This window comes from Microtus oregoni, unplaced genomic scaffold (genome assembly GCF_018167655.1).
Source record: "Microtus oregoni isolate MIOR12 unplaced genomic scaffold, Mior012 000092F_ref0000046, whole genome shotgun sequence".
NCBI classification, from domain to species: domain Eukaryota; kingdom Metazoa; phylum Chordata; class Mammalia; order Rodentia; family Cricetidae; genus Microtus; species Microtus oregoni.
Genome location: NW_024544604.1, coordinates 1,497,825 through 1,569,237, shown reverse-complemented (window position 1 = coordinate 1,569,237; position 71,413 = coordinate 1,497,825). Strand labels below are relative to the sequence as shown.

The following is a 71,413-nucleotide window of genomic DNA, read 5'->3' as shown; positions in this document are numbered from 1 at the left end:
ATCATGCACACACACAATAAAATAATAATAATAATAATCATCATCATCAACTTGTTTCTACAGGGCATGGGGGCAAACACCTGTACCATCAACTTCATTGAGCAGGAGGAACTCAGCCTCCATAGACTCCATAGAAAGACACTGTTAAGAAACCAGGACAAGGGATGTGGCTTGAGGTTAGAATGCTTCCCATGCACGTGCAAGCTGCCCCCGCCCCCCCATTCAAAAGGAGATCAGCCAAATGCCATTTATTCAACTTTGGGGAAATCCTTATATACCTTGCTGCTGTACAAAGATTTCCCCCAAGCCTGGTGGTGGTGGTGCACGCCTTTAATCCCAGCACTCGGGAGGCAGAGGCAGGCGGATCTCTGTGAGTTCGAGACCAGCCTAGTCTACATAGCTAGTTCCAGGACAGGCTCCAAAGCCACAGAGAAACCCTGTCTCGAAAAACAAAAAAAATAAAAAAAATAAAAAAAAACAACAAAGATTTCCCCCAGGCAGGTGGGAAATTACCACACCAAAGATGAAGTAAACAATGCCCTATAGCTAATCACCAGGCAGGGCAGAGGGAGTACAGGAACAGACAGACTGTTTTAGTTGGCTGACCAGAAACTGTCCTCAAGATGAACCCCAGGAGCAGGGGCAGACCCGGGCCCTACACTTCTTAAACAGAACCCCAGCAGTACAGACACTGAGAGAAACAATTACTAAATGGGACTCCTGAAACTGAAAAGCTTCTGTAAAGCAAGGACATGGTCAACAAGACAAAAATGACAACCTACAGAATGGGAAAAGATCTTCACTAACCCCACATCAGACAGAGGTCTGATCTCCAAAATATACAAAGAACTTAAGAAATTGGACACCAAAAGATTGCAAAAGATTAATAAAAAAAAATTGGAGTACAGACCTAAACAGAGAACTCTCAACAGAGGAATCTAAAATGGCTGAAAGACACTTAAGGAAATGTTCAACATCCTTAGTCATCAGAGAAATGCAAATCATACACCTGTAAGAATGGCCAAAATCAAAAACACTGATGACAACTTATGCTGGAGAGGTTGTGGGGAAAAGGGAACACTTCTGCATTGCTGGTGGGAATGCAAGCTGGTACAACCCCTTTGGATGTCAGTGTGGCGATTTCTCAGAAAATTAGGAAACCACCTTCCTCAAGACCCAGTAATACCACTTTTGGGTATATATCCAAAGTATGCTCAATTGTGCCACAAGGACATGTGCTCAGCTATGTTCATAGCAGCTTTGTTTGTCATAGCCAGAACCTGGAAACAACCTAAATGCCCCCTGATTGAAGAACGGATAAGGAAAATGTGGTACATTTACACAATGGAGTACTACACAGCAGAAAATAATAACAACATCTTGAATTTTGCAGGCAAATGGATGGAACTAGAAAACATCATAATTGAGTGAGGTAACCCAGATCCAGAAAGACAATTATCACATATACTCACTCATAGGTGGTTTTTTATTGTTTATTTACTTTATTTTATGTGCACTGGTGTGAAGGTGTCAGATCCCCTGGAACTGGATCTTCAGACAGTTATGAGCTGCCATGTGGGTGCTGGGAACTGAACCCAGGTCCTCTGGAAAAGCAGTCAGTGCTCTTAACCGCTGAGCCATCTCTCCAGCTCATAGGTGGTTTTTAAACATAAAGCAAAGAAAACCATCCTACAAACCACAATCCCAGAAAACTTAGACAGCAATGAGGACCCTAAGAGAGACTTAAATAGATCTAATCTACATCGGTAGTAGAAAAAGACAAAATCTCCTGAGTAAACTGGGAGCATGGGGAACTTGAGGGAGGACTGAAGGGCGGAGGGGAAATACAGGGAGGGGAGCAGAAAAAAAAAATAGGAAAAAAACAAATAAAAAAATGAAACTTTTTTAAAAAGTAAAATATAGGGGCTTGAGAGGTGGCTCAGCAGTTAAGAGCACTGGCTGCTCTTCCAGGGGTACTGAGTTCAGTTCCCAGCAACTACATGGTTACTCACAACCATCTGTAATGCTATCTGGCGCCTCTTCAGGCCTGCAGGCATACATGCAGGAGGAACACTGTGTACACAATAAATAAATAAATCTTTGAAGAAAATATGGGGGCTGGAAAGAGAATTCAGTGGTTAAGAGCACCATCATTCATATGGAGGCTTACAACCACTTTTAACTCCAGTTCCAGGGGATCCAACACCCTCCTCTGACTTCCTCTGGTATCAAGCACACATGTAGTACACATACACAAATGCAGGAAAAAGACTCATTGGAGGAGGGACATACTTTCATTGGTTAATAAAGAAACTGCTTGGCCTGATAGGTCAGAACATAGGTGGGTGGAGTAGACAGAACAGAATGCTGGGAGAAAGAAAGCTGAGTCAAGCAGATGTCATGGAGCCAGCCACCAGGTCAGACATGCTGAATCTTTCCCGGTAAGCCATCACCTCGTGGTGCTACACAGATTATTAGAAATGGGTTAATCAAGATACAAGGGTTAGCCAAGAAGAGGCTAGATATAATGGGCCAAGCAGTGTTTAAATGAATACAATTTGTGTGTTGTTATTTCGGGTAAAGCTAGCCGTGTGGGAGCCGGGCAGGACAAAAAGCAGGCCTGCTCGCCTCATCACTACAACTCATATATTTATAATAAATAATTCTAATAAAATTAAAATACATATATACACGTATTCTTTCCAAACTATTGAGGTCAGTTCCTCAAGATAGTAGGGAGGAATAAGATGAAAGAAGAGGAAAAAAATAATCCCTGTAATTACAGCACTTGTCAGGTAAAGGCAAAAAGATCAGGAGCTCAAACCGGGTGATGGTGGCGCACACCTTTAATCCCAGCACTTGGGATGCAGAGACATGTGGATCTCTGTGAGTTCAAGGCTAGCCTGGTCTACAAAGTGAGTTTCAGGCTAGTCAGAGTTACACAGTGAAACCCTGTCTCAAAACAATAGTCTAAGTTGTTCTCTGATAGTCACAGTTATAACTCCTCAAAACACAAATTAATAAATAAATAGGCAAACAAACAAAAGTGATTTGCTGGGCATGGTGGCAAAAGCAGCTAATCCCAGCACTAGAGAGGCATAGGCAGGTGCAACATGGTGACATTAAGGTTAGCTGAATCTACATAGCTACATAACAAGTTTCAGGCTAGCCAAGACTATATAGTGAGACTATCTCAAAAATTAAAAAAGAAAGAAAGAAAGAAAGAAAGAAAGAAAGAAAGAAAGAAAGAAGAGTCACAACCAGATAAGCAAATAAAGAGAAAGGGGACAGGATTTCATGGTACAGACCTATATTCTCAATTTCTAAATTCTGAGGAGGCAGAGGCAGGAGGATCACTACAACTTCTAGGCCAGTCACAGCTAAACAGAAAGACACTATCTTTTTTTTAAAAAGGAAGCAAATGATTGTGTGTAGGAGCTAGGTCCAGTAATGTCAGTACTTGAGGTGGAAGACAGGAGGATTAGGCGTGCAAGATCATCTTTGGGTACATAGAAACTTTGAGAAATTGTCTCAAAAAAATCCAAGGACGGGAAGACAGAGGATACTTGATTTTTGGTCTAATTTTGCCTTTTGAAATCATCTGAATGTTTCATATACTTTAAAAGTAAATAAAATAGCCAAAGTTGAGGGCTGAAGGGAAGTTATTAGTAGTAGAAATATAAAATGGTATAAGAGCTATGGAAAACATTATGGAGCTTCCTCAAAAAATTAAAAATAGAGCTGCTGGGGCTGGAGAGATGGCTCAGTGGTTAGGAGCACTGTCTGCTATTCCAGAGGTCCTGAGTTCAATTCCCAGCAACCACATGGTGGTCTTACAACCATCTGTAGTAAGATCTGATACCCTCTTCTGGCCTGCAGGCACACATTCAGACAGAACACTGTATACATAATAAATAAATAAATTTAAAAATTAGAGCTGCTATATGATCTAGCAATCCCACTAGCATACATTTGTAATGGTATTGGAAGCAGAGACTTAAAGAAATACTTTTAAAGTCATCTTCATAGCAACAGTTTTTACAATGTCCATAAAGTAGAAACAACCCAAATGCCTCTTGATGCATGAATGGATAGACCAGGTGACTTGTGGGTCTATGATGGTATACAGTCCAGCTTTGAAAAGGAAAGATAACTTTAGAGGACATTACACTAAGTGAAATACAACAGTCCCCAAAGTACAAATATCATGATTCCCTGAGATGCTTAGCATGGGTCAAAATCTTGGACAGAAAGTACAATGTAGGGGAGCAGGGGTGGCTGCAGAGGACCTGGGTTCAGTTCCCAGCACCCACATGGTGGCTAACAACCATCTGTAACTCCAGCTCCAGAAGATCTGATACCCTTCGCTGACCCCTCAGGATACTACATGCACCCCCAAATGCATAAAATAAAAATAAATTTTTTTGTTTTGTTGTTGTTTTTCCAGGGTGGGGTTTCTCTGTGTATCCCTGGTCAACCTGGGACTAGTTTTCTAGACCAGACTGTTCTGAGCTCTGGTATTAAAGGCGCGTGACACGCAGCCTGGCTAGTAATTCCTTTTTATAACATACAGTGCGAATTAGCAGGGGCAGAGGCTAGAGAGGCTGTGAGGAGGTGTGTAATGGCTTAGAGTCAGTGTGTGAAGATGAGAGTTCTGAAGGTGGGCGGTGCTGTGGCTTACATAATAACTGTGCCTGCACTGCATACCTGGTCTCCAAGCTCCAGGGTAGCCGAGGCAGTAGGATCATGAACACAGGCTGGGGCAATCAAGCGCCTATCTTAAAACCAGTATGTTTTCTGAGGCTGGGGTGGAAGCTCAGTTAGGTACCATCTCCAGCACTGAAAAAGAATACACTGTGCTCAGTGAAAGAGAAATACATATAAAGGATCCTAAATTGTGTGAGTACATCTCAGTCTGGGTTCTCGAAAAGAAAATGATAGAATGAATGATAGCTTATTACATTGGCTTCTATGATATGGGCAGGTGGTGACCTGTACCCTGGAGAGGCGAGAATCTAGTATCTGCTCCATCGGTGAGTTTGGGTGCCTTAGCAGTCCCAATGTGGCACTGATAGCCTGGAGATTACTGAAGAGCCACTAGTCTTCAGTCTGCTTTGGAGGCTGAAGCTGGGTTTCCATGGCATTGAAGGACAGCAGCAGCTGCAGGACAGACACAGTCACCGAGCTGATAAGCAGCACTACTTTTTTTTAATTAATTTTTTTATTTTACATGTATTGGTGTTTTGATCGCACGCATGTCTGTGTGCAGGTGTCGGATCCCCTGGAGCTGGAGTTACATACAGACAGTTATGACCTGCCATGTGGGTCCTGGGAATTGAACCCAGGTCCTCTGGAAGAGCAGCCAATGCTCTTAACCTCTGAGCTATCTCTCCAGCCCCAAAGTACTATTTCTTTCTCAGACCTCTTTTTGTCTGGTCTGCCCTTGTAGGACCCGATGTGGGAGAGACCCTTCCACACACACACTTCCAGAAAATGCCCCTCAAATTTCCAGAAAATGCTGTCTGCGGTAGTTTGAATGTAATTGGCCCCCTTTAGATCATAGGCAGTGGCACTATTAGGAGGTGTGGCTTTGTTGGAGTGGTATGGCCTTGTTAGAGGAAGTGTATCTCAGTTCACTTCCTGTTGCCTGCAGATCAAGATACAGAACTCTCAGCTCCTTCTCCAGCACCATGTCTGCCTGCATGCCACCATACTTGATAACGGACTGAACCTCTAAAACTGTAAGCCAGCCAGCCAAATGAAATGCTTCCCTTTATGAGGGGTGTCAGTGCTCATGGTGTCTTCTTCACAGCAACAGAAACTCTAAGACATCCTCACAACATACCCAGAGGATTACCTCTTATTTGATCCAAGATCAATCAAGTCAAAAATAAGATTAATTATCACAATTCCCTCATATAAAGCATTCAGAATAAACAAATTCATTGCCTGGCATGGTGACACATACCTTTAATCCCAGAATTTGAGAGGTGAAGGCAGGCTGATCTCTGTGAATTTGAAGCTAGCTTGGTCTACATGTTGAGTTCCAGGACAGTCAAGGCTATATAGTGAGACTCTGTCTCAAACGGAAGAAAAAATTTATAGATAGCAGTTGGTCAGTGGTGGCACAAACCTTTAATCCTAGCACTCCTGAGGCAGAGGCAGGAGGATCTCTGTGAGTTCAAGGCCAGCCTGGCTACAGAGCTAGTTCCAGGATAGGATCCAAAGCTACAGAGAACCCTGTCTCAAAAAAAAAAATTATAGATAGCTAGTGATTAATAGTGGCAGGGAATTGACTACTAATGGACATGAAGTTTCTTTTGAAATTAGATTGTGGTTAATTTGTTTTTGTTTTTTTTCCTGGCTTATACTTTGGGGTAAAATTAGGGCTCTGGGCATACTAGGCAAATGCTCTACTCCTGAGCTACATCTCCAGCCCCGTCCCCAACACTTTTACTTATTTCATTCATTCATTCATTCATTCATTTATTTATTTAAGATTTCTGTCTCTTCCCCGCCACCGCCTCCCATTTCCTTCCCCCTCCCCCAATCAAGTCCCCCTGCCTCATCAGCCCAAAGAGCAATCAGGGTTCCCTGCCCTGTGGGAAGTCCAAGCACCACCCACCTCCATCCAGGTCTAGTAAGGTGAGCATCCAAACTGCCTAGGCCCCCACAAAGCCAGTATGTGCAGTAGGATCAAAACCCAGTGCCATTGTTCTTGAGTTCTCAGTAGTCCTCATTGTCTGCTATGTTCAGCAAGTCCGGTTTTATCCCAGGCTTTTTCAGACCCAGGCCAGCTGGCCTTGGTGAGTTCCTGATAGAACATCCCCATTGTCTCAGTGTGTGGGTGCACCCCTCGCGGTCCTGATTTCCTTGCTCGTGCTCTCTCTCCTTCTGCTCCTGATTTGGACCATGAGATTTCTGTCCGGTGCTTCAATGTGGGTCTCTATCTCTGTATCCTTTCATCGCCTGATCAAGGTTAATATTCAGGAGGATGCCTATATGTTTTTCTTTGGGTTCTCCTTATTTAGCTTCTCTAGGATTGCGAATTATAGGCTCAATGTCCTTTGTTTATGGCTAGAAACCAAATATGAGTGAGTACATCCCATGTTCCTCTTTTTGGGTCTGGCTTACCTCACTCAGGATAGTGTTTTCTATTTCCATCCATTTGTATGCAAAATTCAAGAAGTCCTTGTTTTTTACTGCTGAGTAGTACTTTAATATATATATATATATATATATATATATATATATATATATATTCCATACTTTCTTCATCCATTCTTCTATTGAAGGGCATCTAGGTTGTTTCCAGGTTCTGGCTATTACAAACAATGCTGCTATGAACATAGTTGAGCATATACTTTTGTTGTATGATAGGGCCTCTCTTGGGTATATTCCCAAGAGTGGTATTGCTGGGTCCAGGGGTAGGTTGATCCCGAATTTCCTGAGAAACCGCCACACTGCTTTCCAGAGTGGTTGCACAAGTTTGCATTCCCACCAGCAATGGATGAGTGTTCCCCTTACTCCACAACCTCTCCAGCAAAGGCTATCATTGGTGTTTTTTATTTTAGCCATTCTGACAGGTGTAAGATGGTATCTTAATGTTGTCTTGATTTGCATTTCCCTGATCGCTAAGGAAGTTGAGCATGACCTTAAGTGTCTTTTGGCCATTTGAACTTCTTCTGTTGAGAATTCTCTGTTCAGCTCATTGCCCCATTTTATAATTGGGTTGATTAGCCTTTTACGGTCTAGTTTCTTGAGTTCTTTATATATTTTGGAGATCAGACCTTTGTCAGTTGCGGGGTTGGTGAAGATCTTCTCCCAGTCAGTGGGTTGCCTTTCTGTCTTAGTGACAGTGTCCTTTGCTTTACAGAAGCTTCGCAGTCTCAGGAGGTCCCATTTATTCAATGAGGCCCTTAATGTCTGTGTTGCTTCCCCAACTCCTTTTAAACATTTCATTTTAAATTGTACAACTGGAGTGTGTGTGTGTGTGTGTGTGTGTGTGTGTGTGTGTGTGTGTGTATAGCCCCTGTGTCAGTCATGGCACGCATGTGGAGGTCAGAGAAGAACTTATAGGAGCTGGTTCTCTGCTTCCACCACTGAGACCTGGGGATTGAACTCAGGTCGTTAGGATTGGTGGCAAGTGCTTTTACCCACTGCACCATATCACTGACCCGATTTGGAAACTCATATATAAGTCTGTAGAGAGACTATCATTTCTTACCCTAATATAGGTGAATTTCATGGCATGGAAATGATACTGACACGGCAAGTCAATTTCAGGTGCTGGGTAGGGTCTCATGCATACTAAGCATATATGATAGCACTGATCAAGTGCTGGTAAAGAAGTTTAAAGAAATTAAGTTTAAAGAAATTCATTATCAAGCCGGGTGGTGGTGGCGCACGCCTTTAATCCCAGCACTTGGGAGGCAGAGGCAGGCGGATCTTTGTGAGTTCGAGACCAGCCTGGTCTACAAGAGCTAGTTCCAGGACAGGCTCCAAAACCACAGAGAAACCCTGTCTCGAAAAACCAAGAAAAAAAAAAGAAATTCATTATCATTTAAAACTTGTTAAAAAATGGTTTGTTCTGTTTTCTAAATAGAACTGTTTTGCCTGCATGTATGTGTGTACACCACATGCAGGCAGGGTCCAGGAAGGCTAGAAGAGGGGTGTTTGATCCCCAGGAACTGAAGTTTCAGACAGTGGTGAGCTGCCATTTGGGTGCTGGGAATGGAACCTGGATCTTCTATAAAAGCAAGATGGCTTAGCTCTTAATTGCTGAACCATCTCTCAAGCCCCTTCCCCCAAATTCAGGTATTTTTAAAGGGGGGATTTAAAACAGGAAAAAAAGAACAAATGGTCTAGAGAGACTGAGGATCTGACTTGGAGACTTACATCTTCTAGCTGCAGCTCCAGGGGATCTAACACCCTCTCTTGGCTCAAGGGAACTCATACATATTTGGCTCACATATGGGTAGACATGTATAGGAACTCACTCTGTAGACCAGGCTGGCCTCAAACTCAGAGATCCGCCTGTCTCTGTCCAGGCAGCGCTGGGATTGAAAGCACGTGCCACTACAAAGGGTGGCTTTTTTTTTTCTGTTAATTTAAAACAAACAAACAAACCAAAATCAAGCTTCACAATGGTGACACATCTTTGTGGTCACAGATACTTGTAAAGCCAACAAAAAAGATAGCCTGAGCCTAGGAATTTGGGGCCAACCTAGCAAGATCTTATCTCTAAAAAGAAATAAATACTAGTTTTGACCTGTCAATTAAAATAAGATTTATGAGTGCTATACAGAAAGACCTTAAAAATTCCAGCAGTCAGGCAGTAGTGTAGGTAAAGGCTGGCGGAGCTGTGAGTGCTGGCCTGGTCTGCAGAGCGAATTCCAGGGTAGTGGAGCTCCCTGGAGAAACCCTGTCTTGGGAAAAAAAAACAAAGCCATCACAGGGCCACCATCAGATTAGTAATTCCCTCAGGCTAAAACCACCAATGGATACAAAACTTAAGTGTCTACTCTGGGATTGAGAAACAATTACACAATCTCCAGCCGGTATCTCCTGATGGTTGGATAACACCAAGGCAAGATAAGGAAACCTGCTGTGTAAAAAAAAAAAAAAAACAAAACTTCCCAGTGAAATACTAGGTACATGGAAAAGCAGAATCACCTCTGTGGAATCTTGCCCCAAACTCATAATCTAAATCTAATCATATCACATAAATTCATCATGAAGGACTTTCTTCCCACGAATTGGCCTTCATTCTTCATAAACAAAGCAAACAAAAACAAAACAAACGGGAAAACTCATCAAGATTATGGATCATGAAAATTAAGATCGAAGCACGTTTTCTTTTTTTTTTTGAACTCTGGAGCTTTATTCAGTGGGTCTCTGGGTCTAGAAGAAGGTGTTAGGCCTCTTGGTAGTGAAGCGAGGCTTGTGTTGGCACCGCAGAAGGTGGGGCAGCGGGAACTTGATCTTGGAGTCATGGAACTGCTTGACAGTCGGCCTGCGACATTTGCGGGCGGCGATCTCTTCCACCTTCATGATCTGGATGGAGTGTGCACGGGCACGATGTCGGGCACCCATGTCTCGGTAGCACTGTGTGACAGCCCCAGCAGTGGTCAGGTCGCGGTACTCGGCGGTACATGTTGTGTGTCCCACTGTGGGCAGGTATTCGAGAAGCACGTTTTCTTTAAAAAGGAGACCAAAACCAGAATAAAACTAATAGTATAACACAGGTCACAACTTAGACTCTCCTGTTTCTTATTCAAGCAAGTGGGTGCTACGGGCAAGAGGATTGTAAATTCAAGTTTATCTTCAGCTACATATTGCATTCAGGCTGGGATATATGAGATCCTGTTTTTAAAAAAAGGGGATGGGGGGCAGCAGTCCTTTAAGCCCAGGGCTCCGGAGACAGAGGCAGGCAGATCTCTGTGAGTTCGAGGCAGCCTGATCTACAGAGAGAGTTCCAGGACAGCCAGGGCTACACAGAGAAACCCCATCTCAAACAAACAAACGAACATCAAAAGGAGGCAGATGGCTCAGAGGATAAAGGCACTAACTAGTTGCCAAGTCTGATTATCTGAGTTCAATCTCCAGGACCACGTGGTAGAAGCAGAGAACGAGATCCTGCAAGTTGGCCTTTGCCCTCCATCCATTTGTCATAACATTCTCCCCATCAATAAAATGTAATATTTTTTTCCCAAGACAGGGCTTCTCTGTGTAGCTTTGGAGCCTTTCCTCGCACTCACACTGTAGACCAGGCTGGCCTCAAACTCAGAGACCTGCCTGCTTCTGCCTCCCAAATGCTGGGATTGAAGGTGTGCGCTGAGGAGGAAAAAAGCAGCTCCGCCAGCGCAAGAAATCCAATTAGGTCGAATCAAACCAAATCAGAATATCTATCGTTTTATTAAGAATGACTTACATAGATCTAATCTACATGGGAAGTAGAAAGTAGAAAAAGACAAGATTTCCTGAGTAAATCGGTAGCATGGGGACCTTGCAGGAGGATTGAAGGGGGGGAGGGGAGAGGCAGGGAGGGAAGCAGAGAAAAATGTAGAGCTCAATAAATATCAATAAAAACAATAAGAATGACTCTCTGGGTGGCCAGGCACAGGGCGGAAAGACAGTACAGCAGGGAGCCCATGCAGACCCAAAACCACAGGATTCTCCTCTAGGAGACCATTTAAATACCTTGTGGGAACGGTCCTGACCCCCTTCAGGGAGGGGTCAGGACCTGGCATGCTGGGATTTGGAGTCCAGACCAAAGCAACTCTCAGGCCAGGGGTTGGGGCTATGCTTCCAACTTAACATACACCACTACCGCTTAGCGCAAATTTTTAATAAATTGAATGACAAGGGAAAGGGGAGCAATAAGTCAGTAGTTAAGAGTACTGGCTGCTCTTGCAGAGGACCTGGGTTCAGTTCCCAGCACCCACATGATAGCTCACAGCTGACTATAACTCCAGTCCCAGAGGATTCATGCACTCATCTGCCTGGCCTACTTGGGCACCAGGCACAGATGTGATACACAGATGTGCATGGTGGCACAACAGCCATACCCATAAAAAAGTAAATAAATAAAATAAAATGGAGCTGATTACAGCGGTGCACACCTTTAATACCAGGCAGAGATCTGCGACTTCAGGGACACCCTGTTCTGCATAGCTAGAACAGCCAGGGTTACACAGTGAGGCCCCGCCACAAAACAAATAAAGAAGTGAATAAAAGGGATCCGGTGTGGTAGCACTCACCTCTAACCCCAAATTCTGGAGACAGAAACAGGCGAATCCCTGTGAATCCAATGCCAGCCAGGTCTACGGAGTTCCAAACTTGCCAGGGCTAGTGAGACTCTCCACTCCTTAACCCCCCCCCCCAAAAGGCATCCAGTTCATCTAGTTTATCATCTAGCAAATCCAGTTCAAATGTATAGACTTCCTGGAACAAGCTGCTGTGCTCCATCCCTAGCACCGAAGGAAGCAAGCACCACATAGTCTAGATGTGAAGCAGCTCACTGTTTGCACTCTATCCATTGTCTGGTATGTTTTCTCCTTTTCATCCTTTTTATCTTTTCTTTTCTTCTTTTCTTTTTATTTTTCGAGACAGGGTTCCTCTGTGTAACAGCCCTAGCTGTCCTAGAAAATGCTCTATAGACCAGGCTGGCCTCGAACTCACAGCTATCTGCCTGTCTCTGTTTTCCAAGTGCTAGGATTAAGGGTGTGTGCCACCACCACCTGGCTCCTTTTCTTATTGATTTGTACATGTTTGTTATATGGCCCCAAAATATGGATATTAGTAGTTTCTTTTTTGACACAGGGTCTCACTATGTAGTCCTGAAAATCCTGGAACTCAGTATGTAGACCAGGCTGGTCTCGAACTCACAGAGATCCACCTGCCTCTACCTTCCTGGTACTGAGATTAAAGACATGCGCCACCACATCAGCTGTATTCTACTGTTTTTAGATTTATATATGAATATACACCACAAGAGTACTTGGGAGTTACAGATGGTTGTTGGCTACCCGTGTGGATGCTGGGAATCAAATCTAGGTCCTCTGGAAGAGCAGCAAGTGCTCCTAACCACTGAGAATCTAGCCCTGAATTCTACCTTTGAGGAAAGGACTTTAATATTTGTGCATCTGGCTTGTGTAAGCCTTCATTTGTATGTACAGAAACACATACCCTGTTAAATATTTTTCGCTTGTAAACATGACTAATAATTTAGTCCATTTAAATCAAAGTTAAAAAGTTCATCGGCTGAGCATTTACCTAGAAAGCAAGGCCCCTGCGTTGCATCCCCAGACTGCAGGGACAGAGACAGGCAAAGAGTTTCTCCAAGCCAAGAACTGCTAATCCTGCCCTTTTGTTTAACAGAAAGGGACACCGCCCAGAGTGAATGGGCACAACTTCCTTAACTCCATACAGCCAGGCATTAATCTTATTAGAACCTGTTTTCCTTAGGTCCTGGGGTCAGGATGAGGTCAAGATTGACCTGGGCATGCTTCTCTGTTCACATTCACATTTGGAGCTAAGCCCCTTAATGCCCTATAAGTGCGCCTTAGGGAAAAAAAATGGGCTCTTGTTGGGGAGTTTGAGGTTTCATTAGCCTAGGAATAGAATTGAACGCCCACAACGGCAGCGGCAGCGTACTTTCGGGAGAGAACCGTGCTGCACAAACCCTTTGTGTTGGTACAGAGAGCGGTACAGATCTTTGTCAGGGTCAATCTTTTAAGCATTCCTTCTTAGCCTCTTTCTAGTTTACAGGAACACTTAGTTATCAGTTGAAGTCACCTTCTTTGCAGGGTCCAGTCTGGTGGCGGATTAAGCTAATCAGTTAATGATAAACCAAATGCCCACAGCTTGCCCTTAGGGGGTCGATAAGACACCTAGTGAGTGCTCCTAGGTGACAGAGTCATTACCTACAAAAGGTCCTGGCTGGTCCCTGAGGCTAAGGAAGACTGAAAATTCCTTCCTTCAGATCCTTCAAGAGATAGGAAAAGAGGAACCTCGGCTATTTGTCCAGCTGTTACTAGGGTCGTGCTAAAATCTAAACTAGAGGAACCGCAGGGGCGACCTTTTTAGCAGAGAAGGGGCTAGCTTCAACCCTTCCCTTATCTTTTCCATCTTGGTTCTTAAGGATTACAAAATAATCATTAGGAAACATTTTCTTGGAAGTTGAGAAATTCTTGTGCCTCGAACGTCTCGAACGTTTCAGAGCTGGAATAGCAACTGGCCTGAAAAGGGCACCCGCGAACCCTCCGTGCGCCGACGTGCTCCGGCGCCCCGCGCCCCTCAACCCTGCTGCTCCTCCTCGCGATGCTCTGGCTCACTCCTCCCGGTCCCCGCCCCGCTCCCGCTCTCCGATTGGAGAAACTCAGCCGCTGGCCCGCCCCGGGATTTAAAGGGCCCGCTCCGCCGCGCCGCCCTGGGAGCCACTGCTGGTCCCGGCCTTGCGGCCTGAGGGGGAGGCTGCCCGGAGGAGGTGGCGACGGTGGCAGCAGTGCACGTCCCCGGCCCCCAGGACCACGGCTTCCTTTCCATCAGGTAGGTCTCCAGTAGTGTGCGCGCGGCTCCCACGTTCCCATTTGATATATAGGTCTAGAATGCATATCATTCTATCATCATTGGACCAGACTGTTCGCAGCATTCAAGATACACAGGTCCTTCATTCCCTGCGGGTCACGGTGCATCTAGAACACCCGCTGATAGCACAGTTGGTGGCTCAGCTTGACGTACCTGATTCACATCCTCTCCCCCACCCTCCCAAGCCTTCCAATACCACGCTGGGGATTTGGCAGCCCCAAACAGAAGTCCCGAGTGCTCAAGTCCAAACCTTGATTGTGGGTAGCCCCGTGGACATCTTACTGTCTCTGTGTCCTCCCTTTGGCAGATCCATCTGTCCATCCATTTGTGTGGATCCACAATGGCAACCTTCAGCCGCCAGGAATTTTTCCAGCAGCTACTGCAGGGCTGTCTCCTGCCTACTGTCCAACAGGGCCTTGACCAGATCTGGCTGCTCCTTACCATCTGCTTCGCCTGCCGCCTCCTTTGGAGGCTGGGTAAGTGCCTGCCACATTGTGTTCCACCACATTAGATTTTCTCTAATCTGCCACAATCATGAATATCAAGATAGACCTTACCCTGCCACATCCTAACTTGCCACATCCTGCCATGTCAAACCAGGCCCCTACAGGTCCAGCATATCCCACCACATCCATTAAGCTAAGCTCCATTCCACCACAACACCTTCTTGATGTACAGCCACCTCAAGCCACACTATGCCAAGCCACATCCTATTAAACTAAGACATGACCTTCAGCATTCTTTGCACTCGGGGATTGTGGGAGCCTCAGCTGTCTATATTCTAAGGTTATCTATCAATCAGATCCTTAAATGCTGGTGTTACAAGTATCATATTGCAAAGTATCATAGTTACGGGTTTAAAGAGTCTTGCCAAGTTGAAATTTTCACAGGCTGGGCTTCCAAAATGTTGACATTATGAATTTCTCTAATCAGGGCATGATGAAATTTCTGAGTTCTTAGATTCTATAGCTTCCACAATCATAGCAGGTCAATAGCCAAATGAGAAAGTTCGAATCCCCAGGATCCCTATACGATACAGAGATTTCTGAAAACCAAAGGTTCTCGTTCCTTTTCCTTTTCATCTTAAGTGAATTTTTTCCAGTTTTATTATTTTGGTACATATCAAAGCTACTGAAAAGTTGAAAGAACTTTTCAGAGACCACACACATATAAATTAATCACCAGGTTTTCCATAGCTCATATTTTGCTATAAGAGCTTGCTCTAGCTGGGCAGGTGGATCTCTGTGAGTTTGAGACCAGCCTGGTCTGTAAGAGCTAGTTCCAGGACAGGCTCCAAAACCACAGAGAAACCCTGTCTCGAAAAACCAAAAAAAAAAAACAAAACAAAACAAAAAAAAAAACCCAAAAACCAAAAAAAAAGCTTGCTCTATCTTCCTACCTGCCCATCTTCCTGAGCCATTTCAGTAATAGTAGCATGATATTTCACCCCAAGTCCTTCAGTATATGGTCCCTGAGAACAAAAGCACACACCCCCCCATAGTCATAGCTTCAACCATCATCCCCCACCCCTGCAAAATTTTAATCTGGATGCAATACTGTCCAACATAAATTAATAATTTTTTTCTTTCAGGATCCCTGAAATGTCCCTGGTAGATGTTCCTTTTTAAATGCGGACCTTGCTACACTTGCAAGCTCATCAGTATCAGCTTTGGGTCCCCTTCATCCCCATCACATTCTAGGCCTTTGCCCAAAGTGGGCCCTGTTGCCCAAGTCCTCCTTTCTTTCCTGCCAGTCCACCAACCTCCCACTTCTTGTCCCCCCCCTTTTCTCTCTCCCTGTCCCCTAAGGGTTACCGTCTTACCTGAAGCATGCAAGCACCGTGGCAGGTGGCTTCTTCAGCCTCTACCACTTCTTCCAGCTGCACATGGTTTGGGTCGTGCTGCTCAGCCTCCTGTGCTACCTCGTGCTGTTCCTCTGCCGACACTCCTCTCACCGAGGCGTCTTCCTCTCCATCACCATCCTCATCTACCTACTCATGGGGTATGGGTGTGCATCCTCACCCTCACCCTGAAGGCAGGCGGCTCCCCAAGGCCTCGATGAAGTGGTCCTAGATAGGATGGCATGGGCTTATAAGGAGAAAGGGAGGAGTCAGGGATCACCATTCTCCAAAGAGACACCAGAAAGAGAGAGTGACTAGTGTCCCTGAAGGAGACTGGAACACTTGCTCCTTTCATGAGGCTGTACAGGATGGGTTGATCATGGGCTTCCCGTGGAGGGGGCGCTGGGAATTTTTTTCCCTTAGTATGTAGTATGCATCAGAAAGGCAGAACCCCTTCAATACCTTGATGCCCCCCTGTAGTGTCCAAAGCCCTAGGAAGCATAGGGCCAAGACAGTCACCTTTTTTCCTTCAGTGAGATGCACATGGTGGACACCGTGACATGGCACAAGATGCGAGGTGGGTAGCTCTGCCCCTCTTCCCCCCTCATCTCCTAAGAGCCCCCACCCTGATTCTTTCCTCCCTGACTTTCCCCCTTCCTAAACCACATACAGCGCAGGTCTCCCTCTCCCCTGGCATCTGTGTCTCTCTGTCTCTTTCTGCTTATCATCGTGTCTCCCTTTCCTGGCACCTCACACCTGGTACACCCTATCTTTCATTGTGACATGGTTTCTTGTCCATACACTTGACCATGGGCCCCACACATAGGGGCCCAGATGATCGTGGCCATGAAGGCGGTGTCTCTGGGCTTCGACCTGGACCGGGGCGAGGTGGGTGCAGTGCCCTCACCTGTGGAGTTCATGGGCTACCTCTACTTTGTGGGCACCATCGTCTTTGGGCCCTGGATATCCTTCCACAGCTACCTACAGGCTGTCCAAGGCCGCCCACTGGTGAGCTCCTGGGTGGCTAGGTGGGCAGGGACTGTGGGAGTCGCCATGGGGCAGTGTTCATGGATCCTTGATCCCACAGAGCCGCCGATGGCTGAAGAAGGTGGCCCGGAGCCTGGCGCTGGCCCTGCTGTGCCTTGTACTGTCCACTTGTGTGGGCCCTTACCTCTTCCCCTACTTCGTCCCCCTCGACGGTGATCGACTCTTTCGCAAGTGAGCACAGCCTTCAAGGCCCCTGTGTAGCAGTGAGGGGGTTGGGTAGAAGCCTGGGGTCTTCCCAGTTCTGAGCCTGTCTCTTAATGCTTCTGTCTGTCTTCTGTTACTACAGCAAGAAACGCAAAGCCAGGTAAATGAGGGCAGGTGCTGAGGGCAAGTGGGATGACCAGGGCTGGGCCAGAGCCTTGGACCATATGGTTCCAGACATCTGAATTTGACTGACCATCTACCCCATTACTGCACAGAGACCAAGTGTCTGTCTGTGGATGTCTGTTTGACCAAGATTGGCTCAGTGACTCCGTGTATGACTGACACTCCAACACTACTGTGTCTGGATGTCCTTCTGTTGTACCAATAGAAACAAGCTATGTGACTGTAATGGAAAGCGGCAAGTGTGTATTAGTTGGTGACTCTAAATTGCCCATGACTCCTGATAACAGAGTTGAATTGTTTGCCTGTGGCCACTGACTCTCTGAGTGTTGGGCTGAGAATCCTGACTGGCTTGCTGTGCATTGTCAGTGGTGGGCTTGTGTGGCTGTCACTGGCTAGAGTAAACCTGGGTCGGTGATTCTGGCTTATCTGTAATTCTGGTCTGCCTGTACAGCATGCAGTTTGCCTGCTTGTGATTGACTCTGCAGTTTGTCTGCCGTCTTAAACTGCTTGGTGCTATCTGCCTAAAGGATTATGACAAGCTATGAGCCTGTGCCTGTTTGACCAGGACTGTATCTGGCTGTTTGCTAGCCGTTTGATCGTATGACTCGCTACCCTTACTCACTGGCTCTTGGTTATGTCTAATACTAATGAGACTCCAAAAAGTGGCTAGGCGTTGCACGCCTTTAATCTCAGCACTCGGAAGGAAGGGCAGGCGAATTTCTGTGAGTTCAAGGCCAGCCTGGTCTACAGAGTGAGTTCCAGGACAGGAACCAAAGCTACAGAGAAACCCTGTCTCGGAAAAGAAAAGAGAATGAGACTGAAAAAAGTGAAGTCACTTGACCAGTGCCCCTGAGTTAAATTGTCGGGCCCAAAGCCCAGGCCTAATTGAAGTACTTTTATGTTTTGGAATGCGGGGCACTATTCTGCTTTTGACATTGTCTGTGAAATTGACCGTGTATGTGTGCATAGTGGGCATTTAACTGTCTCTGTGTCTCACTAAGGTTTTATTTTATTGTCTTATAAGGTGACTGAATCTGGTTAGAGAGCTGAGAGGCTGAGAACATTTTTGTCTGGCCGTGTGGCCATTTTAGTGTGCAGGGCTGTGTCATATGCCAGCTCATGCATTCATTTGAGCCATGTGGAATCAATCAATCACCTGACTGTGTGTGTGTGTGTGTATGTGTGTGTGTGTGTGTGTGTGTGACCATCAGAGTCTGCCTCTTTTGCTACCGTGTTTCTGTCTTATCTATGAAGAACTCAGGCCAATTTCCAGGGTCTCTCTGACTCTCTTTTCTCTCCTCTCTGCTGCATTCCTGACCTCTGGGGGCCCTAGGGGCACCATGGTAAGGTGAGTCCACAAGGCCGCGATGTTGAGACATGGAGGGGGGGTGTCGTGTCTGGGCCTGGATGTAATACCTTCCTTCCTGGCCTTTTCTTCACAGGTGGCTTGCGGGCCTACGAGAGTGCTGTCTCCTTCCACTTCAGCAACTATTTTGTGGGCTTTCTGTCTGAGGCTACAGCCACATTGGCCGGGGCTGGCTTCACGGAGGAGAAGGACCACCTGGAATGGTGGGGAGGATTTTGGGGCCCCTTCTCCCACAGGGTTTTGCCTGGAGGAAGTGTAGGGTGGTGGGAGGTGATCCTGAGAAGGAGCCAGTCAAGACGGAAGCATAGCAACCAGCTAGCTTGATACCAACTGTAATGGCATGTCTGTTTTGCCCACAAGGGACCTGACAGTCTCTAGACCATTGAATGTGGAGCTGCCCCGGTCCATGGTGGAAGTTGTCACAAGCTGGAACCTGCCCATGTCTTATTGGTTAAATAACTGTGAGTCCCTAAGTCACCACTCCAAAAAAGTTGGTAACCCAGACCCTTTCATACATTTTTACAGCAAACATTTAGTGGGCAACTGCTGCATGGTGGGAGCTGAAGACACAGCAGCGGCTAGCTGTTAGTGTAGCCCAGTTTGCAGAGTGCTTGTTTAGTAGTCATGAGACTCAAGACACAGCAGCGGCTAGCTGTTAGTGTAGCCCAGTTTGTAAAGTGCTTGTTTAGTAGTCATGAGACTCAAGACACAGCAGCGGCTAGCTGTTAGTGTAGCCCAGTTTGTAGAGTGCTTGTCTAGTAGTCATGAGACCCAAGATTTTGATCCCTAGCACCACATAAAAACTGGGTGTGTGGTACCTGCTTGTAATCCCAGCTCTCTGGAGGTGGAGGCTGGAGGCTTGGAAGTTCAAGGTCATCCTCAGCTACACAGCTGTTTTAGGTCAGCCTTGGGTACTACATGAGGTCCTGTCTCAAAAACAAGGTATGTTAGGAACAATAACAACAAAAAAAAAAACTCACAACATTTGCTAACCTGGTAAAAGTGGTAATTGGGAGGGTGGATAATTAGGGAAAAAATACGCAGTAAGTCAGGTAGTGATAAATGCCGACGTGAGTAGTAACAGCGATGTTGAAAAAGGAAGGGACAGGGAGTGGTCTGGAAAATACTTTATCCAGGGCAAGTTTTCCTGACACTTGAACAAAGATCTAAGGACACTGAAGGAGCAAGGAATGCAGATGTGTGGGGGAGGAATGTGACAGGTGGCGAGACAGCAGGTGCTAAGGCCCTGAGGTGCGAGTTTGCCTGATGTGTCGGAGAGACAGCAAGAAGGTTGTAGGGGACTGGAAACGTGACCCCAGGGTAGGGCGCGTGCAAGCCGTTCAGTTATATCCCCAGAATTGGAAGAACAAAGTGAGCACGGTGGGGTAGTAGCAGGACATGAGATCAGAGATCCTCAAGAGACTCCTGGACCATTGAGAGATAGTGTCTCCGGGCAGGGCTAGAATCAGAGGAGAGTCATTTGGGTTGGAACTGGATCCCCCTGGCCTTTTTGTAACTGGATCCCTTCAGCTAGATGAAGGCAAGTGGAGAGAGGGGTGACAGCAGCAAGGGGGCCGCTGGAGCTGCCCGGAGCAGCAAGAGTGGTGGCAACAGGCACAGGGAAATGTAGGGTTCTGGTGGATTCTGAAGGAAGAACTGATAAGATTTGCTAACAGTGTAAGTGTATTGGGAAGGTTGAATTTTGCCCTGAGGACCTAGAAGGATGGAGAGTTGCCACTGACTAGCTAGCCTTGTGAAGTCTGGCTGAAGCAGGATGGAAGGAAGACTTGGAGTTCGTTTTCAGGCTTGTAACAGTTGAGGACATCATAGACTTTATCCTGAGGGCCCCAACAGATTGTGGTTATCTTCCTACCTGTCACTCCCTGCAAGGGCTAGTGGACATTCCGGACAATCTGAACCTGTATCTCTCTCGCCTGCAGATGTTTTCAAGAATGCTCTCCGCCTGGGGACCTTCTCAGCCGTGCTAGTCACCTACGCATCCAGTGCCCTCCTGCATGTGAGCTGGACAGACCTGGATGGAGGGAAGCTGAGCGGGGGAACCAGAGTCTCATCGCTCTCATTGTCTCCTTCCTCAACTCTCCAGGGCTTCAGTTTCCACCTGGCTGCGGTACTGCTGTCCCTGGCATTTATCACCTACGTGGAACATGGTGAGTGCAGAGCCTGGTAGAGTCCCAGTGGGAGGAAGGTTCATGGGAGGCCAGCTCCAGTGGTCCCAAAGACTAACCGCACTACCTGCCGTCCCACCCTGTCCAGTCCTCCGAAAGCGCCTGGCTCAGATCCTCAGTGCCTGCATCTTGTCGAAGCGTTGTCTGCCGGACTGTTCACATCGGCATCGCTTGGTGAGAGTTCATCATGGGTAACCTTGTACCCAACACTGCCCTTTCCAAAATGTCACTTCTGTCTCCATCTTGTATCTGTCTCCGGGTGCCCAGCCTCCTCTTCTGGTGCCTGAGCCATTCCTAAAACCTCGCCTCTATTCACTCGCATCTGTTTCTCTAACAGGCATTTATTGAGCACCTGCTGTATACACACCTGGCATTCGTTCCCCCCACTGAACATTTATTGAGCACCTGCTGGTTCTAGGTGCTGGAGACAAAGTGGTGAACAAAGCAGGCCAAAGTCTTGGCCCCGTGGGACAAAGATTTTAATTGGGGAGACAGTAAAGTCAGTCAAGGCTAGTAGTAGTTTGTCAGGTTGTGAGTAGCGCTAAGCATAAGGGAAAGGGGATGGGAAGTGTGGCGGTGGTTTCCCGTTTTGTTGGGAAGATCAGGAAAGCCTCCGTAGGTGAGGCAACTTGTGAGTTCTTTAAGTAAAAGAGGTAAGGGAGGGGAGCATCTCAGGAAAAGGGGATACCCAGCATAAAGTCCCACCCCAACTTGGGAATGTTGGAGGAACAGTGAGGAGGCCAGTGTGGCCTGAGCAGAGTGATGGGGAGAGGGGAAAGACGGGCCCTCTAGGTCAGGGCGGGATTTGTTTTGCTTTTGTTGTTGTTTTCATTCTGTTTGCCATAAGAAATGCAGACAACCTCACATTTGTCTCCCACCCGGCAACGATGCTCATCACCATAACCCCTGGCTCAAAGCCCTCACCACCATTCTTGCTCCTCTGCCTGAACGCTCGCATCTCCCCCAACCTGGACGCCCTCGTGGTTACCAACACCCTCGTCCTTGGATACCTCTGAGCTCCCATAAGAGGCTCCTTGAACCATCTCTTTCCTATCTCGGGGTACCCTGGGCATCCTCATTCCTGGGACCCACAGTGCCTTGTGTCCCCCTGGGCTTCCCTGCACGGGTGGTGGTGGGGGACAGTGGGCAGGTTCAGCTGCTAAATATATCCATCTGTCCCCCACAGGGCCTGAGGGTACGAGCCTTAAACTTGCTCTTTGGGGCCCTAGCTGTCTTCCACTTGGCCTACCTGGGCTCCCTGTTTGATGTCGATGTGGACGACACCACAGAGGAGCAGGTGAGGTGGTGCCCTGGGCTGGGAGGTGGGCCAGGGATGGCACTTGGGAGAACCTTGAAGACCAAGGCAGTGAGGCCAAGCCAAGGTCCCGTGGTTTAGCTTGTACAAATGCCTTGCTCCATCTTTCCCATTGTCCCTCAAATTTAGTCACACTGCTGGCTCTTTCCTTTGAGTAAACTGCAGTATTTACTTATATACCCTCTAAAATCCATTCTTCTGAGATAGAATACAAAATCCGTTTAACTGTTAGGAACTGAACCCAGGTCCTCCCTCGTGTTATATACATTTGCTTTGCCTCCTGGCCCCAGGTTTTACTTTTGTGTATAACTTTGAGGGGTTTCATGTATTCCAGGCTGGCCTCAAACTCATTATTTACCTCCTAAGGGTTGAAATGACAGGCAGGCACCACCACAGCCCAGTTTTATGGGCTGCTAGAGATGAAACCAAGGGCTTGGTGCAAGGACATGTAAGCATTCCACTATGTTACACACTCCAGCCCTCCTGCACCCTCACCCCCCATATCTGTGTGTGTGTGTGTGAGAGAGAGAGAAAGAGAGAGAGAGAGGCAGAGAGACAGAGACAGACACACACACACAGAAAAAGAGACACTCATGTAACCCAGGTTAGCCTCAAGCTCATTATTAGCCAGAAACAACCTTGAACTTCTTTCTAGTCATCCTGCACACACCTTCCATGTGCTAGATTATAGACATGTCTGTCCAGACTCAGGTTATGTGTGCTGGGGATGGATTTCAGGGCTTCCTGTATGCTACCGATCAAGCTACATCCCAGCCCTGGATTCTGCTTTAAAATTTATGTTCCTTGGAGTGATGATGCATACTTACAGGTGCCAGCGACTTGGGACACTGAGGCAGGAATGTGTGAGCCCGGGAATGTTACCACCTGGGCAACATAATTGAGACTTTATTTTTAGAAAAATCACCTTGGCTGGGTATTGGCAGCACACGCGTTTAATCCCAGCACTTGGGAGGCAGAGTCAAGTGGATCTCAGTGAGTTCGAGACCAGCCTGGTTTAAAAAATGAGTTCCAGGCCGGGCGGTGGTGGCGCACGCCTGTAATCCCAGCACTTGGGAGGCAGAAGCAGGCAGATATCTGTGAGTTTGAGACCAGCCTGGTCTATAAGAGCTAGTTCCAGGACAGGCTCCAAAACCACAGAGAAACCCTGTCTCTAAAAACCAAAAAAAAAAAAAAAGTGAGTTCTAGGACAGTCAGGGCTGTTACACAGAGAAACCCTGTCTTGAAAAAACAAACAAACAAAAAACCTAAAATTTATGTTTTGCTTTGGAGACAGGGTTTCCCTGTAGTTTTGGAGTCTGTCCTGGAACTCATTCTTGTAGACCACGTTGGCCTCGAACTCACAGAGATCTGCCTGCCTCTGCCTCCCAAGTGCTGGGATTAAAGGTGTGTGCCACCACCACCCAGCCTGACTTTTAAATTCTTACCTAAAAATAAATTTTCATGGTTTTTTCCTAATTAAGAATATTTTAAAATTTTCATTCAACAGGCTCCAAAACCACAGAGAAACCCTGTCTCGAAAAACCAAAAAAAAAAAAAATTCATTCAAAACAAAATCTTGGGTTTGCAGCCTGGCATGGCAGTGCACAACTTTAGTTCCAGCACTTGGGAGGCAGAGACAACTGGGTCTCTGTAAGTTCAAGGCCAGCTTGGTCTCTGTATTATAGTGAGTTTAGTAGAAAAACATTGACTCAAAAGAAATTTGGATTTGTTTGGTCCTGGTTTTTGTTGTTGTTGTTTCATTCCTGGATTCTGTATTAGTCCAGGCTAGTTTGAATCCTTTTTCTCAAATCTCAGCCTCCCTAGTGCCAAGATTACATGCCTTTAATCCCAGCAGCACTTTGGGAGGTAGAGGCTAATGGATCTCTGAGCTCAAGGCTAGCCTGGGATCTAGCTTGTAGATCTGGGAGTACTGCCAGGGCTACAGAGAAACTCTGTCTGGAAAAAAAAAAGATTACATATCAGCTGTCATGCCCACTTGAGTTTCTTTTTCAGGTATATAAAAAAAGATTATCCTTGCTTCAGCCTCCCAAATACATGAGATTACAAGGCATACACCACTATGCCAGGCTTTCTTTAATATTTTTTTGAGATTTATTTATTTATTATGTAAATGTTCTGCCTGCATGTGTCCCTGCAGGCCAGAAGAGGGCACCAGATCTTATTACAGGTGGTTGTGAGCCAACATGTCGTTGCTGGGAATTGAACTCAGGACCTCTGGAAGAATAATCAGTGCTCTTAACCACTAAACCATTTCTCCAGCCCTTCTTTAACATTTTTCAAAGCATTTTAGGAATGGGTGTGGTGATGAATGCTGCTAGTCCCAGCGCTCAGGGAGGCAGAAGCAGATAATTTTTGTGAATCTGAGGTCAGCCTAGTCTACAGTGAGTTCAAGGCCAGCCAGGGCTATGGAGAGAGAACCCATCTCAAAAAAAAAAATAACAACCAAACAAAAAATACATTAGAGGTGGGACTGTAGAGCCCACAGTGGTAGAGCCCTTGTCTACCATGGTTGAAATGTGATCCTTAGCACCCAAAACAAACACAAAGTAACCATTGGAGATAGTCACTGCAAAATGCACAAACAAACATTTTAATTCATTTATTAACTGTCTTCCTCAAAGCATGTCAAACATACACACAATATATTTAATTAGTTTAGTTTCTTTCCTCCAGGTTTTTTCCCTAAGACAAGGTTTCTCTGTGTAACAGTCCTGACTGTCCTGGAACTAGCTCCATAGATCAGGCTGGCCTCACACTCACAGAGATGGGCCTGCCTCTGCCTCCCAAGTGCTGGGATTAAAGGCATGGGCCTCCACACCTTGCTCACCCCAGTTTTTTAAGCACATAGCATCTTCATTTTTTCCATTGCAAGAGTTCAACATGGTTTATTTTGTTCCTTATTGGTAGACGCTCAGATTTCCAGTGATTTCATATTGCATCCAGCACATCATCTTGTTTTTATTTATTTATTTATTTATTTAGTATACAATGTTCTGTCTGTATGCCTACAGGCCAGAAGAGGGCGCCAGACCTCACCACAGATGGTTGTGAGCCACCATGTGGTTGCTGGGAATTGAACTCAGGACCTTTGGAAGAGCAGGCAATGCTCTTAACCACTGAGCCATCTCTCCAGCCCCTTGTTTTTATTTTTTTAAAATATTTATTTATTATGTATACAATGTTCTGTCTCTGTGTATGCCTGAAGGCCAGAAGAGGGCACCAGACCTCATTACAGATGGTTATGAGCCACCATGTGGTTGCTGGGAATTGAACTCAGGACCTTTGGAAGAGCAGGCAATGCTCTTAACCACTGAGCCATCTCTCCAGCCCCTTGTTTTTATTTTTTTAAAATATTTATTTATTATGTATACAATGTTCTGTCTCTGTGTATGCCTGAAGGCCAGAAGAGGGCACCAGACCTCATTACAGATGGTTATGAGCCACCATGTGGTTGCTGGGAATTGAACTCAGGACCTTTGGAAGAGCAGGCAATGCTCTTAACCACTGAGCCATCTCTCCAGCCCCTCATCTTGTTTTTAAAATGGCCTTTTTGTTGCAGCTAGAAATCAAAACCCAGGGTCTCCTGCATAAAAACACACACCCTACATCAAGCTATACACTCATCCCCTTGAAATGATCTTTAAGGAATGAAAAACATTACCTGGCTACCCTTCATAAGTACCTAGACCCGTCTGTCACTTAGGTATACGAGGACATACCAAATATCCCTGGGCAAAAGATGGCTTTTCCTGAGAGACTCTGTCCTTGAATTTCAGAACCACGACCTCTTTCTCTCCTACAGGGCTACGGCATGGCATACACTGTCCACAAGTGGTCAGAGCTCAGCTGGGCGAGTCACTGGGTCACTTTTGGATGCTGGATCTTCTACCGTCTCATAGGCTGAAGCATATGACCCTCATAATTCCCTTCAAGACCCCTCCTTAGGGTACCAGCCCCCATGGGGGGATGAGGGAAGGCCCTTTCTCTACTCCTTGACCCTCTCCATTCTTGAGCCCCAACACCCCTATACATAACACGCAAACACACACAACCTTCCCTTGCCTGTCAATCCCCACCCCACTACCAGGCGGGAAGGGGGTGGTCCTCATTGGGGCCTAGAAGTGGATACTTGGGGATGCAGAGAGGAGCTGATCTAGGGCCTCCCCGCCTGCCTTCTCCCTTTTTATATGCAGTTTGTTATTGTCAAATAAAAGTAGAAATATGGAACAGGCTCATTCTTCACTGCTCAGAGGGGAAGAAGAGAGAGCAAAGAAGGAGGACCACAGATAAGGGTTTGGAAACTGAAACTCACAAGCGGGAGCAGATTATGATCTGTTTGCGGTGAATTTAAGATTGCTCATGATTGGCTGATACTGGTCCTGCTTGTGTGGAGCAGGAATAGATGTGGAGGTGGGGTGGGGTGGGGGAGAGGAGCACTAATAGTGAATGATAAAGAATTGAGTGACCCTTATTCTGATTGGTTGCTCAAATTAGGACAGACGAAGGGTTGATGCCTATAGGTCAGTAGGACTGAGTGTTGCAGGTTATAATTATGCTGATTCTGAAATGGGTGCTTTCTGACTGAATGCTGATGAGGTGTGATTGCCCACTGGTTTGGCGCCATGTTCTGTTTGGCTCTTAAGAACTGGCACGGCTGAGAGTCTCCACATCAATTGCTCAGCAGGAGTGAGGGTTTTGAATAGTTTCGATTTGAATTAGGGACTGGTGAGCGTGGCCGCTGCTGTCAGGGCTGGGGAGTTCTGAGCTCAGGTGGGCGCTAGGTTTGTGCGGAATGCGATCTACCTGTCATATTTTCTTTGCATTCGGACTGAGGATGGGCCTGGGAACTGATGCTGCCTAGAAAATTAAGAGATAGAGGGCCACGCAATGCCTATTCATTAGCAAATGTTCAAGATTTACCGCTTCGTTAGCTTCCGCGATTGATAAAGGGGCGGAGAAATTGAAGCCCAGACTAGCGTAGATTTCCTATTGGCAGAAAATGCCCACCGACCTTGGAGGATCCTGGTCTCCACCCCACTCCTGACTTAGTCTCAGCCAACAGGGAAGATGGCACCACGGGCGAGGACAGGGCCTGAGACGTATGGAGGACTCCTATTGGCAAAAGTCACCTCCTCCACTTCACTATTGGTTCGCTCCATTAGGCGGGGAGTAGCGAGGGCGGAACTGGGGCTATTTGGGAGCGCTCAGGTCTGCCTGGAAAGTCGCAAGCCTGTACTAAGAAGAGGCCCTGCGATCGTGCTGCCAAGGTGAGTGCTCTCTGCCTGCCAGCCTGCCCGAGTCCCCGACTTGTGCCCAGGCCCTCCACGACAGCCGCCTGCCTGGGAGCCCTGCCCTACCCAGCGCCTGCGCGGGACCTGGGCCCTAAAGCCATTGTCCAGACGACGGAAGACTCGCCCTCTCGTTGGGCAGCGGCAGTGGAAGGTTCTGGTTGTGATTGGTAATCTCTGGGCTCGGTTCCCCTTTTTACTGTTTAGCACCACCCGTGAGACCTGCCTTTCCTACTCCTTCAGACTTGTTGGCGGCACGGTACACTAATTTCCTGGAGTCTGGCTTTTGGAGCGAGGTGCATAGGGATGTAGCTCTGATTGGTCATCTCTGCAGCCTCCCAACTGCTTTTCCTGGACCGTGCGGGTAGGAGTAGCTTCCAATTGAATGATCCTTGCCATTGTCTCCCGCAGCGAACCCAGGCTATCTATGTTCCTGTGTCTGTCTACGAAACTGAGCCCCAAGTGCTGGGACCTGGCTTGCTGACAGTGACTCTCCCACCAGAGTGTGACCAATGCGGGCCGTGGTCAGGACTGATCGCTCTGTGTCCTACACTAGATTGTGACCCCTGAGGGCTGAGATCAAGGCCTTTGGTTCTTTTGTTTTGTTTTGTTTTTCGAGACAGGGTTTCTCTGTGTCTTTGGAGCCTGTCCTGGAACTAGCTCTGTAGACCAGGCAGGTCTCGAACTCACAGAGATCCGCCTGCCTCTGCCTCCCGAGTGCTGGGATTAAAGGCGTGTGCCACCATCACCAGGCTAAGGCCTTTGGTTCTTGTCACCTCCACCAGAGGTGACCAAGAGGACTAGGACCAGGACTTGTATGTGTGTCCTTTGCCACGTTGTGACCCCCCTTGAGGGCTGAGTCTGACTAATAACAAACAGGAAATACAACTCAGTGTAGCTTAGCAGTGCAGCCTGAGGATCCCTTGGAGCCTGGGGGCCTCTACTTAGGCTCAGGAGGCCTTGAAACCTGCCTGGTGTAAGAAAATGCTAGGATGTATCACCATGAAGCTAGTTAGTGAGTTTACTCCAGCAGAAAGCTGCACTTGGAAGAGTGTTCAGAGAGGAATGCACCTAGGTGCCCAGCAGAAGCTATATATCTAATTTAGGGGGCTGGGGAAGCTGTTTAGTCTCGAAGTTTGTTTGTATGTTTGTTTGAATATAGGATCTTGCTATGTAGCTCTGGCTACTCTGGAACTTTTTATGTAGACCAGGCTAGCCTGGAACTCATGGCAATCCTTCAGCCTCAGTTTCCAGAATGTTGGGATTTCAAGCATGTGTTAACCACACACTGTTATAACTACACTCATTTGGCAAGGACACTGGACTTAAGTTTATTAGTCAGTTTTGACAGTTTTGTTTTTGCTGTTTCCCAGAAACGGTATAGTTCTCTTACAGGTGGACTGGTTAAGTATGTCAAAATCCCTGACACCATTACCAAGAGAGCGAGGAGGACCTTTTACCTTCTCATGCCCCCGTTTTTTCCTAGCTAGCTCTCCAGTCTTACCAGTCTCGAGCCAGGCCCATTTCTTATTGCAAGGCCTCCCAGAGACTTGGGACAAGCCTTTATTATTTATGTAGATTCGTATTTTAGTTACAGTCTTTTTAAAGATTAATTTTATTTTATATGTATGATTATTTTGCCTGCATATATTTGTATGTATCCAGAGAAGCCAGAAGAAGGTGTTGGATCCCCTGGAACTAGAGTTACAGATGGTTGTGAGCCACTGTGTGAGTGCTGGGAATTGAACCCAGGTCTCTGCAAGAACAAGTACATCTCTCCAGCCCTAGTTATATTCTTTGAAATGGCTCAAAATTAGAGTTTTTTTTCTTGTTTTTTTTTCCCTCTTTCTCCTTCCCATCCCTCCCTCTGAGACCTAGTGTCACCTCGTAGCCCTGGCTGACCTTGAACTCACTATGTAAACCAGGCTGGCCTCAAAGTCAACAGAGATACACCTGCCTTCAAGTGCTGGGACTCTAAATGCCTGTGGTACCAGGTCCCGCTAAAATTGGTCTGTTTTTAATCCTCCAGTCTTATAGTAATTCTGTTAAATAATGGACCCATTATTTAACATTTTTTTGTTTGTTTTTTCCGTGTAACAGGACAGGGTTTCTCCGTTTAACAGCCCTAGCTGTCCTGGAACTCGCTCTGTAGACCAGGCTAGCCTCGAACTCACAGAAATCCGCCTGCCTCGGCCTTCAGATAGGATGAAAGGCCTGCACCACCACCACCGCCCGGCTCATTTACATTTCTTATTGCAAACTATTTGGATTTGGTTTAATTATCTCACCATGTACTTTCAGTTTGCCCAGGTTTTTCTGTTCCTTTTTTCTCCCTGTTTATCTCCAAGCAGCCAGTGGCCCATAGCAGCATGACCACCAATATGGGCCCCTTACACCCATACTGGCCCAGGCACCTGAGGCTGGACAACTTTGTGCCTAATGACCTCCCGACCTGGCATATTTTGGCTGGCCTATTCTCCGTCTCTGGGGTCCCAATTGTGATCACGTGGCTGTTGTCTGCTCGAACTTCCGTTGTCCCACTTGGAACTTGGCGTCGACTGGCCCTGTGCTGGTTTACTGTTTGTGCATTCATTCACCTTGTGATCGAGGGCTGGTTCTCTTTCTACCATGACATCCTTCTTGAAGACCAAGCCTTCTTATCCCAACTCTGTGAGTCCCGAGTTCTTGTACTGTGGGAGGGAATTTTTCTGGGTAGAGATTGGCTTTGATATTTAAGCACCACCCCCCATGCTTGCTTACTTTTTTCTTTCTTCCTTCCTTTCTTTCTTTTTTAGTTCTGTTAACTTCTTTTCAAAGCCTAAGCAGTTGTTATCTGTGCTGAGATTCTTTTTTTGTTTTTTGGTTTTTTTAAAAGATTTATTAATTTGGGGCTCAGTGGTTAAGAACACTGGCTGTTCTTGCAGAGGACCTGGGTTCAATTATCAGCATCCATATGGTGGCTCACAACCATCTGTAACTCCTGTTCCAGGGGAACTAACACTCTCTTGTGGCCTCTGAGCTCACTGCACATATATACATACATAGAGAGATTTAAAAATAAATAAAATAGGGTTGTAGAGATGGCTCAATGGTTAAGAACATTTACTGCCTTCCTTCCAGAGGATCTGAGTTCAATTCCCAGCGCCCATATCAGGCATTTCACAAATGACTATAACTAGCTCCAGGGAATCTGACACCTCTCTGGCCTCCAAACACCTGTATACATGTGATACACACATGCACACACACACACACACACACACACACACACACACACACACAGCCTTAGATAGAAATAAATAAGTTAAAAAATACAATAATTTTCATTTATTCATATGAGTGCTCTTCCTGAACATGTGTGTGTGTGCACTGTTTGCATGCCTGTGGAGGCAGGGAAAAGGCACCAGATCCCTTGAAACTGAAGATAGGGATAGCTGTTCTTTTTTAAATCTTTTTTTAATTAATAATTTTAAATGTAATTTTTATGTGCAAAGGTGTTTTACCTACCTGTATGCAATTGGAACCCCAGGACTGGAGTTAAAGAATTTTTTGTTTGCTTTGTTTTTCGAGACAGGGTTTCTCTGTAGCTTTGGAGCCTGTCCTGGAACTAGCTCTTGTAGACCAGGCTGGTCTCGAACTCACAGAGATCTGCCTGCCTCTGCCTTCCAAGTCCTGGGACTAAAGGTGTGCACCATCACTGCCCGGCTTGGAGTTAAAAGAGGATTTTGAGCCACCATGTGAGTGCCCTGTCTTCCAGAAGAGCTGAACCGTCTCTCCAGCCCAAAATGCACACATGACATTCACTGCTTATTATAGACTTTTTTTTTTTTTTTAGTCTCATGTAGACCTGGCTGGCTTGGAACTTGCTATGTAGATTAGGCTGGCCTTGAACTCACACAGGTCGACTGCTTCTGCCTCCCGGAGAGCTTGTATTAAAGGGTATGATACCATGTCCCACCCATTTAGGGACAGTTGTAAACCGCTATATGGACACTGAGCCCAGGTCCTCTGCGAGAGCAGCAAGTGTTTTATCCTCCACTGAGCCATCTCTCCACCTCCACAGGTTGTTTGTTTGTTTTGAGACAGATCTCACTGCATAGTTTTGGCTGGCCTGGAACTATCTCTGTTGACCAGGCTGGTCTTGAACTCACAGAAATTCTCCTGCCTCTGCCTCCCAAGTGCTGGGATTAAAGGTGTGCGCCACCACTGCCTGGCAGCCATCTTCTAGTTTTTTCCAGACAGTATCTCATGCAGTCTGTGCTGGCTTCTAAATATCTATGTAATTAAAAGATGAACTTGAACTTCTGATTCTCCTGCCTCTGCTTCTGCCTCTCAAGTGCCGGGGTTACAAACATGCAGCATCACACCTGACTCTCCCACTCCTCATCATCTCTGCCCCGTTATACCATGTGCCTCGAGTGCCATGCAATCCTAGCACCATCGTGTGTCAGTCTTTACACATGTTACATACACACACAGACCTTAGAATCAAAACTTTCCCCTCCATCATCCAGCTGAACAAACTGAGGCATGGGGATATTATAACGATTGTTGTCGTACAGTGATTATCACAAATATGAGTTCCTTTTCCTGACTTGATTCTTCATGTATCTGTTTGCCTCAGGGAAAGAGTATTCCAAGGGAGACAGCCGATATATCCTGTAAGTATTTTGCCTCTGTCAGTGGAAACCTGTACTGGTTTGGGGCAGTGGTGAGTTGGGGCACTAACAAGCTATTCTGTGGGCAGAGCACAATGATGCCAGTGTTCATCTTTTCTCTTGCAGTAATGATGGCTTCATCGTCTCTATGTAGACTATCACAGCTTTTCTCTGGGGACCACTCAGCCTGTGGGTAGTGATTGCCTTTCTCCACCAGCAGCCCTTCCGCTTTGTCCTACAGCTTGTGGTCTCTGTGGGTGAGGAGAAAATTTACACCTGGCACTACAAGGGTTATGGGGGAATCTCTAGATACAGGCACATCCCTGTGGGTGAGACTGCATACATATCCAGTAAGGGGTAGACATGCTGAATTATAATCTCCTTGGTATTCTGGAACATCCAAATCTCTCTCTCTCTGAGCTTACCTCTCCAGGAGGAATGTGTATTTCTCTTCTTTTTCCATCAGCATCTCCTATGAAGGTTACTTGATAAAGTTAATACTGCCCAGGATCTCTGGGTCCTCCAGGATCAGGACCTAAAGTGTTAGCTTTTCTTTCGTTTGCATATATGAGCTCTCTTTAGACTCTTTGGTCCTGAAATGCCAAGTTGTCATGAATTCTAGGTTTTTAAACTTGCCTTCAGTTCTAGATCTCTAAGGTCTCCTGAGTTGTATTCTCTATGCTCTTTCTTTTTTTTTGGGGGGGTGGTTTTCGAGACAGGGTTTCTCTGTACCTTTGGAGCCTGTCCTGGAACTAGCTCTTGTAGACCAGGCTGGCCTTGAACTCACAGAGATCCACCTGCCTCTGCCTCCCGAGTGTTGGGATTAAAGGCATGCGCCACCACCACCCGGCTTGAATTCTCTATGCTCTTGCTTGGTGTGGAGGTACATGCTTGTAGTCCTAGCATTCAGAAGACTGAGGCAAGAGAATTGTGAGTTTGAGGTCAACCTAGGCTACATACCAACTCTCTCTCTCTCTCTCTCTCTCTCTCTCACACACACACACACACACACACACACACACACACACAGTGGGTGGAGGGTTGAAGGGAATTCCGAAAGGAAGAAAAAATTACCCAAACTCTGACTTTTGAAATTTGTACTTTGTTATCTCAGATTTGCAGCTTCAGTTTCAGAATTTGTTTTGCCCTCTGAGTCCTGGCAGATGCCATGGAAGAGAGTCTGGCTTAGCTTCCTTGTCCTCACAAGGGCTTTTCCTTCTCTTGCCTCCCACAGGCCAGATATACGGGGATGTGCTGTACTTCCTGACAGAGCAGCGCGATGGCTTCCAGCATGGGGAGCTAAGCCACCCCCTTTATTTCTGGTTTTACTTTGTTATCATGAATGGCATATGGCTGGTGGTACCTGGAGTCCTCGTGCTTGATTCCATAAAGCATCTCACTCATGCCCAGAGCATGCTGGACAGCAAGGTCATGAAAACTAAAAGCAAGCATAACTAAAGAGCAGTAGAGTGGGCCGGAACACCGTTGCTGAGGCGCTCTGCCCACCTCCCAGAAGACCCAAGTCCTCCTCCCACAGGTTGGAGGGTCAGAACTATCTGATTAGTCACACTCCGGCTGAGGAGTAAGCACAAAAAGAGGCAGTCAGGAAAGGTAGAGAATGTGTGGAGCTACTGCCGGGAACCATTGGGGAAAAGATGTAAGGGGGAGGGGGTCCGTGATGGTGGCAATTTTCAAAACCGAAAAATAAAATATCTTTAATTATAACACTGAGAGACATTTAATTCCTAATCCTAGCGATGCCATGTAACTAACCCCATAGACCTCTCCCGTCCCTTGGTCATTCATAGCTTCCATCATTGCAGAAATAGCCCATGTCTGGCCTTACAAACCCTTAACACTGACTCCACACACTCCCATGATTTACCCTATAGAACCTTGAACTCACTACACGTTCCCTCCATGATCACCCTGTGACTTATCTCATAAATCCTGCCCATAACCCTGTAGTTCCCTTATTAGCTTGGGCTGCCATAACCAAATGCTATCTAAACAGCAGACATGGAAGTTCTTAGTACTGGAGCTGGTCAGTCGAGTGTCAGAAGGTTTGGCTTTCTCTTTCTGAAGCCTCTTTCCTAGCACTGCATTCTGTGTCCTCACATCTCCCTAGGTGCCGAGCATCTGCTGTTTGCCTTTTCCTGGGGCACCATTTGCATTGGATTAGGGCCCATCATACCAGCCTCATTTTCAACTTCATCCAAACTGGCCACTTTCTACATTTCTGGGAGTAAGGACTTCAATATATGAACTTGAAGAGGACACAGTTCAGTCCCTAACATTCCTGCCCTCTGGTCTCCCTAAATTCATGTCCTTCTTGCATGCAAACTTTGTTTATCCCCATCCGTCATCCTCAAATCCTTCACTCATTCTGAAATTAACTTTTTCTGGGGTGAAGTTGGATTGCTGGAGATCAAAGAGAATCCAAAATCTTAAATAAGGCTCCACCCCTAAGCCACATTCATCACTCATGAATGAACTTTGGTTTTTTGTTTTTTTTTTTCCTTCGAGACAGGATTTCTCTGTGTAGTCCTGGCTATCCTGGAACTCACTCTATAGATGAGGCTGGCCTTGAACTCACAGAGATCCACCTGCCTCTGCCTCCCAATTGCTGGGATTAAAGGCATTTCTTTTTGTTTTTTTAATTGTTTTGTTTTTTGAGTCACGGTCTCATTATATAACCCAAGCTAGCCTGGAACTCACTGTGTAGTTCAGGCTGGCAGCATTTCAAATGCTAGGATTGTAGGTTTGTGCCGCCAAACCTAGCTTTTTTGATTTATTGATTGATTTGGAGACAAGAAATTACTATGTATTCCAAGGTGGTTTTACCATGAAGGCTAGGCTGAAGTTGAACTGGTAATCCCGACACCTCTGGCTCAGCCTCTCCAGTGGCGAAAGTGCAAGCATGTGCTCTCATGCTCAGCTCTTTGCATGGATTTTTTTTTCAAGACAGGGTTTCTTTGTGTAAGGGCCCTGGCTGTCCTGGAACTAGCTCTTGTAGATCAGGCTGGCCTTGAACTCACAGAGAAACGCCTCTCTCTGCCTCCTAAATGCTGGGGTTAAAGGTGTGGGCCACCACTGCCCTGTGCATAGATTTTTTTTAAAAAAAATTACCTTTATCTTATTGAGTATGGCTATTTTCTGTACACTATGTGTGTGTACTGTACAGGCCAGAAGGAGGCATCAGATCCCCTGGCACTGGAGTTAGAGATGGTTGTGAGCCACCATGTAGGTGCTAAGCAGTCAGTGCTCTTAACCCCTGAGCCATCTCTCCCTTGGCATGAATTTTTAATACTAAATTTCAACTAAATATAAGGATAAGACTTGAGGTATGATTCATTCTTAGGCAAGAACTCCTACTTGCTGTGAACCTGTGAAACCAGATGAGTTTTCTGTTTACAAAATGCAGTGGCAAAGCTGAGAATTGGGGCATGCCTTTAATCCTAGCACGAGGAGGGCAGAGGCCAACTCGTTCTGCATAGTGAATTCCAGAGCAGCCAGAGCTACATAGTGAGACCCTGCCTTGAAAAAAACCGCAGTGGCAGGGCTGGTGGATCCCATTCCACAATGGACAACTTGTGGAATGGGATCACAGGATCCAAGTAAGTTAAAATTCCATTCAGAGTTACATTCCCTTGGCTTGATGCTCTGTCTTCCAGATAGGGGTCTGGCCTCTGAATCTGCTCAGCCCTGGATGGCAGCTTTCCCCACTAACCAAGGAATAGCCTTCTCAGAACTAAGAGGCACATCACAGCCTGAGAGACCTATTGTTCTGTCCTAAACAATTGAAGTGGGACAACATACCTTTATTTTACCCTTTCCTTGTCCCCCTCAGTCTCAACTGGCAGTGTCTGTGCTGGTGTCGCCCCACCCGCTCCCGGATTCTGATAAAATGGCTGGTGAGATCAACGAAGTATACCCAGCCAGCGGTGATTTTTATAGATTGTCCAGCCATCCAGCCATGCCCTTGCTGTTTCCTCCATAACACTTTCTTGCACTCTGAAGATAAGCTGCAAATGTTCTAAACCTCCTTGTTCCTTTCTTTCAAATACTTCTTTTTTTTTAAAATTTATTTGTATTTTGTTATTCGAGGCAGGGTTTCTCTTCATAGTCCTGGCTGTCCTGGAACTCACTCTGTAGACCAGGCTGGCCTTGAACTCATAGAGATCTCAGAGTACTGCCTCCTGAGTGCTGGGGTTAAAAGTGTGCGCCACCACTGCTCAGTCAATTCTTTTTCAACTGCTCTATTCCTGATCATACTTTTCTGTTAAGGAGCAAGAAGAAAATCGGGTTACAACACTTTGTTTTCTTGCTTGCTTGCTTGTTTCCTTTTGTTTTTCAGATAGGTTTTTATGCTGTAGTCCAGGCTGGCCTGAAACTAATTACGTAGCCAGAATTGCCTAAAACTCAGGGCAGTCCTCCTGCTTCAGCCTCTTGAGTCACGGTGCGATTACAGGTATGAGCCATCACTCCCAGTAATCTTCAATGCATTTCTCAGAGATCTTAACTAAAAATCAAAGTTTACCTCTCACAAAGTTCTCCCTTTACTAGAATAAATTCAATCAAGTTTATTTATTTATTTAAAGATTTCTTATTTATTTATTATGTATACAACGTTCTGCCTCCATGTATGCCCGCACCCCAGAAGAGGACGCCAGATCTCATTACAGATGGTTGTGAGCCACCATGTGGTTGCTGGGAATTGAACTCAGGACCTCTGGAAGAGCAGGCAATGAATGCTCTTAACCACTGAGCCATCTCTCCAGCCCCTCAAGTTTATTTTTTTTTTTTTGCCTTCCGGTTTCCTTGTGTTCCTTATTTCCATGTAAGATCTCAACAGATGCACCTAGGATATCCATATTATTACTGTCTTTTTATTCTTTTTAAATTAGTTTTTACTGTTTTATGTACATGGTATTTTTGCTTGCATGTATGTCTGTGTACATGTTCATGTAGGGCCCACTGAGGTGAGAAGAAAGCATTCCATCCCCTGGAAATGGAGTTAGAGACAGATGTGAGCTGCCATGTGAATTGAACTGTGCTGTGTAGCTGGGAATTGAACCTGGGTCCTCTGGAAGAGCCCTCTCTCTTCCCCCAACAGACAGTCTCTTAAGGCAGTTTTCTTGGTCTGCCAATACAGTGTAAACTGGGTGTCTTACAAACAACAGAAACTTTTTTTTTTTTGGTTTTTCGAAACAAGGTTTCTAGCTTTGGTGCCTGCCCTGGAACTAGCTCTTGTAGACCAGGCTGGCCTCGAACTCACAGATATCTGCCTGCCTCTGGCTCCTGAGTAATGGGATTAAAGGTGTGAGCCACCACCGCCCAGCTCCAGAAACTTCTTTAACACAGTTCTAGAAGCTAGTGCTAACAAGTAAGGGCCACTTTTCACTTTTTCACTGTGTCCTTACATAGTTGAAGCTTTAGAACTCTGGTCTCTTTCTTTCTTTTAATCTTTCGAGACAGGGTTACGGGTTTCTCTGTTTAACAGCTCTGGCTAGCCTCGAACAACCTCTATAAACCAAACTGGCCTCGAACTCAGAGAGCTGCCTGCCTCTCTCTGCCTCCCAAATACTAGGATTAAAGGTTAAAGGTCTAAAGGTGTGTGCCAGCACTACCCAGCTTCTCTGGTCGGTCTCTCTCTCTCTCTCTCTCTCTCTCTCTCTCTGTCTTTTTTTAGGGGGGGGACGACAGGGTTTCTCTGTGTAACAGTACTGGTCATCCTGGAACTGTCTTTGTAGACCATCAGGCTGGCCTCGAACTCACAGAGATCCACCTGCCTCTGCCTCCCACGTGCTGGAATTAAAGGCGTGCGCCACCACTGCCCGGCTCTCTTGTCTCTTCTTATTTGGCCACTAAATCCTATAACCACCTCCTTGTCACACTGAAGATTAGATTTCAGTTTAGTAATGGGGTGACACAATGTTGAAACTATAAAAATCAAGGTTTTTTAAAGCATATACGTCAAAACCTTTTCTCTACCCATTATCCAGTTAGAAAACTCCCTCCACATCTTTAGATGTCACTTCAGTACCTCCATCCTTCTCAGTATCAACTCTGTACTAACAATATGCCATAGATAGAGAGGCTGTGGGATGGAGGGGTATATGTAGATAGTTGTTCATATAACTGATACTGACCTTCAACTCCTGATCTCTTGCCTCCATTTCTTTGTGTTTTTGTTTTTGGAGACAGGGTTTCTCTGTGTAGCTTTGGAGCCTGTCCTGGCACTTGCTGTGTAGAGCATCTGGCTTCGAATTCACAGAGATCCACCTGCCTCTGCTTCCTGAGTTCTGGGATTAAAGGTCTGTGCCACCACTGCCCGGCTGTCTCCATTTCTTTTTTCTTTCGAGACAGGGTTTCTCTGTAGATTTGGAGCCTGTCCTAGAACTAGCTCTTGTAGACCAGGCTGGCCTCAAACTCACAGAGATCCACCTGCCTCTGCCTCCCAAGTGCTGGGATTAAAGGCACGCACCACCACTGCCCGGCATATCTCCATTTCTTTTTTTTTTTTTTTTACAGTATCAAAATTCTCTGTTTATTTTCCATCTTTGTACGACTTTATTTTAACTCTATTTGGTTTATTTTTACTTTTTGAGACAGGTTTTCTATACATCTTTATCATCTTTATCCTGGAATAACTCTGTAGACCAGGCTGTCCTTGAACTCTTAGAGATCCGCCTGTCTCTGCCTCCCAGGCATAGGGATTAAAGGCTTCTGCTACCACACCTTGAAGTCTCAGAGATCAATCTCCCTCTTCCTCCCAAGTGTTGGGATTAAAATTGTGTACTACCACACCCAACTACTCTCTTTCTTCCTTTTTTTTGTTACTTTAAGAACTTTAACTTTTAACCTGCATATCTTTTTTTTTAAGTACTAGGGTTACAGGTGTTGTTCCTGGCTTCCAAGTGGTTAAGACAACAGGAATTTCCTGGGGCTGGTGGAGTAAGCTACTTGATAGGCTAAGGCAAGAGAATCTCAAGTTTAAGGTCAGCCTTGGTAACTTGGTGAGACCCTGTCTCAAAAAGTAAAAAGAGAGCCAGGTATGTCCTACACTCAAGAGGCAGAGGTAAGCAAATCTTTGGGTTTTGAGGCCAGCCTGATCTGCATAGCAAGTTCCAGAACAGTCAGGGCTTTATGGATGGATCCTATCTTGCAAAACAAAAACAAGCAAAAAATGAGGGATTGGATACAAATCCATGGTAGAGTACTGAGCTAGTTTGTGCAAGGTCCTCTGTTTAATCCACAGTACAAACAGCAAAAACCATGTTTTCTCAGCTCTAGAGGCTGATGGGTCACGTTCATTTCGTCAGGTTTGATGGTTGTGAAGTTGCTCTCCTTGGCTTGCACATAGTTATGTCTCACTGTGTCTTCATAGGGTTGGCCCTCCTTGTAAACCATGTCTATGTCCTAACTGCTTCTTATCAAGACACCAGTCAGATTTTCATTAGCTCTCAACCTATTGGCCTCATTTTAACTTAATCACCTCTTTACAGGCCCTACCTCCAAATATACTTACAAAATAAGTTACTGGGAATCATTTTTATTTTAGTTTTTCTTTTCAAGACAGCGTTTTTCTGTATAACAGCCCTGGCTGTCCTGGAACTCATTCTGTAGACCAGGCCGGCCTCTGCCTCTCAAGTGCTGGGATTAAAGGTGTGTGCCACCACCGCCTGGTTTTCAACATGAATTTGCTTGGACCTGCATTACCCTGATTACTCAGCCTATATCCTCAGCACTACTACACAGAGCCAAAGAACCACTGTAAAATTCCCCACCACAAAGTCTAAATATCCCCAATCTCTAGCCCTACAGAATCCCTCACTCACAGACCTACCTCATCACAGCCCCATGGGCCCTATCACTAATTACATATCCTATTCACCTCACAGACCTTTCCCTGAATCATTTAGCTTCCTGGCCCCTAATCATTCATTCCACAGACTCACCCATCATGAACCCTATAAAACTCTCACTCCATGGGCCTTTCCATTCACCACAGAGACCCTGTCATAGTTCACTTTTCTGCCATAGTTCACTCAGCTGTACCATTATTCCCCAAGCCCTGCTCTCTCAACAGAATACCCCACCACTCACCTTACAGGCCAGCACAACAGTGTCTGCAGATCCCCATTAGTCTACACAGCCCCTGGCACCTGACGCCACCTCATCAGTCACCTACAGATTCCTAACCACTCACGCTAAAAACCAACTACAGTTCTCTACAGACTCATGCATTATTTGCCCCATAGGCATCACTAACTCTGTCCCTTACATTTCAACGCCCGGCATTGGCTTCGCTGCAAAGACTCTCCACCAATGAACTTATCTATCACTACCCCATCACCCAGCTTCCCGTCTCTTGATCACATCTAACACTTGACCCCCACAGACGCTTGTTATGCCCTGTGTGTGGAAAGTGGGACTTCAGTTCAAGTCCTGCCTTTATTCAGGCTTTCACTGTAAATTTGGAGAAATGGGGTTGGGGAGATGGCTCAGAGATTAAGAGCACTGGCTGCTCTTCCAGAGGTCCTGAGCTCAATTCCTTGCAACCACGTGGTGGCTCATAACCATCGTAATGAGATCTGGCGCCCTCTTCTGGCCTGCAAGCATACTTGCAGGCAGAATACTATACATAATAAACCTTTTTAAAAATTTTGGAGAAATGTCTTTCTAAATAAGTACATTTCAAGAGGCAGCAGGCATGGCAGCAACAAGAATTCCACCAGCAGTCAAAATAATGCCTGGCCAGCCAAATGTTAAGACCAGAGTCCTGCATAATTTCACCCCAATTTTTTCATTTCATATGCTGTCACTTAATGCCTTGCACTATTTGAAGACATGCTCCATCTCACACACTAGACACAGTACCTCTGTACTCCCTACTGTTGGTGTTATTTTGCCTTTTGACCTTGAACTTATTTCTTCACAGCCTTCAATACTAATACTTCCCAGTGGTGAGTGATATGTAAAATAAATACTACTGTTAATAGCATCTACATCATTGCGTTCTGAATACGGTTAAAAAGGATTGATGTAGGAAGTCTGTCTAGCATGTACACTATTATTTGTTGACTAGAAGAATGAATAGACATAATATTAGCAAGGGCCTCCTTTTTATCTCCTTGTTTCCAGTATCTTTCTGTCTAAGCCCTCTGCACACCCAAGAAGAGACATCTTCCTTGTCAAAAAGATGCCCCAATGCCTTCAATGCTAATGGGTTAGTTGATCATTCCTCTCTAACATAACTGAAATGAGAAGGAGACCCAGATTCTTTCCCAGCAGAAAAAACCAGTAGTGAGCCAGACGTGGTTGTGTGATTGAGTGACGGCTAGCGTGCACAAAGCCCCGAGTCTGATGAACCCAGGAAGCCAGGCATGGTGGCACAACCTGTAAAAACGCCGTTTCAGAAGCTCAAGGTTTTCTCCAGCTATATAGCAAGTTCAACACCAGCCTGAGCTACGTGAGACCATCTCAAAAAAGAAAAAAATTTAAGGCCCCATGAGATGGCTCCATGCGTAAAAGTGCTTGCTGTCAAGACTGATGACCTGAGTTTGACCCACAGTATCAATATGGGGGAGGGAGAGAACTGACTCTTGCAAGTTCACCTCTGAGTAGCACATGCACACTGTGGTACATGCACACACATACACAATAAAATGTAATAACACACAATAAAATGTAATATATTTTTTAATTTTTCTGCTGTACATGGTGGTACACACCTTTAATTTCAGCACTCAGGAGGTACAGACAGGTAGATCTCTATGAATTCCAGGCTAGTTTGGTCTACATGGAGAGTTTCAGGACTATCAGGGCTATATAGTGAAAACCTATTTTTTTCTCAGAGGCTAAAATGCCAGGCAGTGGTGGCACATGCCTTTAATCCCTGCACTTGGGAGGCAAGGGCTGGTGGATCTGAGTTCAAGCCTGGTCTACAAAATGAGTTCCAGGACAGCCAGGACTACTAAGAGAAACTCTGTCTAGAAAATACAAGGGGGAAAAAGTGCCTAAGATGTTTTCAAGTAGCAGGGCAGTGGTGGCGCACGTCTTTAATCCCAGCACTCAGAAAGCAGAGACAGGCAGATCTCTATGAGTTCGAGGCCAGCCTGGTCTACACGAGGTAGCTCTAGGGCAGGCTCCAAAGCTACAGAGAAACCCTCTCTCATAAAACAAAACAAAAAAGATGTGTCCAAGCATTCAACCCATATTTAATAGACACATGTTTTTACTGTGATTGTATGCTGTGGGTCTCCTGTATGCTGGACTATATGATCTACCAATGAGGTACACCCCAGACAGACAGAGCTCATAACAGGCCTGACCTCAGTAAGTTGTAAGGATTAAATAAAACAAAGACAGTGTAGAGCCAGCAATTTCGAGATTAAGTCTGAAGAGTCAAAACAGCCTGGGCTACATGAATATGTCTCAAAAATGAAATTAAACCTGGAAAAAAATTTCTGGAGAAAAGTAGGACCTCCAGAAAGCATCATATGTTTGCATTGGGAAAATTACTTAATGCAATATAGCAAGAGCTCAGAATGTGTAAAACTCTTTATGGACAGTTTCTTGGATGTTTGTTTTGTTTTGTTTTTTGAGACAGGGTTTCTCTGTGTAACCCTGGCTGTCCTGGAACTCACTCTGTAGCTCAAGTTAGCCTCGAACTTAGATTCGCCTGCCTTTGCCTCCGGACTGCTAGGATTAAAGTTATGCCAGTTCCTTGAATTTAAGTGAAGATTATTTATTAAGAGACTCTGGAAGGTGGGCACTGGAAGGTGGTTCACACCAGTAAGCCCCTGGAAGTCTGAGGTTAAAAGAAAACAAAATAAAGAAAAACCCTTAAGTTCGAATTAACCCGGGAAAATGAGCAAGATTCAGTAAAAACAAACAAAAGAACTAAATACAAAAATCTTGAAGATCCCCCCCACACACACACACAATTTTCAGGGGATCCATTTGAAGGGAAGTTTTTGAAACCAATGACATCATCTGTTACCCGAGGCACGTGGCAACTCTAAGCGGGTTCTGGAGCGTTGACATCACCACGCTGTGGCTTCCTCCCCGCCCTCTTTTCTTTCTTGAACCCGTCGCCGGTTCGTGAATCCGGAAGTAGACTGCCAAAACAACAGCGCCACGGGACCAGGACAGGCGGGACCTAAGCAGGCACTAGCTCACAGGCAAAAAAACGCTAAATTCACGACTTTGGGGGGCGGGGTTCCTGGCAGGAGCCCTCTAGGCGCATGCTCAGAGGCGACCTCCAGGCCAGGAGGAGGGGCAGGGTTCAGAACCCTGTGCGCCTGCGCTCTGGTGCAAGGTGGGGCCGCGGGCGCCCGCACTGTAGGGTGTTCGTTAGGGTAGGGGGCAAACTGTCAACTGTCACGGAGACAGAGACGACAGTTACCGGCGGGATGGCAACACCTTCCGCAGCCTCGGACTTGGCTTGCTCTGCAGCGCCCTCGCCCGTCGGGGGTGCCCAGGCGGCAGCGGCGGCAGAGGAGGAGGAGCGAGAGGTGGTACGGGTCCGAGTCAAGGTGAGGCTGGTGGCTGGTCGGCCAGCCTGCCCGGGGCACCCAATAGGCGAAAAGATGGTGGCTGCCATAGGATAGAGGGCAGGACCTGAAATCTGGGGCGTTACTGGGAGACGGGGGGGGGGGGGGGGGGGGAGGGGGGAGGTTTGAGAGCAGAATAATGGGAGAATGAAGACATGGGTCTTGGGGACATATCCTTGGGTGTGTAACTGGAAATAGAGGGGAAAGGGCTGCTAAGTGGAGGGGTGGAGTCTACGGTAGAGAGGTTGGTTGGAGGGTTCGAGGAGGGGCCTCTGGAGTCCAGAGGAATGAAGGAGGTGCTGTTGCTGTCAGAAGAGGGAGTCCTAAAGTCAGTCAACATTATGGACAGTGCACTTTCGTGCATGTCCCCACCCCTGAGCCCACGTGCTGGGGGGGGGGGCAAAAACAGTTCAGTGATATGTTTTGGACACTGGTGAGTATCTTGAGAACATAATAGGAAAAGTTAGATTCTAGGGAGTTCTTTACACAAAGTCGTGTAGGAAAATTCCTCAAAAGGGATTGAAGTCACAGAGACCTGAATAAAAGAGTCACCTATGTATATTTAAAGTGGGTGAAGAGTTCTAGGTAGAAGAGACAGTAAGAGAAAAGGCTAGGAGGTGGAGACTAGTTTGGTCTGTTCCTGTGGGTTCCCATATTGTTGGAGAAGGAGGACTGAGGGCAAAGTGATAGGACAGTCGGGAGAGAGAAGGGCAGGTAGGTGGACAGCATACTCTGAGGAAGGAACTTGTTGCAATAATTCGAGCAAGCTCACACTGGAGTGGTGGCACTGGCAGTGATGAAAAAGTCAACAGATCACTTCCGCATAATAGGCAAAGATGTAGTGAGTGAGCCAGATGGAGTAGTGGGAAGGATGTTCACAGCAAGGGAGATGAGCACACACAAAGGGCTGGAGGAAGAATGTAGTCAAGGTAACTCCCAACAGTTTGCTACTACTAGAACATAAAGTTCAAAATAAATCTGAGTGGAGAGAGGACTATGTTGGGACCCCAGGTTTGCTGTTGAAAACTTTTGTTTCTGTTTTTGTTTTTCGAGACAGGGTTTCTCTGTATATCCCTGGCTGTTCTGGAACTCACTCTGTAGACCAGCCTGGCCTTGAACTCACAGAGATCAGCCTGCCTCTGCCTCCCTGGGTGCTTGGATTAAAGGTGTGCGCTACCACTGCCTGGAAGCTCTTGAAAAACATTTAACCATGGGGGTGTTAGAGGTAGATTTGCTAGATTGATTGCAGTATAGGAGACTGATTTTGTTGTGGTGAGACTGGACATAGTGATTCTGGCAACCATAGTTAAGGGACTCTTGAAGGATTAGACACCTGGACTATTGCGGGAGCTTTGTTCCTGCTTGTCTGTTCCTGTCTTTTTTGGGGATGGGGGAATTTTGAGACAGGGTTTCTTTGTAGCTTTGGAGCCTGTCCTGGAACTCACTCTGTAGACCAGGCTGGCCTCGAACTCACAGAGATTCACCTGTCTCTGCCTCCTGAGTGCTGGGATTAAAGGTGTGTGCCACCACTGCCTTAAAATTCTAAGGACACATCCATTCTTTCTTTGCCCAGAAACTGCCTGTGCCTTCCCCTTAAGAACAAAAACAAGAGTCTCCACTATGGCCAAGAGCATCCCATATAAATTTGGTCCCTGTTTTCTGCCACTCTGTACCTCACCCACTCTTCTGAATGGTGCTGTGGCCCCTCATGGCCTACCCCTTCCTTGTCTTCTTTCCCCAGAAATGTGAGAGCTTCTTGTCACCTGAGTTCCGCTCTTTTGCTGTAGATCCTCAGATCACCTCACTGGACGTGCTGCAGCACATCCTCATCCGCGCCTTTGACTTGAACGGGTGAGTGGGCAGATGAAGCAGGCTGCTCATCTCAACGGCAACTGTCTGTCTTTTGTGGGTTTGGTTTTTTTCAAATAATTCCACGATGAGTATATGTATCTTGCTGGGAGTATTGGGGAAATGTCATAAGATAAACTAGCGGAAGTATTTTGGGCTACAGGGCGTGTGTTTTTAAAACTTTCAGGGAATGTTTCCAAAATGGTTCTCCAGACACGTTTTACCAGTTCAGCCTCAGCAGCAGTATAGAAAATATTTTTCCTAAATGTGGTGGTCCACACCTTTAGTCCTAGCACTCTGGAGGCAAAGACAGGCAGATCTCTGACAATTCAAGACCAGCCTGCTATACGTGGTGAGTTCCAAGACAGCCAGGGATACACAGAGAGACATTCTCTCTCAAAAAAAAAGTAAGGTTTGTTTCACCAACCATGGTGATACGTACCTGTGATCACAGTACTCTGAAGGCTGAGACAGGAGAATCAAGGCCAGTCTAGGCTACATAATGAAACTATCTCAAAAGGAAGAAAGAAAATAATAAAGTTGTTTTCTTCATGCCCTCCCAAACAGTGGTTATTATAAGACATTATAAAATTTGTCAGTCTGGTAGCTGAGAGTTGGTATCTCATAGGAGCAGATGTGATGTTTATTTTGTTGTGGTAGGTTATTCTGGAGGAATATATGATTGTGCTAACAATTTTTAAAATTTATTTAACTTATTTATTTTATGTGCATTGGTGTGAGGGTGTCGGATCCCCTGGACCTGGAGTTACAGGCAGCTATGAGCTGCCTTGCGGATGCTGGGAATTGAACCTGGGTCCTCTGGAAGAGCAGCCAGTGTTCTTTACCACTAAGCCATCTCTCCAGCCCTGTGGTAACAAATTTAAATAGTATGAAATTCAGGGGGGCTGGAGAGATGGCTCAGAGGTTAAGGGCACTGACTGCTCTTCCTGAGGTCCTGAGTTCAATTCCCAGCAACCACATGGTGGCTCACAACCATCTGTAATGAGATCTGGTGCCCTCTCTGGCAAGTAGGCATATATGAAGACAGAACACTGTATACATAATAAATAAAAATCTTTTAAAAAAAAAGAAATTCAGCTGGGCATGGTAGCCCATGCCTTTAATCCCAGCACTAGGAAGCAGAGGCAGGCAGGTCTCTGCGAATTTGAGGCCAGATTAGTCTACAAATCAAGATCCAGGACAGCCACGGCCATTACACAGAGAAACCATGTCTCAAAACATCAAAAAAGAAAAAAAAGTGTGAAGTTGATGGATATTTAGGATGATTCTGGGTTTACAGTGATCATCACACAAAATACTTCTTTGTATTTGCACAGGTGTATCTGAAGAATAAATTCTTAGTTTTATTGTACATTTGTGCATTAACATTCTGTTGTGAAAAATAAGAAACATATAGACTGCTTTTTTTTAAATGTAGTAAGAAGGCTGCTTTCTTCCCACTTCTAACCCCCAGCTGCACTGTTAGCATCCCCAGAGGGGACCAGCATCTTACCAGTGTTCAATGTGCCCTCCAGATATAAGCAGGTGCGGATCTGTTTCTGTGTTCATGTAACAAAGTGGGTAGAAATGGCATAACAACCTCAGGCTGCCTGTAATCCTTGGCATAGTTCCCAGCAAATAGAAGGAAGCTGTTTTCGGTACCTTTCACACTACCTTCCTTGTTTTGTAAACTGTTCCTGAAGTTGCTGTGGAACTGGAGATCCCAAGCCTTCATAGCCTTTGTCCAGGAAGAAGAACTTTGGCATCAGCTACCTGGCGCGTGACCGGCTAGGACAGGAAGCTTTCCTCTCTCTCCTTTCTGATTGGGACCTCAGCACAGCTTTCGCCACTGCCTCCAAACCTTACCTGCAGTTGCGCGTAGACATTCGGCCCTCAGAGGACAGTGAGTACCCAGTGCCAGAGGACTACTACCTTGAGATCCAGCTTTTCCCATAGATAATAATCCTACCCCTTATAGTACACTCCTGGCAGGCCACAGGGACTCATTTCTTTTAAATTATGTCTGAAAACCTGGGTTCAATCATTACTAACACCCCAAAAAGTTTGTTATAATGATGGTAGTTAGATATTTTAAAACTCAAGTTCAAGGCTAGCCTTAGCTACAAAAGCAACCCTATCTCAAAAAAAAAAATTCTACTACAAAATAATTCAAGTTTTGGGTTTTGAAGATTAGGAATATTCAGCCTATATTATCATATTGGCAATTAATTTGAAAACATGGTGGCACAGTAATGTTTTCAGGGCTGTTGAAGAAAAATATTCATGCTCTTGGGGAAAATCCCATTTAAGTAGGAAGTAGTGAAGTGCATGGTGTCTCCAAATAATTTTACAAAAATGTGTTTATATGTAAAAGAAATGAAATAAAGCAAATGTGATTTTAAAAAAAGTTAATGGGTTTTGGATGAGGGGCTGCAGGTGCAGGGTGTTGTGCAGTCTTGTCTTTTTTGCAGTGCTAGACATGAAAGACAGGCCCTGCTCACTCACGTTAGGCAAACCCTGTGCCATGGATGCCGTGAAGCCACACTTCAGCTCCAGTGCATTCTGGTAGTCTTTTGGTGCTAGTAGTGGGGGGGGGGTGTCTGTTTGTTTTGTTTACATATAGGATATTTTGCCTGCATATATGTCTATGCACTGCATGCATGGTTGGTACCCGAGAAGGCCACAAGAGGGCATAGGATCCCCTGAACTGGAATTACAGATGGTTGTGAGCCACCTTCTGCATGCTGGAAATCAAACCCTGGTCCTCTAGAAAAGCAGCCAGTTACTTCTGAGCCATCTCTACAGCACCACTCAGTGTATTCTGTCTTTAACATTATTATGGGTTTGAATTTGGCTTTGGTTTTGAAATTTTTTGAAATAATTATGGAATATAGCCCTGGATAGCCTAGAACTTGCCATGTAAATGTGGCCGTGGCTGGCATCAAACTTACAGCAATCCTCCCATCTCTGCTTTTCCAAAGGACCTGCCTGTGTTGCCATGTTGTTAGTTTGTCTTTCTTTCTTTCTTTTTTTTTTTTTTTGGTTTTTCGAGACAGGGTTTCTCAGTAGCTATGGAGCCAATCCTGGCACTAGCTCTTGTAGACCAGGCTGGCCTAGAACTCACAGAGATCCGCCTGCCTCTGCCTCCTGAGTGCTGGGATTAAAGGTGTGCGCCACCACCACCCAGCTGTTAGTTTCTTTTGTTACTAAGAATTGAATGCCAGGCCATGTTTGCTAGGCAGGTGTTATACCACCAAACTGCACATTACCTTTTTTTATTTTAAAATAGGTTTCAGTAAGTTTCCTAGGCTGACCTAAAACTTACCAGTTCTTCCACCTCAGCCTTATTAATAACTGGGAATACAAGCGTGTGCCACCACACCCAACGACATTCAACACTCAGCAAGTTTTTTTGAGACAGAGTTTCTCTGTGGTTTTGGAGCTTATCCTGGAACTAGCTCTCTTAGACCAGGCTGATCTCGAACTCACAGAGATCCAACTGCCTCTGCCTCCCGAGTGCTGGGATTAAAGGCGTGCGCCACCACCGCCCGGCTTCTCAGCAACTTTTTAAATCACATTTTGATGTGTGTGTGTGTCTATGTGTCTATGCATGTGCACACTTGCACATATGTGGAGGTCAGAGAACAACTTGTTTTTTTGTTTTTTGATTTTTCGAGACAGGGTTTCTCCATAGCTTTTGGTTCCTGTCCTGGAACTAGCTCTTGTAGACCAGGCTGACCTCAAACTCACAGAGATCCTCCTGTCTCTGTCTCCCGAGTGCTGGGATTAAAGGCATGCGCCACCACCGCCTGGCCAGAGAACAGCTTGTGGTAGTCAGTTCTCTCCTATCATGTGAATCCTGGGGATCACACTCAGGTCATTAGGCTTAGCAGCAGGAGCCTTTGCCCACTGTACCATCTTGCCAACTCAGCAAGGTTTTTTTTGTCATAAAAATGTTATGAAGTCATATAGTTTGTAGCCTTAGAGAACTTTTGTACCCATTTGGGATGACTGAGGCATTTTATTCACACCATAATAATCATAAATAGCTAAATGGGCCATTTAATGAATATACTTAATTGTCATGATAATCTTAGCTAGGTGGTGGTGGCGCATGCCTTTAATCCCAGCACTTGGGAAATAGAGAAGGCAGATGTGTGTGAGTTCAAGGCCAGCTTGGTCTCTTAAAAAGAGAAATTATTAGTTTTCCATAAAATAGATGAAGAAACACGCCTAGGAGGGTATAAGATTTGGGCATGTCACATAGATGGTGGAAGACCAAGATTTAAACTTGGGCAGTTGATGATCTGGCTCCAGAGATTTTTTTCCCCAAACAATTTGACTCTGTGATTTTTTTAGACTTGTTTAGACTGGCAAGGGCCAGGCCTGGTGAGACATAATTTTAACTGCAGAACTCAAGAGGCAAAGGCAGGCAGATCTCTATTAGTCTGAGGCTAGCCTAATCTACATAGAGAATTCCAGGATAGCCAAGGTTATGAGACAGGGTTTCTATAGCTTTGGAGCCTGTCCTGGAACTAGCTCTTGTAGACCAGGCTGGCCTCAAACTCACAGAGATCCACCTGCCTCTGCTTCCTGAGTGCTAGGATAAAAGGCGTGCACCACCACTGCCTGGCAAATAAATATTTTTTTTAAAAAGAAAGAAAAGGTGTGGGTGTGAAAGATGGTTCAGCAGTTAAGAACTCAGACTGATCTTTTTTGAAGGATCTGAGTTTGGTTCCCAGCACCCCCAATCTAGCAGCTCACAACTGCCTGTAACTCCAGCTCCAAAGGGTTGATGCTCTCTTCCGGCCTCCTTGGCTCTGTGTGCGCATGCATGCACACACATATATATACACACAAACACACACATAAATAAATATAATAAAATAAATTTTAAAAAAACAGAAAATGAAAAAGAGGTTGGAGAAATAATGCCCAGTGGTAGAGGGCTTTTTTAGTATATTGATGCCCTAGGTTCAAGCTGTAGAATGGCCAATAAAATAATAACAATATCAGTAATAATAATTTAGTCAATTATGCCAACATCACTTGTTTTAAAAAAAAATCACGCTGAGATAGTTCAGCAGATAAGAGCATTTGCTGATGTTGCAGAGAATCTGGGTTCAGTTCTAGCACTCATAACAATCTATATAACTCCAGTTCTAGGGGCTCCAATTGCTCTCTTCTGACCTCCACAGGCACCAGGCAAGCAAGTGGTTCACAAACACTCATACACATAAAATATAATTTTTACTGCCGGGCGGTGGTGGCGCACGCCTTTAATCCCAGCACTCGGGAGGCAGAGGCAGGCGGATTTCTGTGAGTTCGAGACCAGCCTGGTCTACAAGAGCTAGTTCCAGGACAGGCTCCAAAACCACAGAGAAACCCTGTCTCGAAAAAAGAAAAAAATATATAATTTTTAAATAAATAAAAAAAAGCAACACTGATTTGAAATGCCACTGTTTTTACAGATTGGGTTCCCATATATACTTAAATTTAGTCCTGGACTTCCTCTTGCATTCTGCTGACTCCATTTGTGCTACATTTAACACTACGTGTGTATGTTTTCATTTTTTATGTGTATGGAATGGGGATTTTGTCTTTGTATGTATATCTGTGTATTGTGTACATGCCTGGTGTCCTTGGAGGCCAGAAAAGATTATCGGGATCCCCTAGAATTGGAGTTACAGATGGTTGTGAACCACCGTGTGGTCACTGGGAATAGAAGCCAGGATCTCTAGAAGGAGAAGCAAGTGGTCTTAGCCATTGAGCCATCTCTCCAGCCATATATATATTTGAGATGAGGTCTCACTGTGTAGCCCTGGCTGGCCTCAAACTCAGAGGTCCACCAGCCTCTTCCTCCCAAGAGCTGCAATTTAAAGCATGTACTACCACACAGGGATAATACTATTATTTTTAATGACAGTGATTTTGTGGTTAGTTTTAATTTTAAAAAAGCTTTTGCCAAGTTCCTGATGTTCTTTTTCTTAGCTATTCTTAAACATGAATTGGTTCTTGTGAACCTTAAAATAAGTTCATCCAGTTTCAGGAGAAAAACATTAGAACATTAGGTTGGATTGCACTGGATGTATATATTACTTTAAGGTTTGGCAATTTTGACAACTTTATAATGAAGAATGTAGTATGTATCATATATAATACCACAGACAGAAGCCCATAATGAAAAGCTTGGATGTGTCTGCAGGAAATGTGTGTGCATTCACCCAAGGTGGATTATGTAAAAACTATTTCTAGCCTCATGTTGGTCCATGTCAGGTTTTGTGTTTGCAGAAATCCTTTGCCTGTTTCTAAATGTGTTTTCAATTTTCCTATTGTTTATCTGTATATAATAGAATATTTTTCCTGTCAACTACTTTTGGCCTTGATAGCTCATATGTTTTCCTCTCCCTTCTTGGCTCCTTTCTCTCCCTCCCCTCTTTGTCCTCTCCTTTTCTCTTTTCCCCCCTTCCCTGCTCCCTCTCTTGGTCTCAAATAGCCTAAGCTGGCTTCGAACTTCTGATTCTCTTTTCTCTACCTGCCAAGTACCAGGATTATAGGTGTGTGCCACAACACTGGGCTGAGTGGACTCTCTGTGCCATTCATGTTGTTGCTGTGCCCTTCTGTTTGTTTGTCAGGTATACCACCACCCCTAGCCGCTTGATATTTGAGGGGGGCTCTCACTATAAACCTTTTGCCAGCTTTGGATTCCATGTGTTCCCCATGCTGGCCTCAAACTTGTGATAGTCTTCCTAACTTCATCCTGCCAAGTTCCAGGATCACAAGCATGAGCCACTCCACACAGCTTAATTTTTTATATGAGTTTATTTGTTTTACGTCCCAGCTTGAGTTTTCCCTCCCTCCTCTCCTCCCAGTCCCTTCGCTCCCACCCCTCTTTGTTCCGCCAATCCACTCCTCCTCTGTTGCTGTTTAGGAAAAGACAGGTCTCCCATGAGTATCAATAAAACATGGCATATCAAGTTGTAGTAAAGCTAAGCACCTCTCCGTGTATTAAGGCTGGGCAAAGCCACCCAGTATGAGAAGTAAGGTTCCAAGAGCCTGTAAAAGAGTCAGAGACAGCCCCTGTTTCCGCTGTTAGGAGTCCCACAAGAGGACCAAGCTACACAACTGTAACATGCATGTAGAGGGCCTAGGTCAGTCCTATGCAGGCTCCCTGGTTGTTAGTTCATTCTCTGTGAGCCCCCATGAGCCCAGGTTAGTTGGTTCTGTGGGTTTTCTTGTGGTGTCCTTGACCCCTCTAGCTCCTACAATTCTTTCTCCCCCTCTTCTGCAGGATTTTTCCTGAACTCCACCTAATGTTTGGTTGTAGATCGGCTTCTGTTTCCATCCGTTGCCGGATGAAGCTTCGCTGATGGCAATTAGGCTAGGCACCAATCTGATCACAGGAGATGGCCAGTTCATGCTACTTACCCACTATTGCTAGGAGTCTAAGCTGGTGTTATCCTTGTAGCTTCATGGGAGATTCCCTGGTATCAGAATTTTACCTGACTCCGAAGTGCACCCCCTTTCCAGTAGTGTCTTTCAGTACTCTACCCCCCACTATCACTCATGTTCCCATCCCCACCTGCCCTCAGTCCACTCACAAAATCTCTTCTATTTCCCCTTCCCAGGGAGATCCAGGTGTCCCCCATTGAGCCCTCCTTGTTCCTAGCCTTTCTGGGTCTGTGGATTGTAGCAAGGTTATCCTTTACAGCTGATATCCACTTATGAGTGAGTACATGCCATGTTTGTCTTTCTGGGTCTGAGTTACCTCACTCAGGATGATTTTTTTCCAGTTCCCTCCATTTCCCTTTAGATTTCCTGATGTCATTGTTTTTAACAGCCGAGTAATATTCCATTGTGTAAATGTATCACATTTTCCTTATCCATTCCTCGATTGGGAAACATGTAGGTTGTTTCCAGGTTCTGTTTATTACAGATAAAGCTGCTGTGAACACAATTAAGCAAGTGTCCTTGTGGAATGACTGAACATCCTTTGGATATATGCCCAAGAGTGGTAGAGCGAGGTCTTGGGGTAGATTGATTCAACAGTTTTCTGAGAAACTGCCATTCTGACTTCCAAAGGGGCTGTACAAATTTGCACTTCTATCAGCAATGGAGGAGTGTTCCCCTTGCCCCACAACCTCTCCAGCATAAGTTGTCATCAGTGTTTTTGATCTTAGCCATTCTGATAGATGTAAGATGGAATCTGAGTTGTTTTGATTTGCATTTCCCTGATAGCTAAGGATGTTCAACATTTTACGTATTTCTTGGCCATTTGAGAATATTATTATTATTATTATTATTATTATTGCTTTAAAAAATACCAATGCAAATTCCCAGTTCCTCCCCTCCTCCCACTCCCCTTCCACTCCCTCCACACACCCTTCCCCCAACCCCTGTCCAGTCTTAAGAGAAGGCAAGGCACCCTGCCCTGTGGAAAATCCAAGGCCCTCCCCACTACATCTAGGTTGAGCAAGGTACTCATCCAAAGAGAATAGGGTCCCAAAAAGCCAGTACATGCAGTAGAGACAAATCCCAGTGTCATTGTCATTGGCCCCTCAGTCTGCCCCAACTGTCAGCCACATTCAGAGGGACTAGTTTGATCCCATGCTCGTTCATTCCCAGTCCAGTTGGAGTTGGTGAGCTCCCATTAGCTCAGGCACATTGTCTCAGTCGGTGAAACAACCCCTCATGGTCTTGACTTCCTTGCTCATACTCTCCCTCCTTCCCCTCTTTATCTGGACCTTGGGAACTCAGTCCAGTGCTCCTATGAGGGTTTCTGTCTCTGTTTCCATCTGTTGTTAGACAAAGGTTCTATGGTGATATTTAAGATATTAAGATATTTAAGATGGGCTGGAGAAATGGTTCAGTGTCTAAGAGCTTTGCTGTTCTTCCAAAGGTACTGAGTTCAATTCCCAGCAACCACATGGTGGCTTACAACCATCTGTAATGAGATTTGGTGCCCTCTTCTGGCCTGCAGGGATACATGCAGGCAGAACACTGGGGTCATTCTTGTGGATTCTGGGAATTCTTCTAGAGCCAGGTTTCTTGCTAACTGCAAATGGCTTCCTCAATCAAAATATCTCTTTCCTTGCTCTCATATCTGTCCTTCCTCCATCTCCTCAACTATCCCATTCCCTCAAGCTCTCCCCAACCCTCCCCTTCTCCTCTCCTCTTCCCTTTCTCCTCCTGAAACTGAGAAGCTTCTGTAAAGCAAAGGACACTGTCAATAAGACAAAAAGACAACCAACTGAATGGGAGAAAATCTTCACCAGTCCCACATCAGACAAAGGATTGTGCTCCAAAATATATAATGAACTCAAGAAATTAGACATTAAAATTCTAAATAACCCAATTAAAAATTGGGGTATGGAGGGCTGGAGAGATGGCTCAGTGGTTAAGAGCATTGCCTGCTCTTCCAAAGGTCCTGAGTTCAATTCCCAGCAACCACATGGTGGCTCACAACCATCTGTAAGGAGGTCTGGTGCCCTCTTCTGGCCTGCAGACATACAGACAGAATATTGTATATATAATAAATAAATAAATATTAAAAAATAGGGTACTGAACTAAACAGAGAATTCTCAACAGAAGAATTTCAAATGGCCAAAGATACTTAAGGACATGTTCAACTTCCTTGCTATCAGAGAAATGCAAATCAAAACAACTTTTTTTTCCTTTTTTTATGATTAATAACTTATTTTTAAAAACCTTATTCATTTTATTTATTCATTTATTATGTATACAATGTTCTGTCTGTGTGTATGCCTGCAGGCCAGAAGAGGGCACCAGACCCCATTACAGATTGTTGTGAGCCACGATGTGGTTGCTGGGAATTGAACTCAGGACCTTTGGAAGAGCGAGCAATGCTCTTAACTTCTGAGCCATCTCTCCAGCCCCAAAACAACTTTGAAATACCATCTTACACCTGTCAGAATGACTAAGATCAAAAACACTAATGATAGTTTATGCTGGAGAGGATATGGAGTAAGGGGAACACTCATCCATTGCTGGTGGGAATGCAAACGTGTAACTACTTTGGAAATCAGTGTGGTGGTTTCTCAGAAAATTGGGAGTCAACCTACCTCAGGATCCAGCCATACCACTCTTGGGAATATACCCAAAAGATGCTCAATCATACTACAAAAGCCTTTGTTCAACTATGTTCATAGCAGCATTATTTGTAATAGCCAGAACCTGGAAACAACCTAGATGTCCCTCAATGGAAGAATGGATAAAGAAAGTGTGGCACATCTACACATTAGAGTACTACTCAGCGGTAAAAAACAATGATATCTTGAATTTTGCATGCAAATGGATGGAAATAGAAAACACTATCCTGAGTGAGATAACCCAGACCCAAAAATATGAATCTGGTATGTACTCACTCATTAGTGAATTCTAGCCATAAACAAAGGACATTGAGCCTATAGTTCTTGATCCTAGAGAAGCTAAGTAATAAGGTGAACCCAAAGAAAAACTTATATAGATCCACCTAAAAATTGGAAGCAGACAAGATCACCTGACAAAATTGGGAGCATGGGGGTAGGAGGTAAAAGGAAGGGGACAATTGAGAATCTTCTGTTGAGAATTCTGTTTAGATCTGTACCCCATTTTTAATTGGATTATTTGATTTGTTGATGTCTAGTTTCCTGAGTTCTTTATATATTTTGGAGCTCAGCCCTCTGTCGGATGTGGGGTTGGTGAAGATTTTTTTTCCCATTCTGTAGGCTGTCGTTTTTGTCTTATGACTGTGTCCTTTGCTTTACAGAAGCTTCTCAGTTTCAGGATGTCCATTTATTAATTGTTAGTTTTAGTGCCTGTGCTATTGATGCTCTGTTCAGGATGTTGTCTCCCATGCCAGTGTGTTCAAGGCTATTCCTACTTCTATCAGTTTCAGTGTATCTGGATTTATGTTGAGGTCTTTGATCAACTTGGACTTGAGTTTTGCAACCAGCTTAATTTTAAGTCTTTTATTTTTAAATATTTAAAAATATATAATATATAATATTTTAAAATATTTATTATTTTATAAGTCAGGTGGTGGTAGTGCATCTCTTTAATCCCAGCACTCAGGAGGCAGAGGCAGGCGAATCTCTGTGAGTTTGAGGCCAGCCTTGTCTACAGAGTGAGTTCTAGGACTACCAGGACTACACAAAGAAACCCTGTCTGAAAAAAAAAACCCTCCAAAATATTTATTATTTTATGTGACTGTATATGTGCTTGAGTGTATGTGTGTATGTATACCATGTGCATGCAGGTATCTGGGATGACTGGAACATGACCCTGGAACTGGAATTATAGGTGGTTATAAGCCGCCTAATGTGGGTGCTGGGAACTGAACCCAGGTTCTCTGCAAGAGCACCAAGTTCTATTAACCACTGAGCTGTCTCTCCAGAATTGTCAGCTTTCTTAGTTGGTTTTAGGTATAACTTTTTTAAAGCGTTGAACCCAGGGCTTTGTATATGCTAGGCAAGCACTCTACTTCTGAGCCACCTATCCACCACTTTTTTTTAGGGTCTCTATGAGTCATTTTTCTGTTATTGTGATAAGATGCCATAACTAAGGTAACTTAAAAAGGAAAGTATTAAGAGTCTGTAGAGATGGCTCTGCAGTTAAGAGCACTGGCTGCTCTTCCAGAGGATCTTGGTTCAATTCCCAGCAACCACATGGCAGCTCACAACTTCAGTTCCAGGGTACCTAATACCCATGGAAAAACATCAAGGTGGGGAGGGTTGAAGGGAGGAGGGGAGAGGCAGGAAGGGGAGCAGAGAAAAATGTAGAGCTCAATAAATATCAATAAAAAAGGGAAAAAACATCAATGGATATTTAAAAAAAAGACTCACATTTTGGTTTTGTTTGTTTTTGAGACAGGGTCTCTTTATGTATTCCTGGCTGGCTTCACTATATAGACCAGGCTGGCCCAAGACTCACTGAGATACACCTGGCTCTGCCCCCTATCAAATGCTGGGATTAAAGGCGGCCACTATTATTCCCATCTTTTTTTGTTTGTTTGTTTTTTGAGACAGGGTTTCTCTGTGTAGCCCTGACTATCCTGGAACTCACTCTGTAGACCAGGCTGGCCTCAAACCCACAGAGAACTGCTGGCCTCTGCTGGCCTCTGCTGGCCTCTGCTTCCTGAGTGCTGGGATTAAAGGTGTGCACCACCACCGCCCGGCACTACACCCATCTTAATGGATGCATTTTTAAAGATTTGTTTTAATTTTACATGCATGTGGGTTTTTTTTAAGGTTTTTCAAGACAGGGTTTCTCTGTAGCTTTGGAGCCTGTCCTGGAACTAGCTCTTGAAGACCAGGCTGGCCTCGAACTCACAGAGATCCGTCTGCCTCTGCATTCTGAGTGCTGGGATTAAAAGTGTGCACCACCACTGCCCAGCCCGTGCATGTATTCTTACATGTATGTATGTGAACCATGCACATGCCTGGCATCCAAGGAAGCCAGAAGAGGACATTGGATTCTCTAAAACTAAAGTTTTAGGCAGGTGTAAACCACCACATGGAGGCAGAGAACTGAATCCTAGGTCCTTTACAAGTGCTCTTAACCACTGAGCCATCTCTCCAGCCCCAATATTTATGCATTTTTAGATGTTTGACAGTGAATTTCTATTTGTTGTTTTGAAACAGGGTTTTGCCATATCTTAGGCCGACTGGCTTTTAATTCACTGTGTAGCCAGGCTAACCTCAAACTCAAAGCAGTCATCTGGCTTCAATCGCCTGAGTATTGTGATTATAGATATGTGCTATCATGTATGGTGGTTGCTAAACTTTGATTTTTAAATAAATAGAAGTACACTTTAATGATAAGTATAGTATAATATGCCTGGCTTGATGGTACATGTCTATAATCCCAGCACTGAGGAGGCAGAACCAGGCAGCCTTTGTGAGTTTGAGGCCAGCCTAGTGTATATAGCAAGTTTGAAACCATCCAGGGCCGCAGCCCTGGTTGTCCTCACTATGTAGACCAGGCTGGCCTCAAACTCGGCAATCTGCCTGCCTCTGTCTCCTAAGTGCAGAGATTAAAGGTATATGCCACCACACCTAGCCTAAAATGATCTGAAGTTTTGTTTAACTTTTTTGAGATTTATTTTATGTGTATGGGTGTTTTGACTGCATATATCTGTGCACCATATGTGTACAGTGCCTGTAGAAACCAGAAGAAGGGCCGGGCGATGGTGGCGTATGCCTTTAATCCCAGCACTCGTGAGGCAGAGGTAGGCGGATCTCTGTGAGTTCGAGACCAGCCTGGTCTAGAGAGCTAGTTCCAGGACAGGCTCCAAAGCCACAGAGAAACCCTGTCTCAAAAAACCAAAAAAAAAAAAAAGAAAAAAAGAAAAAAGAAACCAGAAGAAGGGATCCGATTACTTGGAATTGGAGTTACAGATGGTTGTGAATTGCCATATGGGTGCTGGGAATTGAACCCCGGTCCTCTGGAATGGCAGCTAGTGCTCTTAACCACTGAGCCATCTCTCCAGCCCCTTGGTGAGTCTTTTTTTTTTTTGGTTTTTCGAGACAGGGTTTCTCTGTGGTTCTGGGGCCTGTCCTGGAACTAGCTCTTGTAGACCAGGCTGGTCTCGAACTCACAGAGATCCGCCTGCCTCTGCCTCCCGAGTGCTGGGATTAAAGGCATGCGCCACCACCGCCCGGCTGAGTCATTTCTTTACTTCAGAAAATTTACATTATACTTGTTGCCTGTTTAATTCTAAGATCTTCACCTGATCTTTTATTCTCTTCATTTTTTTGGTATTTGCATATTGGATCTCCCAAGCTTGAGTTCCAGGTCTTTTTACATTTTTGCCAAAATCGTGTAACCTTAATTCTTTGTTAGTTTGTTTGTTTTCCAAGGCAGGGTTTCTCTGTAGCTTTGGAGCCTGTCCTGGAACTCACTCTGTAGACCAGGCTGTCCTCAAACTCACAGAGATCCACCTGCCTTTGCCTCCCAAGTGCTGGGATTAAAGGCATGCACCACCACTACCTGGCCTGTAACCTTAATTCTATTTTACAGTAGTTTCTTAACTTGGTAAGTAGTATAGCCTTCATCTCACCTGGAAAGTGTTAAAGGCGTGTGTCACCATGTCTAGCACGAACCCTGCCCCCCCCCTTTTTTTTTAAAAAATATTTATTTACTTATTTATTATGTATACAATATTCTGTGTGTGTGTATGCCAGAAGAGGGCACCAGATCTCATTACAGATGGTTGTGAGCCATCATGTGGTTGCTGGGAATTGAACTCAGGACCTTTGGAAGAGCAGGCAATGCCCTTAACTGCTGAGCCATCTCTTCAGCCCTGGAAAGTGTTTTAATGTTTTAGCAAGACCACCCTGGCAGCTGTTGGGGTGTGAGGCACACAAAAGGAGCTGGTTAGGAAGTAGCAGTCTGAGGTGTCTGGGGTAGGTGGCTCACAGAGGGTCACAAGGTGTTCGAACAATGAGTTGGTGTTGAAATGTGTTTTACATATATAAGCCACAGGTCTTGGGGACTTGGGGACTGAGGGAATGGGAGGGGCCAGGAATAGGTCAAGGTTACTGGCAATTGAACAGTTGAAGGAAAAGGGAATGGCTGTACTGGGAAGGGCTCTCTGCCTCTCCTTTGTGGCCCCTTAGTTTTGTACCCTCAGAGATACTTATGCAGAGACAGTGGCTTTAGATGTGACTTTTTCCTTTAGCTCTGTGGAAGAAAGGACTATGAGTCATGAAAATGCTACTTAGGGGTGCCACTGACCTGCAAACGGCAGTGACAAAAACACATAGTAGTTGATTTGTTTCATGTAGTTATATGCTTCATAGAATTATCCATATAACGGAATTGACCATTGGATGTTGTTAGCTTTTGCAATACTGTGCTGCCAGTTGATAGCTAGTACAATTCTTTTTTGTCCTTTGGTTTTTGAGACAGGGTTTCTTTATGTAGCCCTGGCTGTCCTGGAACTCACTCTGTAGACCAGGCTGGCCTTGAACTTGGAGGTCCACATGCCTCTGCCTTCTGAGTTCTGGGAATATAGGCATGCACCACCACATTGGGCAATAAACGTAATTTTAAATTTTAAAAATGCGGCTAGAGAGATGACTAACTGGTTAAGACCAACATATTGCTCTTCCAGAGGCCCCAAGTTTGTTTCACAGCACCCTTGTCAGATGACTCACAACTGATAATTCCAGCTCCAAGGGATAGGAGACCTTCTCCTGAATTCCTTGGGTATCTCCACTTTACATGCACATACCCCAATGCAAGTACACATACATATATAGAATTCAAAAGAAAATAAATCCTTTTTAAAAAGAGTGCTTGCGCCGGGCGGTGGTGGCGCACGCCTTTAATCCCAGCACTCGGGAGGCAGAGGCAGGCGGATCTCTGTGAGTTCGAGGCCAGCCTGGTCTACAAGATCTAGTTCCAGGACAGGCACCAAAGCTACAGAGAAACCCTGTCTCGAAAAACCAAAAAAAATAAAAAAAGTGCTTGCTTTTCTTCCTGCGTTCAGTTCCCAGCACCCACATATAGTGGCTCACCACCTCTAGCCCCAGGGGACCCCAAGACTTCTGATTCTGCAAGCACCTACACTTATGTGTGTATACCTCCAAAAAGATACATACTCCAAAGAGACACATAATTCAAAGGAAAAGTGAAAGAAAATCTTGCTGGGCTGAAGACTGCCTTCTATGGCGCTAAAGCAGTTTAAGAGCGCTAAAGCAGTTTAAGAGTGCTGGCTGCTCTTCCAGAAGACACAGGTTCAATTCTAAGCATCCATGTGGCAGCTCACAACTGTCTGTAACTCTAGTTCCAAGAGATCTTTTTATTTTATTTATTTTTTTATTTTTATTTTTTTTCCAAGAGATCTTGATGCCCTCTTCTGGCCTTCCTGGGCACCAGGCATGCATATGGTACACAGATATACATGCAGGCAAAAACCCATACACATAAAAATATTGTTTTTAATTTTAAATTTAAAAAAGGATTTTTGAGCCAGGTGGTGGTGGTACATGCCTTTAATCCCAGTACTTGGGAAGCAGAAGCAGATAGATCTCTGTGAGTTCGAGGCCAGCCTGGTCAGTCTGCAGAGCGAGTTCCAGGACAGGATCCAAAGCTATATAGAGAAACCCTGTCTCGAAAAAACAAAACAAAAAAAGGATTCTTTTTTTTTTAAAAGGTCAGGCTTGATGACACAGGTTTTTTTTTAATATTTATTTATTTATTTATTTATTATGTATACAATATTCTGTCTGTGTGTATGTCTGCAGGCCAGAAGAGGGCACCAGACCCCATTACAGATGGTTGTGAGCCACCATGTGGTTGCTGGGAATTGAACTCAGGACCTTTGGAAGAGCAGGCAATGCTCTTAACCTCTGAGCCATCTCTCCAGCCCAAAAAAAAAAAAGGATTCTTGAACTTAGCCCACAGGTGACAATTGCTGCTGTAGCCACATCATATCTGAAGTGAGCAGAGAGATGAGGAAGAGCTCTTAAGGGAATGGGGAGGATAATAGAATACATGTGACATGGAAACAGGAGACCAGCAAGAGGAGGCTGGGGATAGGGGAGGGCAGCGGGGAGAGGGAGGATAATAGAATACATTTGACATGGAAACAGGAGACCAGCAAGAGGAGGCTGGGGATAGGGGAGGGCAGCGGGGAGGGGGAGGATAATAGAATACATGTGACATGGAAACAGGAGACCAGCAAGAGGAGGCTGGGGATAGGGGAGGGCAGCGGGAAGGGGGAGGAATAAGAAGAAAGTATTTTCATAATCTGTTTATGGAAATGTCATAATGAAGCCCATTACTTTGTGTGTTAACTTAGAAAACTTAATTTAAAAAAGAAAAAGGGGATCCCAGCACTTGGGAAGCAGAGGCAGGCGGATCTCTTTGAGTTCGAGACTAGCCTGGTCTACAAGAGCTAGTTCCAGGACAGGCTCCAAAGCCACAGAGAAACCCTGTCTCGAAAAACCAAAAAAAAAAAAAAGAAAGAAAGAAAGAAAAGGAAAAGGGGGCCTAATGTAGAGATGGCTCAGAGGTTAAGAACACTGCTGTTCTTCCAAAAGACTCAGGTTCGATTCCCAGCGCCTAGATGGCAGCTCACAACTGTCTGTAATTCCAGTTCCAGGGGACCTGACACCCACGGCAAAACACCAATGCACATTAAATAAATAAATAAAATTTAAAATATTCCATATGAAACTGTAAAAAATATTAGAAGATAAGAAAGGAAACTACAGTGAACAAAACTGCAAGGGGAAATAAAGATAGAAACAGAAAAGTAAGAAATCTCTGCTGATGTCATGGACCAGGAGTGGCTACGGTCAAGCATAGAATGGTTTCCTTTGTCAAACATATACAACATCCTTCTCCACTAACACTTTTTCTAAGATATGTCTAGGCTATGGGGTAAGGTTAATGAGGCTATGATCCTAGAAATAGGAATCTACCATTTCCCAGCTATAGAATCTTGGTCACTAGTTGTTCCAAACCTTTTTGGTCATTTTCTGTTAAACTGGAATGGTAATAGCACCTTCTATCATTTTGGTGGCGAGAACTATCATTGATATAAGATCTGGAGTGTATGCTCTCAGACTTTGGTGTTGTAAGGAGACTGCTTGTTTGTTCCCAGCTGCTCAGCCCCAAAATAACCACACAGAAACTGTATTAATAAGTCACTGCTTGGCCTATTAGCTCTTGCTTTTTATTGGTTAGCTCTTACATCTTAATTTAACCCATTTCTATTCATCTGTGTATTACCACATGACTGTGACTTACTCGCAAGGTTCTATCTGGCGTCTGTCTCTGGTGGGGCTACAAGGCTTCTCTCTGACTCTGCCTTCTTTCTCCCAGCTATTCTGCCCTGCGAGGTCCAAGACAGATTCTTTATTAAGCAATGGTATTCACAGCATACAGAGGGGAATCCCACATTACTTTGGGCCTGGGCTTCATATTCCACTTCTTTCTTTCACTAGGTATGGGACCTTGAACAAGTATCTATAGACCTATTTCCTCATCAAAAATAAATAAATCCAAGAGGGGTGGCCACACCTATAGTCCTTTAATTCTAGGTATTGGGGAAGCTAAGGCATAAGTTGGTTCAAGGCCTGCCTGGACTAGAATAAGTTCAGGAACAGCCTGGGTAACTTAATGAGATACTGTTTCAAAAAAAGGTTTTTTAAAGAGGTCTCATGATGTAGCTCAGCAGTAGAGCACTGCATAGAACATGTGATGCCCTGGGTTTGATTTTCCAGGACTATCCCATCCACACGCACAAATAAATATATTTTAAAAAGAATACTAGCTAGTATTTCCATAGAACTGAGTATCTGAAGGTCAGAGGACAACCTCCATCATGGCATTGAACTTGGGTTATCAGACTTGGTGGCATGTGCCTTTACTCACTGAGCCCTCTCACTGACCACCAGGTTTATTTATTTATTTTGTTTTGAGACAAGGTCTTACTATGTAGCTCTGGCTGTCCTGGAATGTGCTTTGTAGACCAGGCTGGCCTCAAACTCACAGAGATCCACCTTCCAAGGGCTGGGATTAAAGGCATGCACCACCAGGCTGTCAAGTATTTTTTAAAAATGAGATAGAATCTCCTAGCCCAAGCACTGGCCTTGAACTCTCCATCTTCCTACCTCAGCCTCCAGAGTAACCGAGATTACAGACCTGCACGCCCAGGCTCAATAGATATTATTTTTTCTTAAGGTTAATCTGTTGCTTCAGTGCCTTGCAATAAATATTACTCAAATCATTGAAATATTAAAGGCTTCCCTGCCATTTTGTGAAACATTTCTCATGTAAGAACTATTCATAGCTGATTTTTTTAACATTATTTGGATGATACAGAGAAGAGGGAATAGACATCGTTTATTAGCCGGCATGTAGCTAGGCTTTAGAGGAACCCAGCCCTGTGATCTGGGTTCACATACCTGTTCTTATAGTGCTTCACTCTGTGTGCTCAGGCCCATTGCTGGAGGACTGGGACATAATTAGCCCCAAAGATGTCATTGGATCCGATATCCTACTGGCTGAGAAGCGTTCCTCACTGACGACAGCTGCCTTGCCTTTTACACAATCCATCCTGTCTCAGGTGATTTCAGGAGACTGGGGGGCCCCAGCTGGGGTTGGAGGGAAAAGCCCATCTGGGACTCCTATTCCAGAGTGTGCTGGTTGGCATTTGCCCTAACCTGCACAGAGACCTGTAGCTTCTTTTCTTCCTTCCTTGCCAGGTGGGCCGTACATTGTCTAAGGTCCAGCAGGTGCTGAGTTGGTCATATGGGGAAGATGTCAAGCATTTCAAGCCCCCTCTGAGCGATGCTGAGTTTCACACATACCTGAATCACGAAGGCCAGCTCTCCCGTCCTGAAGAATTGCGTTTGCGGATCTATCATGGTGGTGTGGAGCCTTCCCTTCGAAAAGTGAGCCCCCTTGGTCACTCATCACTCTGTGGTGGCTCATGAGAGACATTCAGTGGAATACACTGTCATAGGTAGGGTAGAGAGAGTCCAAGGACAGAGGTTCTATTTCAGGTAGGTCAGTGGCAGGAAGACAGACTACCACAAGGACAGAGGCCATGAGAGACAGGGTGGATGGTGACTAAAGACATGGGTATGGCAGATCCCTAGTTGAAGCTCAGCCTCATCTCCTTTTGTTTCTGGCTAGGTGGTGTGGCGGTACCTCCTGAATGTGTACCCAGATGGACTGACAGGCCGTGAGAGGATGGACTACATGAAACGGAAGAGTCGCGAGTACGAGCAGCTCAAAAGCGAGTGGGCCCAGCGAGTGAACCCTGAGGACCTGGAATTCATCCGCAGCACAGTCCTCAAGGACGTGCTTCGCACAGACAGAGCCCATCCCTACTATGCAGGGCCTGAGGATGGCCCACACCTACGGGCCCTACATGACCTGCTTACTACCTATGCTGTTACCCATCCACAGGTATCATACTGCCAGGGCATGAGTGACCTGGCATCACCCATCCTTGCTGTCATGGACCATGAAGGGCATGCTTTTGTATGCTTTTGTGGCATCATGAAGCGCCTGGCTGCCAACTTCCATCCTGATGGTCGTGCCATGGCCACCAAGTTTGCCCACCTCAAGCTGCTATTGAGACATGCTGACCCAGACTTCTACCAGTACCTACAAGAAGCAGGAGCTGATGACCTTTTTTTCTGTTACCGCTGGTTGCTGCTGGAGCTTAAGCGCGAATTTGCCTTTGATGATGCTCTCCGAATGCTAGAGGTCACCTGGAGTTCACTGCCCCCTGACCCTCCTGAACATGAAGTCGAACTTGTTGGACCTCCAAGCCAAGTGGCAGACACTGGCTTTGGTAGCCACAGGGGACGGCCAGTACGTCAGAGGCACATGCTGAGGCCTGCTGGTGGAGGAAGCAGTGCTTTTGAAGATGCTGTTGTCCACTTAGCCACATCTAGCCAGGGACCGAGTGGTGGGGGACGTCTCCTGAGACAAGCCAGTCTGGATGGTCTCCAGCTACTCAGGGATAACATGGGCCCCAGGAAGGACTTTCTAGTCCAACTAGCCCACCCAGCTACCCTCATTAGCTCTAAGTCCCTCTCTGAGCCCTTGTTAAACTCCCCAGACCCACTCCTCTCCTCTTCTTCTCAGCCTGATTCCCCATCTTCTTCATCTCCTCCATCTACACAGGAGGCTTCTCCTTCTGGTGACATAGCTGTAGGATCCCCCTTGATGCAAGATGTAGGATCTCTCAGAGATCCTGGGAAATCCCCACCACCCCCACCTCCAATGGGCCTTCCCCCACCCCAGGAGTTTGGCCGAGGGAACCCATTCATGCTCTTCCTCTGCCTGGCTATCTTGCTGGAGCACCGTGACCACATCATGCGCAATGGGCTAGATTACAATGAGCTAGCCATGCATTTTGACCGCCTGGTGCGGAAACACCATCTAGGGCGTGTCTTGCGCAGGGCCAAGGCTCTCTTTGCTGATTATTTGCAGTCTGAAGTGTGGGACTCTGAAGAGGGGGCTGAGGCCACAGCTCCATCTTGATTGTAATCCTTCCAGCTTTCCAACCCCAATGGTACTCCATTCTTTTGTCATGAGGGTCTACACAGGGAATTATTCCCTGCCTACCATCCCCAGACATGTTGGAGCCTGGGGCCCTCTCACTGGGTTTGAGTGTGTGTGGCTCAGTGTTGGCACTGCCCACGGAGGCTATGGCCTCTTCTGCATTTGTTGTTGTTTCTAAACTCTACACACACAAAGATCACTGTGGCACGTGTATTTTTCTACTTCCTGGATATTATAGAAGTTACTGTGGGCTCTTTGGTTGATGGGACTGAAATAACTCAATTGATTTAGAGCGGCTCCTGCTTTCTCTGGCACAGGGGAGTAGCTAGTGAAAACCAGGTATTGGTGAACCTGGCCCAGGGACTGCTCTAGAAAAGGCTAAATCTATGTTTGTTTGATTGCTTGGTTGGTTTTGGGGGTATATCTGCCTATCTAGAATATAAAGGTCGATTTGATATCTGTGAATGTTATTTCAGGACCAGGCACAAAAAGATGAGGAAGAGAGAGTTTCTAGCTTAAAAAGAGGCAAGGTTTAAAAACAAGGGGGGGGGGCAGGGTTCCTGCTAGAGGTTCGTGCTGAGAGATGGCTCAGAGGTTAAGAGCATTGCCTGCTCCTGAGTTCAATTCCCAGCAACCACGTGGTGGCTCACAACCATCTGTAATGGGGTCTAGTGCCCTCCTCTGGCCTGCAGGCATACACACAGACAGAATATTGTATACATAATAAATAAGCAAATAAATATTTTTTCAAAAAAGGGGGGGGCAGGGTTCGTGCTAGACATGGTGACACACTCCTTTAACCCCAGCACTCAGGAGGCAGAGACAGGTGAATCTCTGAGTTCAAGGCCAACCTGGTCTACAGAGAGTTCCAGGACAGCTAGAGCTATTATACACAGAAACCCTGTCTCAAAAAAACAAAAACCCAAGAAAACCACACACACACAAAGAAAAGAGGCAAGATTTACTACAAAAACTGGGAATTTGTGGCCTAAAAAAAGAAACATTTCGGCCACTCATCATTTCTAGAATCCAACTCTTTTCTGGGGGCTTGTCCCAGTACATGATGCTGGCAGCCCTGGGCAGAGGTCTAAGCCTTCTACGTGCTTTGAAACCAGCTTGAGGGACTGCTATGCCATGCTTAGAGCTCTAAGCTATGTTTCCAGCAGATGGATGCCTATCCTAACCATTTCAGCATATTGCCACTAACATGGATCAGAAAAACCAAGCACTGATAAAACTTGAGCCCTAAAACAGTTTGCCTAAGTCTTTGCAAGATAATGATAAAAATCAGGTCCTTGGGACTGAGTGATGGCTCAGTTTCTAAGAATACTCATTACTCTTGCAGAGACCTGCATTCAGTTCTGAGCACTAACATGGTGGTTCACAACCATCTGTAACTCCAGTTCCAAAAGATCCAATTCTCTTAGGACCTCTGTGGTCACCAAGCGTGCACATGGAATATATACATGCATGCAAGCAAAACACTCATTTGTGTAATAAGATAAATCTAAAAAAAAGGTCAGGTCCTTGCTCAGGCTGCAGTGGTATGCACATAATCCCCAGCTACTTGGGAGATGATAGGATAATCACAAGTTCAAGTCTAGCCTGGGCTACAGAGTGAAAAATGTGTCTCATAAAAGGCAACCCCTCTTCCCTACTTACCTAATCAGAATGTGGAGGAGCTTTCTCTCAAGGAAACTGTCCTGTACTAAGGATATGATAGATGGTGGATGAGCTAACTGGGGTCCCCACATTATGACCTAGCTATGCCAGGTCTGACTAGAAGTTATGCTGCCAGAGATGATGGAACATCAAGAAAAATATCTTAGCTGCTTGTCCCCTACCACATTGCCATGTGGGTGAGGGTGACCCTTAAAAGGTTCTTATCCCCTAGTATTGGTGGGGAAGGAGTAGTCACTTGAAGACCAGGACAAGGCTATCTTTTTGTGTGCAGGGTATTCAAACAGTGGATCTACCAAGTATGCACTGAATAAGGGGCTTGGACCCCATGGGGCTATCCATAATAATAAGAATGTAAGGACTTTCTGGGGACTCTATATATTCCTTTCCGCAGTAACTAGCCAACTCCCTATGGAGTATGTTCTATTATTAATGAATTCCGGTTTTTGTTTTGAGACAGGATCTCTAGCCCTGGCTGTCCTGGAACTTGCTTATGTAGACTGGCCTCAAACTCAGCTGTCTGCCTGCCTCTGCCTCCTGAGTGCTGGGATTAAAGTTATGTGCCACCATGATTAGCTTTAATCTTATGTGTATGGTTGCCTGCATGTATGTCTCTGTACCATTTATGTGCCAGATGCTTGCAGAGGCCAGAAAATGGTGTCAGATTCCCTGGAACTGGAGTTACAGATGGTTGGAGCTCCCATTTGGCTGCTGGGAACCAAATCCAGGTCTTCTGGAAGAGTAGCCGGTACTCTTAAAACAGTGAGCCATCTCTACAGCTCCATGTACTGATATTTAAAGGGTCATACAAGCCAATTCTGTATATGACAGCTTGGACCTTAGAATGCCTTAGAATCCATCCTGTGAGCAGGAGGCTTGGGCTCTGACAGGCAGAAACCTCTATTCTTTCTCTAGTATACTTAGACTTTCTGGTCCATTCCAAGATAGCAAGTGATATAAGCGACTAAAACCACTACTAGAGAAACAACAGAGGAAAACAGGTTCCAGAGCTGACAAGGTGGCTCAGTGGGTCCAGGTTTGCCACCCAGCCTGATAAGCTGAGTTTGATGCCCAGGATTCACATGGTGAAAAGAGAGAACTGACTCCTGCACGTTTCCTCTGACCTCCACATGTACCCCCCCCATTACACAAAATTGCATAATCTAATAAAAAAAGAGGTTTTTTTAGAGCCAGGCAGACGCATAAACTTTAATCCCAGCACTCGGGAGGCAGAGGCAGGTGGCTCTCTGAGTCCTCCCTGGTCTACAGAGCAAGTATCAGGACAGCCAGGGCTATGCAGAGAAATTCTGTCTCAGAAAACCAAAAATGTGCACGTATATATTTTTATGTATATTATACATATGTGTTTGATATTTGTGTGTATATAATATATAAATATACACATGCATAAAATACAAATATATTTTATATTTATACACACACACACATTATATATATTCACCTTGTAGACCAGGCTGGCCTCAAACTCATAGAGATCTGCCTGCCTCTGCCTCCTGAGTAGTGGGATTAAAGGTATGGACCACTACCACCCAGTCTTTTTTGTTTTGTTTTTTTGGATTTTTGAGACAGGGTTTCTCCGTAGCTTTTTTTTTTTTTTTGTTTCCTGTCTTGGAACTAGCTCTTGTAGACCAGGCTGGCCTCGAACTCACAGAGATCCTCCTGCCTCTGCTTCCTGAGTGCTGGGATTAAAGGCATGTGCCACCACCGCTCGGCCAGTTTTTTTTTTTTTTTAAGAAAACATGGGTTCCAGAAATTGTAGCACAGCTCTGAGACCCATGAGGACATAAAAAGCAGTCTTTTTTCTTTTTAATAGCAATCTTTCTTTTATTCAACTTTTAAAAATTATTTGCTTTTAATACAGTGGTGTTTTGCCAGCATGTCTGTGTGAGAGTGTTGGAGTTACTAGAACCAGAGTTACAGACAATTGTGAGCTACCATGTGGGTGCTGAAAATTGAACCTGGGTCGTTTGGAAGAGAAGCCAGTGCTCTTAACTGCTGAGCCATCTCTTTAGTTCCATAGGAGGCAGTCTTGAACTGGTATGTTTTGGGAGACAGGTGGCTGGAGGCAGCAAATACAGTCTATGTTAGGGGGAAATGCAAGTTATTATGGCTCCTACCCTTTCTCCGTGTTGCGTTGGAGAAGTTTTTGCCTGTTCTCTCTTACTGAAGAAATCTAGTGGATAAAGGCTCTTGCTGGAGGACCAGAATTCTAAACCCAGGACGCACAAGGTAGGAGAGAACATTACTTCCTGAAAGTTGTCCTCTGATGTCAACATGTGTTCTCTCTCTCTCTCACTCCCTCCCTCTCTCCCACACTCCCTGTATCTCTCTTCATCTCTCATACACACACACAAAATTACAAGACAGTGAAGATTCATACAGATAAGGAAGGTATGTCTACCACAAACACATTTTAAGCTTGAGATATAGAGAGCTATAGATACAGTAATATTGATATATGTGTATCAGATCTATCTTAATTTGCTTTCTATTGCTATATTGATAAAGACGATGGGCAAAAGCAACTGAGGAGGAAAGGGTTTATTTCACCTTATAGCTTTCATCATGAAGGAAAATCAGAGCAGGCACCTGGAGCAGGGACTGACGCAGCGCTTCTCGAGAGGAAGCTGCTTTTTTAGTCAGGGTTCCCTGAAGTCACAGAATTTAGGGATTACTCTCTATATATAAAGAAGGATTAGAATGGTTTACAGGCTGCAGCCCAACCGGCTGGGAATGGAAAGTTCAAGAACCCAGTAGTTGCTCAGTCCGCAAAGCTGCCAGTCTTAGCTGGTCTTCAGCATATACTGGGGTCCTGAAGAAGTAGGCCCTAATGTTAGTAAAGGAATGGATGGTCTTGCTTGCAAGGTGAAGGTAAACAGAGAACAAAAACTTCCTTCTTCCACGTCCTTATACAGGCTTCCAGCAGAAGGCATGGCCCAGATTAAAGGAGTGTCTTCCCACCTCAAGACCCAGACATGTATCTTCCAGCCTCAAGATCTAGATTAGAAGTGGACCTTCCTACTTCAAATTAAGCAAAACTTCCCCTACTGGTGTGCCCTCCATTTTGTATTTAGTTCATTCCAGATGTGTTCACATTGTCAACCAAGAATAGCCATCACAGCTTTTA

General features: G+C 45.3%; 2 protein-coding genes and 1 pseudogene across 2 annotated transcripts; all 3 read left to right on the top strand.

Annotated features, from left to right (window-relative positions):
- The first annotated feature begins 14,005 nt into the window (after positions 1-14,005).
- LOC121442652 (protein-serine O-palmitoleoyltransferase porcupine-like) lies at positions 14,006-26,097 on the top strand. The gene is given in 16 exon segments (XM_041644251.1): positions 14,006-14,052; positions 14,399-14,567; positions 15,900-16,092; positions 16,465-16,508; positions 16,758-16,939; positions 17,019-17,149; positions 17,265-17,282; positions 18,639-18,653; positions 18,748-18,751; positions 18,753-18,874; positions 19,032-19,132; positions 20,612-20,688; positions 20,776-20,839; positions 20,946-21,031; positions 22,044-22,154; positions 25,996-26,097. Coding segments are annotated over 15 exon segments (1,386 nt in total). The 5' UTR covers positions 14,006-14,052; positions 14,399-14,431.
- Positions 26,098-27,363: 1,266 nt separating this feature from the next.
- On the top strand, positions 27,364-33,833 carry LOC121442683 (annotated as a pseudogene).
- Positions 33,834-43,367: 9,534 nt separating this feature from the next.
- LOC121442682 (TBC1 domain family member 25-like) lies at positions 43,368-67,059 on the top strand. The gene is made up of 6 exons (XM_041644294.1): positions 43,368-43,682; positions 45,442-45,551; positions 47,297-47,451; positions 64,503-64,630; positions 64,770-64,958; positions 65,203-67,059. Exons 1-6 carry the CDS (start codon positions 43,392-43,394, stop codon positions 66,562-66,564), a joined length of 2,235 nt encoding a protein of 744 aa, XP_041500228.1. The 5' UTR covers positions 43,368-43,391; the 3' UTR covers positions 66,565-67,059.
- Positions 67,060-71,413: the final 4,354 nt, after the last annotated feature.

Bases quoted from the DNA above. Each gene is read 5' to 3' on its own strand.
- LOC121442682 (XM_041644294.1), top strand. From the start codon at position 43,392: ATGCTCAGAGGCGACCTCCAGGCCAGGAGGAGGGGCAGGGTTCAGAAC. The intron at 64,631-64,769 runs GTGATTTCAGGA...CTTCCTTGCCAG, and splicing joins CACAATCCATCCTGTCTCAG to GTGGGCCGTACATTGTCTAA. The intron at 64,959-65,202 runs GTGAGCCCCCTT...GTTTCTGGCTAG, and splicing joins TGGAGCCTTCCCTTCGAAAA to GTGGTGTGGCGGTACCTCCT.